This window comes from Lolium rigidum, chromosome 3 (assembly GCF_022539505.1).
Source record: "Lolium rigidum isolate FL_2022 chromosome 3, APGP_CSIRO_Lrig_0.1, whole genome shotgun sequence".
Classification (NCBI taxonomy): domain Eukaryota; kingdom Viridiplantae; phylum Streptophyta; class Magnoliopsida; order Poales; family Poaceae; genus Lolium; species Lolium rigidum.
The window spans coordinates 162,851,388-162,923,476 of record NC_061510.1 but is presented as its reverse complement, the minus strand read 5'-3'; the positions used below and the strand labels follow the sequence as shown (position 1 = coordinate 162,923,476).

The 72,089-nt window shown below is 44.8% G+C and overlaps 1 protein-coding gene across 1 annotated transcript; it reads right to left on the bottom strand.

Annotated features, from left to right (window-relative positions):
• Positions 1–30,639: 30,639 nt before the first annotated feature.
• LOC124701074 (E3 ubiquitin-protein ligase Os06g0535400-like) lies at positions 30,640–31,274 on the bottom strand. The gene has a single exon (XM_047233124.1). The coding sequence runs from the start codon at positions 31,272–31,274 to the stop codon at positions 30,804–30,806; it is 471 nt and encodes a 156-aa protein (XP_047089080.1). The 3' UTR covers positions 30,640–30,803.
• Between the last annotated feature and the right edge of the window lie 40,815 nt (positions 31,275–72,089).

Here is a 72,089-nt window from a genome sequence, read left to right as displayed (position 1 = left end):
TGCCCAATGCAATTTGGATAAGAGAAACCAGCAAGGATAACCAACTTGCTAGGTAGCAGCCATAGACACAGAAACCAAGCTGACTCAAATTTGCAAGATTGTGCAAATGGAGCTATATATCTAGTTCTTTTTTATATTGAACACGCTACCCGGCGGCCGTACGTACTTAAAATGGTTCATGCATGTGATGTCCAGCGTTATCCCCTTCGGCGCCTTCTTGCACTTTTTCTTGTGGAATACTACTGAAGGAGAATTTTTTTTTTTGAGTGTAAGAGAGCATTATATTATCGGGTAGACAATCGAGTTTGGTCCTGTGTTACAAGATCGCAGATATGGTCCGGTAACTGGCTCCACCAAATGCAACTTCCAGTTGATCTAGCCATCTTAGCAAGGGCATCAGCCACCCTGTTGCTCTCTCTTCTTGTGTGGATTACACGGTGATCATCCAGGCTTTTTAGGATCCTCTTCGCATGGTCATAAGTATCCCATTGTTTTGATCTGTCAATATCAACAGACCGGAGAGCAGAGACCGCCCCAGCGCAGTCCAACTCCAGAATGACTCTTGTGTGTCCAAGGCTGAAGGCAAGATAGATGCCTCTCAGCGCCGCCTTAGCTTCAGCATCAACCGCGTCATTGCAGTTCCGAATAGGGGAGCATGCCGCGAACAGAACCACACCATTGGAATCTCTCGCAACAGCCCCAACACCGCTAGCTTGATCAGCGGAGATGAAGGAGGCATCCGTGTTGAGCTTGATCCAGCCATGGGGCGGGGCAGCCCAACCCCCAGTGTTGCTCTCCAATGGGGCGCCATCTCTGTTTTCCTTCGGGCACCACATGGGAGTTTTCCCTTTGTCATCCGCACACACGTCAAGGTTCTCATGGGCAGTGGCGTAGGAAAGGAGAAAGGAGATCGATCGTTCGATCGTCTCTTTGCCGTTATCATGCACAATGTTGTTCCTTAAGTGCCAGGCTCTCCACAACATAAGTAAGATCCTTGCCCCAGTTTCCATGTCAACTTGGTAAAGAAGGATCAGCAGCCAATCTTTCACGGTGTTTCTGAAGGTGTGCTCATGTGGAAGCTTCCAAGTGTTTGCGGAGAGCATAGCGGAGCCCATTCGCCTTGGTGCATCTGACAACAGCATGATACGCGTCTTCTGCATCCCTACCACAAATGTCGCAGCGGTCGCAAACCTCGAGTTTCCGACTGAGTTTATTTGTTTTAGTAGGCAAGGTATTGGTAGCCAGCCTTCAAGCAAAGACGCGCACCTACTTTTCTATTAATTTTCGTTGCGTCTACTTTTCTATTACATTAAGGTAAAAAAAATTCATCGTTTGGAAACTCGGGAAGTGACTTGCAGCGTGACATGAATGAATACGTCCATTGAGGTGAAGGGAAGGTAGCTGCACTGTAAGTGTCGCCGACCATGAGTCGCAAAGCCACTAGTACTAGCCCTTCGGCACCTCTAGTGGAACACATTGTTGTGCATGCGTGTGCACCGACACGTGGATGGAAACGACGGGGCGTGCATGACTGGGCAGCGCCGGCGACAGTGTAAGAGGCAACGACAAGCAGAGGTGCATGGCGTGACGATGGTAGAGCATAGTAGACGCGAGCATGGGAGTCAGAAGAGGAGCTCGATCCATAGATGCGCGCGTGCTTAGCGAGGGACAAGTGAGACTGATTCTTCGGTGGTATGCATCAGCCAGTGGCGGAGAAGACATTTTCGATTTGTCGCAACCGTTTGTCCTTGATCGGGACATTTGCCTCGGGGGAAGGAGGTTGCCACGTTGGAGTTATGGAGAGAGAGAGAGAGAGAGAGAGAGAGAGAGAGAGGGAGAGAGAGAGAGAGAGAGAGAGAGAGAGAGGGAGAGGGAGAGAGGAGAGAGAGAGAGGGAGAGGGAGAGGGAGAGGGAGGAGAGGGGAGAGGGAGAGGGGGAGGGGGGGAGGGGGAGAGGGAGAGGGGGAGAGAGAGAGAGAGAGAGAGAGAGCGAGAGGGAGAGGGAGAGGGAGAGGGAGAGGGAGAGGGAGAGAGAGGGAGAGGGAGAGGGAGAGGGAGAGGGAGAGGGAGAGAGAGAGAGGGAGAGGGAGAGGGAGAGGGAGAGGGAGAGAGAGAGAGAGAGAGAGAGAGAGAGAGAGAGAGAGAGAGAGAGAGAGAGAGAGAGTGTGTGTGTAGATACATCCAAATTTAGACAAACCTCAAACATCGATTTATAGATGGAGGGAGTAGTAGCTTCAACGATTTTGAGTGAAGGACATACTACCTCCTTTTCAAAGAATAAGTCACACATGTATTCTAAGATGAACTTTGACCATAAAATTTGGGCAAGAAAATCTTGATTATACGCTATGTAATTAGTATCGTTGGATTCATACTGAAAATCACTTCTAATGATACTAATTTTATACAAACATCCTTTATATATTTAAAATAAATATTGGTCAACAAAAGCAAGAAAAACAAGGACCTCTTATTCTTTGAAATGGAGGGTGTATTTTACAGTCTATATCAAGGCGTGTCAACATTAATAACGGAGCGCGTGTGGTTCTTTGGTTGATGAATGATGAGGTTGGGTAGCTAGCATTCAGTTCACATTTGAGGCGACGAGAAAAGCTAGTACTAGTACTAGCTTGAAGAGTAAATTACACAAATCTACCATAATTAGGACAGTGATAATTTTTTACTAAAAACTACCACTTCTTAAGTGATCAACAATAAATCACTCAAATGGTTGTCTGATTGCAGTTTAAGGGATGAGGGCCAACTGTCAGTGCTGACTAGGCCAAACGGCCGTTTTCTCTAGATAGGGCCACGAGCATGGCGCCGTTGAAGAGGTTAGGCTGGTCCGATGCTAACATGTGGGAGTAGATGTAATGTAACTCGTGCAACAGAACCGCTATGTCTATTCAAAATTGATGGCGAGCTACATAATTGCAAGGACGAGCAAATCTAACCAAGCAAATAAGCTTTGGCCCGATGCCTAACAGCAGGTCAGAGGAGATGTAATGTAACAGTGCAGCAAAACCGCTCCGGATTTTTAGAAATCAATGGCGAGCGGAGCTGCGTAATTACCGTTGATATAGTAGAAGCGGGACTTGGCGTGACAATTCCGAAATTTGTCCCCTGGAATCGAACTCCGGTCGTTGAGGTGCGCCACTGCTACCCCAATCACTGGGCTATGCCCACATCGTCCCGTACCAACAGATATGAACACCTAAAATTATCTCATATAGTGATTATACAACAGCTTTCGTTAACAATATTTTGTTTATTTAAATTATCAACAAGAAGAAGAAGTCTATTAACTCCTAGGTGTATAATTCGCAACAACATTCTTTTGCCAGTAAAGATTGTGAAAATATATATTCTTGGAACTTCTAGAGAAGAAACAATATCCCAGGCTTTAGAGGAACAATATAAATAACATCAAAGATGTAGCACTGAATTTCCTGCTGGAGATTTTGCAACCCTAGTAGTGAAACATCAGTCTTTCCCTCAGAAAATGAGTACTTAATTGTACCCATTGGAATAAAAATATGTAAGAAATGCTAGAAGATAAATTGTTTTCAGAACTAACATCACATCATACAAGAAGAAATAGTATTAGGACTGACAAAACACATTTTTTTTTGCTCAATTATGATCATAGGGGGCTCTTCTCAGTAAAAACAAAACTTAGTTCAAGATTAAATTTTCTAAGATCCCACCTGCACACTATTACATGTCATATATGCAGATGAATCAATGAGCTCCATATACTAAAGGCATTGTCTACATCCCAGTCTATTGATCGATTACAACTGAGAAAGAGAGAAAAATAGAGAGAGGAAGAGCTGGGGCAGCGCATACTTTGTTGTAAGGGAGATCACAGAAGAGCGGCTCTCCTCACCCTTGTGTTGCTGCTGTAACGAAATCGATGACATGCTCCACTTCAGCCATCAAGAAGCTACTGGCCCAGAAATATTCAATGAAGGATCCCCTGCATCTAAATGAGCAGTGAGATTTGAGAGTGGGCATCGCCAATTGGGAGCACCAGAAGAGCAACGTGGGCAGAGCAGTATGGGAACGAGAAGCACGACGGCGAGCAGCAGGCGATAGGCGCCGGTGCGTGAGGGCGCCCCTAAATCCTAGCCGACGGTAGAGGGGGGAGATAGATGGGCAGAAGATTACCAACGGGGGAGCGGTCGCGGTGCAAGTCACCATCCCTGTCAAAAGCCATCGCCACCTTCCCTAGTCGCCGCTAACGCCGCCGTGCATGCATCCGCGCTCTGCCTTGATAGTAATGAAGGTAGAGGAGAAAACGAGGTGATGTAGGGGAGATCACCGATGTGCCTGAGGAAGAAGAAACGAACGGCGGCGGCCACACGGAGGAGGGAGTGAGAGGAGAAGGTTGCGTGCGCGTGAAAACGAGTGGGGTTGGCGGGTGGCTCGAGAAAAGGAGTGCAAGCCGCTCGGTTCACCTCTCCTCGCGATCCGACGCTCTTGTCGTTTGTATGCGAGAACCACTACAGGAATGGGAGAAGACGCCGACGGCCAAATGTCGGGGCCGTCGGCGTACGGCCTCGCCGGGGCAGCTCAGGAAGCCGACCGTCGGTGTACACTTACCGTCGGCGTAGAGGTGGATACGCCGAGGGCAGCCGTCGGCGTCAACCTGGCCCTCGGCGTAGCACCGGCATCGCCTGCCCTCGCACCCGCACCGTCACCGCCCGCTCACGGCGTTAGACAGACGCCGAGGGCTACCCTCGGCATAGGGCATGGCCCCCCTATGCCGACGGCCACCCTCGGCATATAGGTTTTTTTTTTCTTTTTTTCTCTCTCATATTACTTTATATTATGTTTCTATTATTTATTTACTAGTATGAATTATGTAAAAAGGTTCTATTTTTTAAGAATTCGTAGATGGCATATGTAGGTCCCACGGGTGACGCTCTTCGCAGACAGGTCAACCGGAGCCACTAGGCCCAACTTCTGCTATCGATGTACATATGTCCTAAAACATTTAGGAAAAATTCAATTGCTAACCCTAACTCCAAGCCTAACCCTAACCGAGGCCATTCCCGCCCTAGGGTTTCCCGCTTCTGCGGGCCAACTTTCTATTTTGCGAACATTTTGGTAACCCTAAACCTCACCCGGATCCTAACCCTAACCTAACCCTAGGGGTAGATATGCGGGGTCCCCGCCCTAGGGTTTCCCAAGATACAGACCATCGGAGCGTCAGAATCGCATACATGGGCTAGCACTTGGTGTGTCCGGCTTCTCGGACAGGGGGGTTCCTACACTTAGGGCAGATTCTGGATGTATAGGGGGAACTCCCTCGGAGGTGAACCGGAGAGAAACTTGAGATCATATGGGATGATCCTTGTTACCACATGTACCTATGACCTAACCAAGCTCAAATGGAGGCATATGCCTACCGGGGACCCCGATGGGATGCAATCAAAGGGGTAGACCGTGCGGTCAACGGAACTAGGGTTTCGTCGTAAATCGAGCCTCGGAGGGGGTGAATGGCCCCAAAACTTGTGTGTGTCCACATGGCATGTACAAAAGTGATACATTTAAGAACTTAAGACCTAGACACGATACAAAACACTTAAATAACTAGACCCACACACATACCAAAGCGCTTAAAGAACTAGACCCACACACGAACCGAAACACTTAAAGAACTACACCCACACAGGAACCAAAACACTTAAAGAACTACACCCACACAGGAACCAAAACACTTAAAGAACTAGACCCACACACGAACAAAAACATTTAAAGAACTACACCCACGCACGAACAAAGCACTTAACACTGGGTCAACACATGACCCGCTAGACACACGGACTCGACACACACACACATATTAATCAGAAGTCGAAATCTTCGTCCTCGCTGGGGGTGTCCTCTGAAGCGGTACTTGAGAGGTTCCACAACCACCGTTAATCATCCTCCCCATGTCGACGCCTCTCCTTTGGCGTACTCTGCTTCATATTCGGCCCTCCTCTGCCGCTTTCCCGCCCTCCTCTCCCTCATGTACGTCTGCTTCTCCTTCCAGAATGCGCGCTCTGCCTCGATGGCTCCGGGATGGTCTCTGCGCCACTGTGCCATGAACTGCTCGTCCGCCTCGGTGGTATTAATCCACCGCTGGCCAGACCTGTACCGCCGCGCTTCACCCTGTGAGCGAAGTAGCGGCTCAGTAGAGAGACTCTGAGCTTCCGTCGGAGACCTGACCTCCGGGAAGTTCATTTCATGGCGCGGCCGGCCAAACCTCCAAGCCGCAACGTCGTATGCGCGGGCAGCAGCCTCCTTCGTGTAGAAGGTGCCGAGCCACACACGCGTACCACCGGCGGTGATTTCAGCCGTGAAATGTCCCGCAGGCCGCATGCGAACGCTGATGAAGCCCATGTTGCTATGGCGACGAGGAGCCATCTCAGCGGTAGCTCAGCTTAGAGGATTTTGTGGTGTTGTTGGATGAGAGAACTTGTAATGTCCCAGGTTTAGAGACGATCGAGGGGTAGATTTTAGAAAGGGATGTGCATTGCATAGTAAATTCTGGGGAAATTTCGCGCTTTTAAACAAAAACTGCATCGAAGGGGGACAAGTTTCTCTCTCGACACCTTACAGGGTTAGGGTTTCGAGAGTGCGACAAACTTGTTTCTCACTTCACTAGTTTAAGAAGAGAGGGGAGAGTTCACATGATTGAATTCTAAATGTTATAACATGGTTGAAATCAAACCAAGGTTGATTTTGAATTTCAAATTCAAACATTAAATAATTACTTTAAGTAATTCAATTGAGGAAATTCATTTAGTAAATAATCACTAATAAACAAGATAAACAATTATAATAAAGTAAAGCTCATTAGAGAAAACTTTGAGCTTTATTGATCATCACACAAATTACAATGTCATTACAATATCCATAAGTGAAATAAAAGAATAATACAATGATACGTCTCCAACGTATCGATAATTTCTTGTGTTCCATGCCACATTATTGATGTTATCTACATGTTTTATGCACACTTTATGTCATATTCGTGCATTTTCTGGAACTAACCTATTAACAAGATGCCGAAGTGCCGCTGTCTGTTTTCTGCTGTTTTTGGTTTCGTAAATCCTAGTAAAGAAATATTCTCGAATTGGACGAAATAAAAGCCCAGAGGCCTATTTTCTCACGAAGCTTCCAGAAGACCGAAGACGAGACGAAGAGGGGCCACGGGGGAGCCAAACCCTAGGGCGGCGCGGCCCTCCCCTGGCCGCGCGGCCCGTGGTGTGGGCCCCCCGTGCCGCCTCTCGACTTGCCCTTCCGCCTACTTAAAGCCTCCGTGACGAAACCCCCAGCACCGAGAGCCACGATACGGAAAACATTACTGAGACGCCGTCGCCGCCGATCCCATCTCGGGGGATCCTGGAGATCGCCTCCCGGCACCCCGCCGGAGAGGGGAATCATCTCCTGGAGGACTCTACACCGCCATGGTCGCCTCCGGAGTGATGAGTGAGTAGTCTACCCCCGGACTATGGGTCCATAAGCAGTAGCTAGATGGTTGTCTTCTCCCCATTGTGCTATCATTGTCTGGATCTTGTGAGCTGCCTATCATGATCAAGATCATCTATATGTAATTCTATATGTTGCGTTTGTTGGGATCCGATGAATAGAGAATACTTGTTATGTTGATTATCAAAGTTATGCTTATGTGTTGTTTATGATCTTGCATGCTCTCCGTTATTAGTAGATGCTCCGGCCAAGTAGATGCTTTTAACTCCAAGAGGGAGTACTTATGCTCGATAGTGGGTTCATGCCTCGCACTGACACCGGGACGATGATAGAAAGTTCTAAGGTTGTGTTGTGTTGTTGCCACTAGGGATAAAACATTGATGCTATTTCTAAGGATGTAGTTGTTGATTACATTACGCGTCTCCAACGTATCGATAATTTCTTGTGTTCCATGCCACATTATTGATGTTATCTACATGTTTTATGCACACTTTATATCATATTCGTGCATTTTCCGGAACTAACCTATTAACAAGATGCCGAAGTGCCGCTGTCGTTTTCTCGCTGTTTTTGGTTTCGAAATCCTAGTAAAGAAATATTCTCGGAATTGGACGAAATAAAAGCCCAGAGGCCTATTTTCTCACGAAGCTTCCGAAGTCCGAAGGAGAGACGAAGAGGGGCCACAGGGCGCCAAACCCTAGGGCGGCGCGGCCCCCCTTGGCCGCGCCGGCCCGTGGTGTGGGCCCCTCGCGCCGCCTCTTGACCTGCCCTTCCGCCTACAAATAGCCTCCGTGACGAAACCCCCGCACCGAGAGCCACGATACGGAAAACATTACCGAGACGCCGTCGCCGCCGATCCCATCTCGGGGATCCCGGAGATCGCCTCCGGCACCCCTGCCGGAGAGGGGAATCATCTCCCGGAGGACTCTACACCGCCATGGTCGCCTCCGGAGTGATGAGTGAGTAGTCTACCCCCGGACTATGGGTCCATAGCAGTAGCTAGATGGTTGTCTTCTCCCCATTGTGCTATCATTGTCGGATCTTGTGAGCTGCCTATCATGATCAAGATCATCTATATGTAATTCTATATGTTGCGTTTGTTGGGATCCGATGAATAGAGAATACTTGTTATGTTGATTATCAAAGCTATGCTTATGTGTTGTTTATGATCTTGCATGCTCTCCGTTATTAGTAGATGCTCGGCCAAGTAGATGCTTTTAACTCCAAGAGGGAGTACTTATGCTCGATAGTGGGTTCATGCCCGCATTGACACCTGGGACAAGTGACGTAAAGTTCTAAGGTTGTGTTGTGTCTGTTGCCACTAGGGATAAAACATTGATGCTATGTCTAAGGATGTAGTTGTTGATTACATTACGCACCATACTTAATGCAATTGTCTCGTTGCTTTGCAACTTAATACCGGAGGGGTTCGGATGATAACCTCGAAGGTGGACTTTTTAGGCATAGATGCAGCTTGGATGGCGGTCTATGTACTTTGTCGTAATGCCCAATTAAATCTCACTATACTCATCATGATATGTATGTGCATGGTCATGCTCTCTTTATTTGTCAATTGCCCAACTGTAATTTGTTCACCCAACATGCTCGTTCGTCTTATGGGAGAGACACCTCTAGTGAACCGTGGACCCCGGTCCAATTCTCTTTATCGAAATACAATCTATCGCGATACTTGTTCTACCGTTTTCTCTCGCAAACAATCATCTTCCACACAATACGGTTAATCCTTTGTTACAGCAAGCCGAGTGAGATTGACAACCTCACTCGTTTCGTTGGGGCAAAGTAGCTTGGTTGTGTTGTGCAGGTTCCACGTTGGCGCCGGAATCTCGGTGTTGCGCCGCACTACATCCCGCCGCCATCAACCTTCAACGTGCTTCTTGGCTCCTCCCGGTTCGATAAACCTTGGTTTCTTTCCGAGGGAAAACTTGCTCGCTGTGCTCATCATACCTTCCTCTTGGGGTTGCCCAACGAACGTGTGAAATACACGCCATCAAGCATATTTTCTCGGCGCCGTTGCCGGGGAGATCAAGACACGCTGCAAGGGGAGTCTCCACTTCTCAATCTCTTTACTTTGTTTTTGTCTTGCTTTATTTTATTTACTACTTAGTTTGCTGCACTAAATCAAAATACAAAAAATTAGTTGCTAGTTTTACTTTATTTGCTATCTTGTTTGCTATATCGAAAACACAAAAAAATTAGTTTACTTGCATTTACTTTACTCATCATGTTTCCTTTTAATTTTACCACAAAGAACATACCGGTAGGACGTGGGTCTATAGTTGGGAGAAATAATATAGAAGAATTCTTCAACCATGTTAGTACCATTGAAAATTTTGAAGATAGACACTTGATAGATCTTGCGCCTACTTATGAAATTGCTGCTGCACATTTAGTTCGCCTGTTGGAAACTAAATTTGTTAATCTCAATCCTATAATCCAACACATGTTTCTTACACTTGGTGATATGGAAGAGGGGGAAAAGAAAGATTTTGTTTTAGAAACCCTTCTTAGAGAATTTGGTGGTCTAGCAAGAGAAGCTAGAAAGGTGTTTGCTAAATTTAATATGCTTGGTTCTCCTACTAATTTTGTTAGTCTCCTTGAAAAGATGGATATGGATAGAATAAGATACACTAATAATATTGATGATGGAGGGGAGATCAAAGCACCAATACCATGTAAGCTCCTAGCTATGAATGATGCACTAGAAAATAACTATGCTTGGCTTGTTCCTGAAAATTTGTTTGATGAGAGTAGCACACCTAAGACTAATGAAAAGGGAGATGCTAAAACTTATGTATCTAATATAATATGCCTAGTTGATAAAACTCCACACCTCGCTGAGAATGCACCACCCTTCGATAATACTTGATACACACTTTCTGCGCCTAGCTGAAAGGCGTTAAAGAAAAGCGCTTATGGGAGACAACCCATGTTTTTACCTACAGTACTTTGTTTTTATTTTGTGTCTTGGAAGTTGTTTACTACTGTAGCAACCTCTCCTTATCTTAGTTTTGAGTTTTGTTGTGCCAAGTTAAGCCGTTGATAGAAAAGTAAGTACTAGATTTGGATTACTGCGCAGTTCCAGATTTCTTTGCTGTCACGAATCTGAGCCCACTGCCCTGCAGGAAGCTCAGAAAATTATGCCAATTTACGAGCATGATCCTCAGATATGTACGCAACTTTCATTCAATTTGAGCATTTTCATTTGAGCAAGTCTGGTGCCATTTTAAAATTCGTCAATACGAACTGTTCTGTTTTGACAGATTCTGCCTTTTATTTCGCATTGCCTCTTTCGCTATGTTGGATGAATTTCTTTGATCCACTAATGTCCAGTAGCATTATGCAATGTCCAGAAGTGTTAAGAATGAGTGTGTCACCTCTGAATATGTCAATTTATATTGTGCACTAACCCTCTAATGAGTTGTTTCGAGTTTGGTGTGGAGGAAGTTTTCAAGGATCAAGAGAGGAGTATGATGCAACATGATCAAGAAGAGTGAAAAGCTCTAAGCTTGGGGATGCACCCGGCGGTTCACCCCTGCATATATCAAGAAGACTCAAGCGTCTAAGCTTGGGGATGCCCAAGGCATCCCCTTCTTCATCAACAAATTATCAGGTTCCTCCCCTGAAACTACATTTTTATTCGGCCACATCTTATGTGCTTTTTCTTGGAGCGTCGTTTTGTTTTTGCTTTTGTTTTGTTTGAATAAAATGGATCCTAGCATTCACTTTATGGGAGAGATACACACTCCGCTGTAGCATATGGACAAATATGTCCTTGGTTACTACTCATAGTATTCATGGCGAAGTTTCTCCTTCGTTAAATTGTTATATGGTTGGAATTGGAAAATGATACATGTAGTAATTGCTATAAATGTCTTGGGTAATGTGATACTTGGCAATTGTTGTGCTCATGTTTAAGCTCTTGCATCATATGCTTTGTACCCATTAATGAAGAAATACATAGAGCATGCTAAAATTTGGTTTGCATATTTGGTTTCTCTAAGGTCTAGATAATTTCTAGTTTTGAGTTTGAACAACAAGGAAGACGGTATAGAGTATTATAATGCTTTCAATATGTCTTTTATGTGAGTTTTGCTGTACTAGTTCATCCTTGTGTTTGCCTCAAACAACCTTGCTAGCCTAAACCTTGTATCGAGAGGGAATACTTCTCATGCATCCAAAATACTTGAGCCAACCACTATGCCATTTGTGTCCACCATACCTACCTACTACATGGTATTTTCCAGCCATTCCAAAGTAAATTGCTTGAGTGCTACCTTTAAAATTCCATCATTCACCTTTGCAATATATAGCTCATGGGACAAATAGCTTAAAAACTATTGTGGTATTGAATATGTAATTATGCACTTTATCTCTTATTAAGTTGCTTGTTGTGCGATAACCATGTTTATCGGGGAACGCCATCAACTCATTGTTGAATTTCATGTGAGTTGCTATGCATGTTCGTCTTGTCCGAAGTAAGGGCGATCTACACCGAGTTGAATGGTTTGAGCATGCATATTGTGAGAGAAGAACATTGGGCCGCTAACTAAAGCCATGTTCCATGGTGGAAGTTTCAGTTTTGGACAAACATCCTCAAATCTCTAATGAGAAAAGAATTAATTGTTGTTGAATGCTTAAAGCATTAAAAGAGGAGTCCATTATCTCGTTGTCTATGTTGTCCCGGTATGGATGTCTAAGTTGAGAATAATCAAAAGCGAGAAATCCAAATGCGAGCTTTCTCCTTAGACCTTTGTACAAGCGGCATAGAGGTACCCTTTGTGATACTTGGTTAAAGCATATGTATTGCGGTGATAATCCAGGTAGTCCAAGCTAATTAGGACAAGGTGCGAGCACTATTAGTACACTATGCATGAGGCTTGCAACTTATAAGATATAATTTACATGATGCATATGCTTTATTACTACCGTTGACAAAATTGTTTCATGTTTTCAAAATCAAAGCTCTAGCACAAATATAGCAATCGATGCTTTTCCTCTATGAGGACCATTCTCTTTACTTTAATGTTGAGTCAGTTCACCTATTTCTTTCCACCTCAAGAAGCAAACACTTGTGTGAACTGTGCATTGATTCTTACATACTTGCTTATTGCACTTATTATGTTACTCTATGTTGACAATATCCATGAGATATACATGTTACAAGTTGAAAGCAACCGCTGAAACTTAATCTTCTTTTGTGTTGCTTCAATACCTTTACTTCGAATTATTGCTTTATGAGTTAACTCTTATGCAAGACTTATTGATGCTTGTCTTGAAATGCTATTCATGAAAAGTCTTTGCTATATGATTCACTTGTTTACTCATGTCATACACATTGTTTTGATCGCTGCACTCACTACATATGCTTTACAAATAGTATGATCAAGTTTATGATGGCATGTCACTCCGTAAATTATCTTTGTTATCGTTTTACTCGCTCGGGACGAGCGGAACTAAGCTTGGGGATGCCGATACGTCTCCAACGTATCGATAATTTCTTGTGTTCCATGCCACATTATTGATGTTATCTACATGTTTTATGCACACTTTATATCATATTCGTGCATTTTCCGGAACTAACCTATTAACAAGATGCCGAAGTGCCGATTCTTGTTCTCGCTGTTTTTGGTTTCAGAAATCCTAGTAAAGAAATATTCTCGGAATTGGACGAAATAAAAGCCCGGAGGCCTATTTTCTCACGAAGCTTCCGGAAGTCCGAAGGAGAGACGAAGAGGGGCCACGGGGCGCCAAACCCTAGGGCGGCGCGGCCCCCCTTGGCCGCGCCGGCCTGTGGTGTGGGCCCCCTGCGCCGCCTCTTGACCTGCCCTTCCGCCTACAAATAGCCTCCGTGACGAAACCCCCAGTACCGAGAGCCACGATACGGAAAACATTACTGAGACGCCGTCGCCGCCGATCCCATCTCGGGGGATCCTCGGAGATCGCCTCCGGCACCCTGCCGGAGAGGGGAATCATCTCCCGGAGGACTCTACACCGCCATGGTCGCCTCCGGAGTGATGAGTGAGTAGTCTACCCCTGGACTATGGGTCCATAGCAGTAGCTAGATGGTTGTCTTCTCCCCATTGTGCTATCATTGTCGGATCTTGTGAGCTGCCTATCATGATCAAGATCATCTATATGTAATTCTATATGTTGCGTTTGTTGGGATCCGATGAATAGAGAATACTTGTTATGTTGATTATCAAAGCTATGCTTATGTGTTGTTTATGATCTTGCATGCTCTCCGTTATTAGTAGATGCTCTGGCCAAGTAGATGCTTTTAACTCCAAGAGGGAGTACTTATGCTCGATAGTGGGTTCATGCCCGCATTGACACCGGGACAATGATGAAAAGTTCTAAGGTTGTGTTGTGCTCGTTGCCACTAGGGATAAAACATTGATGCTATGTCTAAGGATGTAGTTGTTGATTACATTACGCACCATACTTAATGCAATTGTCTGTTGCTTTGCAACTTAATACCGGAGGGGGTTCGGATGATAACCCGAAGGTGGACTTTTTAGGCATAGATGCAGCTTGGATGGCGGTCTATGTACTTTGTCGTAATGCCCAATTAAATCTCACTATACTCATCATGATATGTATGTGCATGGTCATGCTCTCTTTATTTGTCAATTGCCCAACTGTAATTTGTTCACCCAACATGCTCGTTCGTCTTATGGGAGAGACACCTCTAGTGAACCGTGGACCCCGGTCCAATTCTCTTTACTCGAAATACAATCCATCGCGATACTTGTTCTACTCGTTTTCTCTCGCAAACAATCATCTTCCACACAATACGGTTAATCCTTTGTTACAAGCAAGCCGGTGAGATTGACAACCTCACTGTTTCGTTGGGGCAAAGTAGCTTGGTTGTGTTGTGCAGGTTCCACGTTGGCGCCGGAATCTCCGGTGTTGCGCCGCACTACATCCCGCCGCCATCAACCTTCAACGTGCTTCTTGGCTCCTCCTGGTTCGATAAACCTTGGTTTCTTTCTGAGGGAAAACTTGCTGCTGTGCTCATCATACCTTCCTCTTGGGGTTGCCCAACGAACGTGTGAAATACACGCCATCACACCACTTCTCTTCTTGTCAAGCTCTTTGGGTCTCGTGGTGAATAGCCCTCCTCGATGATACGCCAAAGCTCGGTAGATGCGCTGCGCACATGTGAACGCATTAAGAATTGCCAATTTTCAAAGTTGTTTGACTCAAGTAACGGTGGTGAACCATGCGACAAGATATGTGGCATAGGTATTGGAACATTTATGGTGTAATCACTTGGTGGTGGCACCTCATGATAACCCGCTAGACGTTCCGCAACCGGTGTCTCATCCTTCCCCTTTGTTGAAGTGCCGGTCTCCCCAAGCCCTTCCTTTTGTGGATCTTTTGTCGCTTGCGCGACAAAATCAACAAGAGGAAAGGGGTTAGCTTTTGGTGGGGGATCCTCGGCACTTGCTTTAGGATCAACAATAGGGTTCGGTTTTTGAGCAACCAACTCCATCATCATCGCCTTCATTTGGTTAACGATGGATGACTCCAATTTCTTGAGGTCATCCAACGTAGCCATTGTGGTATCGACGGGAGATGATGGAGCGGGTGGCACAAGGGAAGGTGACCCATTCGCCACACCCGCATCTTGTTCGGCCATTTCTTAGGCGGTAAAGCCCGAGCAAGAAAACCTTGCTCTGATACCACTTGAATGGATCGTAGCGAACAAGAGGGGAGGGGGGTGAATGGCGCTACAGCAAGTTTTAGTCTTTTTCAATTTTTAGTGCAACGGAAGGTAAAGGTGATAATTTTAGCGATAGCGGTGATCCTACAATGATCCTAGGACAAGTGCAACAAGCAAAGGAATCAACAAGATAGTAAGAGTAAGGAGCGGGACAACCGGGGGCGCGGAGACGAGGCGGGGTTTGTTTCCCGCAGTTCCTTCCACAATAGAAAGTATGTCTGCGTTGAGGAGGTGCTAGTCTCACAAAAGAGACTAGACGGCCACACCACGAAGGAAGGCCTCACCTTCTTCCCCGAGAGAGATCCACGAAGGTGCTCCCCCTTCTCCACTAAGGCACCGGTCGAGGCGGTGATTCCTTCACAACGTTGGGGCGAGCTCCACACCACAAGGAGGCTCCCAACAATCCATGGAGCTAGTACAACACCAAGCTAGCCTCCATGGATGCACTTCCTCCAATGTCCCACAATAGGAACCCTAACACCAAGGTCCACTAAGGAATAGCAAGTATTGGTGAAATCTCTCTTGGTAGAACTATATATCGGGGTCTCCTCCACCACTCCTCAAAATTTGGGCAAGATTGGTTGGATGGTTGGGGAGATCCTCAAGGATTAAGCTCAGCAACAATGGAGGAGAGGGAGAGGAGAGATAAAATCGTGTTGGGGAAGAAGGAGCCCTTAAATAGGCTCCTCCAAATCCAACCGTTATGTCCAGTTTTCGCCTAAGCGGTACTACCGCTTTTGGGAAGCGGTACTACCGCTCTGAGTTCGAATTCCCCGGATCTGGTCCACGTGGAGGCAGAGCGGTACTACCGCTAGAGGTACCGCTTGAGGTACCGCAATGGGGTCCAAACCTTACTGGATCCAAAGCGGTACCGGAGCGGTACCGCAGCGGCATCGCCGTAACTAGTTTACGGTACCTGGACGGTACCGTGGGCGGTACTACCGCTCGTGAGCGGTACTACCGCTCCAGGTACCGTAGAGGAACCGCAACTCGTATTCTGGGTCAGTTTTAGCGCAGAACTCAGAGCGGTACCGAGGGCGGTACCTATAGGGGTAGCGGTACTACCGCTACAGGTACCGGTAGTACCGGCCTGGCTAAAACTGGTTTTCTCCCCTTTTTCTCTCCAGCCATGTCACCTCGCGATACACACGCAAAACCAGAAAACCTATCAACTACGCTTCAGTCTTCCGATCTTGACGTGTCCAGCGAGGTCACCATGCACTTGCAAATCTAACAATGATACTCAAGGGACACGGTGAGATTACTCAAGTGTTGTCATCAAAAACACAAAACTTGGGGTTTAAACTTTGCTGTTACATCACTGTTGATCAAGATACCATGGAGTAGATCAAGCACAAGCTATCCAGGAGGAGTAGGGCAAGCAAACAAACCATCCAGAAGCAAATCCTCTACACCAACACCTTTGTCTAGGAGCTGGAGTGAGGTATAACCAGAGAATCATGAGCAAGCTTTGTTTTGCTCATAAATAAGCATATGCATCAATCACAGAAGCAAAAATGGGTAGAAATCCTATTTGTATCATCACTTGGCTGCTAGCCATTTGGTGCAAGCAAACATGGTAGAGGCTAGCAGGAAATTATCCAAGGGAACACTGGTTGTGTCAACACAGTGACACAACCAAGGAAATCCAGCAAGGATTGATCCTATCTAGTCAGCCAAAATCACCTAGCACCTATAGCTAGCTACACCATCAGGCAGATAGACAATATAGTGTCTATTTATTTTGTCAACATCAAAAGCCACTGGAAATCCAATCAAGGATCAACCAGATAGCATGTGAGAGCCACAACAAAGCCACAAAGGGGGAGCTACCCTTGGACAGTATCAAAGAGCTGTCAGGGCCACCTCAAACCCACAGACCAACACACCAAGTCACTGCATCATCACCCAATAGGGTTCAGTAGTGAGCTAGGGTTCCCAACCAGTGGTTGGCATCCATATAGCTCCAATATATCAAGCAATAGGATCATCACTGACAAACAGTTCACCTCATTTATCCATTTAATTAAACAAGGCTACACAGATAAATGAGACATTTAAACAAACAAAGGCACAGACACTTGCACATGATCCAGAGGATCACTACAAGCATCAGCAGATGCTTGAGTAAGTAAAAGCATGCACCAGCACAGGCCAGTGTGTCACACAGACACAAGGAGAAGCATCAGTGAGACACAAGCAAGGAACATCATTCAATCATCAAGCAACTGATGATCAGATGATCATCAGGGCTTGACAGAGCATGCAAGTGCATGCTAGAGCCAAGCCTAGCATCAACAATAGATCATATAAATTAAACAGCCACAGATCATGAACAATTGCATCACAGATAATCAAATAAATGATTTATAATTGTATCCAGAAGCACACCAACAAGAAGTGGAGCTAATTAGTCAATGAACAAGCTCAACAGAGCTTTACAGTGAAGCAAAGCTCCAGGAGCACCACACAGATAGCACTGGCACTTGCATAAGCAAGAGATTGCTCACAGTAATCAAGCCAGGGCAAGAAATATGAATACACTTGATAGTCTAGCAGCAACAGTAACAAGAACAGAGGCATAGGAGTAGCTGCAAGCAAGTAATACAACCATAAGCAAACTCATGACATATAGAAATTGCACAGAACCACGCACAGCAAGGATAGAATAGCATATGCATGGCAGCACAGCAGTAATAAGCATGACAGTAGCAAGGCAGGGCTAATCATACAGCAGCATCTGCTATAGAAAGAGCATAACATGGCCATGAACACAACACATCAGTGGAGGAGCAAGTGTTGGTGTACTGGTACACCAAGGAGATGGAGGCCAGGGCATTCAGAGGAAGGAGAGGAGGAAGAACAGGTAAGAGAGTGAAGGAGGCGAACGTACCTGGGAGCAGAAGCTGTGACGCAGCCATGGCGGCTGCGGCGCCACAGACCAGGCCACGGCAGCGCCAAGCCGCAGCCAGGCCAGGCCACGCCGAGCGCCACCGCACCCAGCGCACCACTCGCAAGCCGCCGAGTAGCCCAGGGAGGCCTGGAGCGTCCGCCGACACGCATCGCCGGCGAGGACCGCAACCCTAGCACCAGAGAGGGTCGAGGACGAGCGAACCAGGACGCGCGCGTCAGCTCAACGCAGATAGATCGACGCGCCGTCATGGGCCGCGTCGATTGCGCACCATGACGGGATCCAACACCGCCGGAGTCTGCCGGAATCGGCCGGCGACGGCGAGGGCGACGCAGGCGTCGCGAGAGAGGACTAGGGTTAGGGTTTCTGTCGCGAGAGGGAGAGAATAAAAAAAATAAACAAAAATATGTAAACCACTCAGAATAAAATTCTCTATCATAATAAAATATGAAATGGAAATTTTGAGACAATTAAAAATTGAGTCATATTTAAATGCAAGGAATTAATATTTTAATCATTAAAAATCACACTCTATATTTTTAATGATACAATAAGTCCATAAATTCTTTTGGACTTAAAAACACCTTGGCAATATTCCAAGGTAGAATTTTACTCTTAAGGAGTATCCTTAAAATTGTTCTCAGTAATTACCTCTAACATAAAATAATAAAACACCGGGAAGGGGGGACAAAACCCTAAAAACTGAAAGCATGCATAATTGCTTCTTTAACCATTGCCCTTTATCGGAAAATGATGCTATCTTTCAGAAACAGCGGACAAGGGTCAGTCCACACCATCGAACTGCAACACTTTGCAGTCTTCAGGCAAGTTCATCGCTTGCTCATGTCATTTGAGTATTTTACCAAATTACTTGCAAAGTACTATACTTATCACTCTTGCATGAAAAGCAAAAATGCTAATTTCAGAACTATGAATATTACTAAGTGGTGGGCAATGGAACCATGGTATGAGTATGGTGGAGGTTCCATTGCAAGGGTTTATATCCATCTAAGATTAAACAACAAATGTCGTTCAGTGATTCTTGTGCCGTAAGACTCGTGTTAACCATAAGATCTGGAGTGGGACAGAGTAGTCAAGTGTGTTTTCTCCTCTCGTTCATCAACAGATGCGCTTACCATAGACACTTGATCCAGTTAAGGACAAGCGGTGGGTGGGATCCCATTTTAGTTCCCCACGGTAATGCGGTCTATGATGGGTTGCAACCACCGGCGTAGGAATTCAGGGAGAGTCCTGAATTGTCGTCGAGGTCTGAAGGTATCCATAGGGGTACGCTCACCGGCGCGGACCCAGGGTCGGCGTTGCAACAAAGGGTGGGTGTGCGAGGTCGCGGGGGAATACATTTTGACTAGGACCTTATACCGGGCCTCACACCACGGAAGTGTGGACGGGAAAGCTGCCCGGTTGGCACCAAGGTTAAGATCTCTTATGGGTAAAGCAACACACCTCTGCAGAGTGTAATGAATCGTGACCTGTCACTCCCTGTTCCGGGACTTGGAAGTGCGAACGCTGCCGGAAAGGAACTCCATGAAGTTCTAGTAAACTGGTGAAGGCTGATGTCTACGCACGCTTCTATTCCTGTAGATAGTGTTGGGCCTCCAAGAGCAGAAGTTTGTAGAACAGCAGCAAGTTTCCCTTAAGTGAATCACCCAAGGTTTATCGAACTCAGGGAGGTAGAGGTCAAAGATATCCCTCTCAAGCAACCCTGCAATTACGATACAAGAAGTCTCTTGTGTCCCCAACACACCTAATACACTTGTCAGATGTATAGGTGCACTAGTTCGGCGAAGAGATAGTAAGATGCAAATGATATGGATGAATATGAGTGGTAATAAAAATCTGAAATAAATATGGCAGCAAGTAAACATGCAGTAGAACAGTAAGTAAACGGTGATTCGATATTTGGAAACAAGGCCTATCGATCCTACTTTCACTAGTGGACACTCTCAACATTGCAATCATAATTGAATATAAATATAAGCACTTCATCATACTACTCTCTTATTGGATAAAGAACTCAAATTCATTGGGCAAGTGTGCAAAAGCACACCTCAAAGGCGTATTCCCAAGTACTAATAAACACCCCACACCGTCACCGTGAGCATTCATAGGAGGTACTAACACACCACAATTCATAAGGGAGTTACACACGGCGCACACACTGTCACCATTACACCGAGGTCACAGTAACTCCAAAGTTCACATAATTAAGCACTCGAATAGCATATGACATCTAGATTGCAAAGCCTATGATCACATAGATGAACAAATAAGTACTACTCTCAAACACTCTCTTGTTGGATGACAAACACCATTCATTGTGTAGGGCTACAAGAGCTCCCTCAAGCCGGAGTAAACAAGCTCCAACACATCCGGAGTTCATATTTAAAGTAACCTCTAGAGTGCATAATAGACAAGAGTAACATCTACATATTCATAAACATCACACCATGGGAGAGAGATATGAACCACATAGCTACCGGTAGAGCCCTCAGCCTCGGGGGAGAACTACTCCCTCCTCATCATGGGAGACAACGATGGCGATGAAGATGGCGGTGGTGTCGATGGAGATGACTCCGGAGGCAATTCCCCGTCCCGGCGGCGTGCCAGAACAGAGACTTCTGTCGGCGGCGTCCCTGGAGTCTTTCTGGAGTTTCGTCAATTGGTGTCGAGTTTTTAGGTCACGAGGGGTTAAATAGGCGAAGAGGCGGAGTCGGAGGGGCCAGGGGGCTCCCTCCTCATAGGCTGCCCCCCCCTCCAGGCCGCGCCGCCCTATGGTCTGGGGGCCCTGGGCCTCCTCTCCAGCTCCCCTTCGGTGTCCTGGTCCGTCTTGGTGAAATATGATGTTTGGCCTTTGTTTCGTCGAATTCCGAGAATATTGCCCGAATAGCCTTTCTGGAACCAAAACAGCAGAAAACAGGAACTGGCACTTCGGCATCTTGTTAATAGGTTAGTTCCGGAAAATGCATTAAAACATTATAAAGTGTGAGCAAAACATGTAGGTATTGTCATAAAACTAGCATGGAACATCAGAAATTATAGATACGTTGGAGACGTATCAAGCATCCCCAAGCTTAGTTCCTACTCGCCCTCGAGTAGGTAAACGATAACAAGGATAATTTCTGAAGTGACATGCTACTAACATAATCTTGATCATACTATTGTAAAGCATATGAGATGAATGAAGTGATTCAAAGCAATGGTAAAGATAATGACTAAACAACTGAATCATATAGCAAAGACTTTTCATGAATAGTACTTTCAAGACAAGCATCAATAAGACTTGCATAGGAGTTAACTCATAAAGCAATAAATTCTTAGTAGAAAGTTTTGAAGCAACACAAAGGAAGATATAAGTTTCAGCAGTTGCTTTCAACTTCAACATGTATATCTCATGGATAATTGTCAACACAAAGTAATATGATGAATGCAAATAAGCAAGTATGTAGGAATCAATGCACACAGTTGACACAACTGTTTGGTTCTAAGATAGAAGGAAGTAGGTAAACTGACTCAACATAAAGTAAAAGAAAGGCCCTTCGCAGAGGGAGGCATGGATTACTATTTTTGTGCTAGAGCTTTTATTTTGAAAGCATAGAAACAATTTTGTCAACGGTAGTAATAATTCATATGTGTTATGCATAAGACATCCTATAAGTTGCAAGCCTCATGCATAGAATACCAATAGTGCTCGCACCTTGTCCTAATTAGCTTGGATTTACATGGATTATCATTGCATAACATATGTTTCAACCAAGTGTCACAAAGGGGTACCTCTATGCCGCCTGTACAAAGGTCCAAGGAGATAGATCGCATTTGATTTCTCGTTTTTGATAGATCTCAACTAAGGACATCCATACCGGGACAACATAGAAAAGAGATAATGGACTCCTCTTTAATGCATAAGCATTCAACAATAGATAATATTCTCATAAGAGATTGAGGATTAATGTCCAAACTGAAACTTCCACCATGATACATGGCTTCGGTTGGCGGCCCAATGATCTTCTCTAACAATATGCATACTCAAACCATTTGATCATGATAAATCACCCTTACTTCAGACAAGACGAACATGCATAGCAACTCACATGATATTCAACAAAGGTGTAATAGTTGATGGCGTCCCCAGAAACATGGTTACCGCTCAACAAGCAACTTATAAGAAGTAAGATACGTAAGTAACATATTCAATACCACAATAGTTTTTAAGGCTATTTCCCATGAGCTGTGTATTGCAAAGACAAGGAATGAAATTTTTAAAGGTAGCACTCAAGTAATTTACTTTGGAATGGCAGAGAAATACCACGTAGTAGGTAGGTATGGTGGACACAAATGGCATAGGTTTTGGCTCAAGGATTTGGATGCACGAGAAGTATTCCCTCTCAGTACAAGGCTTTGGCTAGCAAGGTTGTTTGAAGCAAACACAAGTATGAACCAGTACAGCAAAACTTACATAAGAACATATTGCAAGCATTATAAGACTCTACACTGTCTTCCTTGTTGTTCAAACACTTCACCAGAAAATATCTAGACTTTTAGAGAGACCAATCATGCAAACCAAATTTCAACAAGCTCTATGGTAGTACTTCATTAATAGATGCAAAGTACATGATGCAAGAGCTTAAACATGATCTATTTGAGCACAAAAATTGCCAAGTATCAAATTATTCAAGACAATATACCAATTACCACATGAAGCATTTTCTGTTTCCAACCAAATAACAATGAACGAAGCAGTTTCAACCTTCGCCATGAACATTAAAAGTAAAACTAAGAACACAAGTGTTCAAATGAAAAAGCGGAGCGTGTCACTCTCCCACATAAGCATGAATTTATTCAGAGAATGAAAATAACAAAACGAAAATAAAAGCACACAGACGCTCCAAGTAAAGCACATAAGATGTGACGGAATAAAAATATAGTTTCACTAGAGGTGACCTGATAAGTTGTCGATGAAGAAGGGGATGCCTTGGGCATCCCCAAGCTTAGATGCTTGAGTCTTCTTGAAATATGCAGGGATGAACCACGGGGGCATCCCCAAGCTTAGACTTTTCACTCTTCTTGATCATATTGTATCATCCTCCTCTCTTGATCCTTGAAAACTTCCTCCACACCAAACTCAAAACAAACTCATTAGAGGGTTAGTGCATAATCAAAAATTCACATGTTCAGAGGTGACACAACCATTCTTAACACTTCTGGACATTGCTCAAAGCTACTGAAAGTTAATGGAACAAAGAAATCCATTCAACATAGCAAAAGAGGCAATGTGAAATAAAAGGCAGAATCTGTCAAAACAGAACAGTCCGTAAAGACGAATTTTTTAGAGGCACTTAACTTGCTCATATGAAAAAGCTCAAATTGAATGAAAGTTGCGTACATATCTTAGGATCACACACGAAAATTGGCAGATTTTTCTGAGTTACCTACAGAGAAGCCTACTCAAATTCGTGACAGCAAGAAATCTGTTTCTGCGCAGAAATCCAAATATAGTATCAACCTTACTATCAAAGACTTTACTTGGCACAACAATGCAATAAAATAAAGATAAGGAGAGGTTGCTACAGTAGTAACAACTTCCAAGACACAACAAAATAGTAGCAAAATAAAACATGGGTTATCTCCCAAGAAGTGCTTTCTTTATAGCCATTAAGATGGACTCAGCAGTTTTAATGATGCACTCATAAGAAATAATAGTTGAAACAAAAGAGGGCATCAAAAGCAAATAAGAAACACTTTTAAGTCTAACCCATTTCCTATGAAAAGGAATGTTGTACACAAATAAATTCATGAAGAACAAAGTGACAAGCATAGGAAGATAAAACACGAGTAACTTCAAGATTCTCAACATAAAGAGGGGAAACTTAATATTATTAAGATGCATATAAACATGTTTCCCTCTCTCATAATAACTTTCAGTAGCATCATGAAAAAACTCAACAATATAACTATCACATAAAGCATTCTTATCATGAGTCTCATGCATAAAATAATTACTACTCCCAACATAAGCATAGTCATTCTTATTAATTGTAGTGGGAGCAAATTCAACAAAGTAGCTATCATTATTATTCTCATCACCATAATCATCAAATATAGGAGGCATAGTATAATCATAATAAACTTTATCCTCCATAGTAGGTGGCACCAAAATACCACTATCATTATAATCATCATAAATGGGAGGCAAAGTATCATCAAAGAAAATTTTCTCCTCAAAACTTGGGGGACTAAAAATATCACAACCAGCTTCCCCAAGCTTAAATTCTTCCATAGCATTAGCAATAATAGTGTTCAAAGAGTTCATGCTAATAACATTGCTACAACTATTTTGCAAACAAAGTTCCATGGGTTTTTTAATTCTCTCTTCAAACACATCATGTCCTAATTCAATATAAAGTTCATAAAGATCTCTAATTTTTTTGTTGTTTTCCATTAAGCCTAACTAGTGAAAAATAAAAACAAGAAACAAAAAGATATAATTGCAGGATCTAAAGGAAATAGCTTCGAGCACTCACACACCGGCAACAGTGCTAGGAAATAGCTTAGTAGTCGAAGGATGTGAATACCTTTTACCTTACCTCCCCGGCAATGGCGCAAGAAAATAGCTTGATGTATACGCACGCTTCTATTCCTGTAGACAGTGTTGGGCCTCCAAGAGCAGAGGTTTGTAGAACAGCAGCAAGTTTCCCTTAAGTGAATCACCCAAGGTTTATCGAACTCAGGGAGGTAGAGGTCAAAGATATCCCTCTCAAGCAACCCTGCAATTACGATACAAGAAGTCTCTTGTGTCCCCAACACACCTAATACACTTGTCAGATGTATAGGTGCACTAGTTCGGTGAAGAGATAGTAAGATGCAAATGATATGGATGAATATGAGTGGTAATAACAATCTGAAATAAATATGGCAGCAAGTAAACATGCAGTAGAACAGTAAGTAAACGGTGATTCGATATTTGGAAACAAGGCCTAGGGATCCTACTTTCACTAGTGGACCCTCTCAACATTGCAATCATAATTGAATATAAATATAAGCACTTCATCATACTACTCTCTTATTGGATAAAGAACTCAAATTCATTGGGCAAGTGTGCAAAAGCACACCTCAAAGGCGTATTCCCAAGTACTAATAAACACCCCACACCGTCACCGTGAGCATTCATAGGAGGTACTAACACACCACAATTCATAAGGGAGTTACACACGGCGCACACACTCGTCACCATTACACCGAGGTCAGAGTAACTCCAAAGTTCACATAATTAAGCACTTGAATAGCATATGACATCTAGATTGCAAAGCCTATGATCACATAGATGAACAAATAAGTACTACTCTCAAACACTCTCTTGTTGGATGACAAACACCATTCATTGTGTAGGGCTACAAGAGCTCCCTCAAGCCGGAGTAAACAAGCTCCACAACATCCGGAGTTCATATTTAAAGTAACCTCTAGAGTGCATAATAGACAAGAGTAACATCTACATATTCATAAAGATCACACCATGGGAGAGAGATATGAACCACATAGCTACCGGTAGAGCCCTCAGCCTCGGGGGAGAACTACTCCCTCCTCATCATGGGAGACAGCGATGGCGATGAAGATGGCGGTGGTGTCGATGGAGATGACTCGGGGGCAATTCCCCGTCCCGGCGGCGTGCCGGAACAGAGACATCTGTCCCCCGAAACGGAGTTTCGTGATGGCGGCGGCGTCCCTGGAGTCTTTCTGGAGTTTCGTCAATTGGTGTCGAGTTTTTAGGTCACGAAGGGTTAAATAGGCAAAGAGGCGGAGTCGGAGGGGCCAGGGGGCTCCCTCCTCATAGGCTGGCGCGCCCCCCTCCAGGCCGCGCCGCCCTATGGTCTGGGGGCCCTGGGCCTCCTCTCCGGCTCCCCTTCGGTGTCCTGGTCCGTCTCGGTGAAATATGATGTTTGGCCTTTGTTTCGTCGAATTCCGAGAATATTGCCCGAACAACCTTTCTGGAACCAAAAACAGCAGAAAACAGGAACTGGCACTTCGGCATCTTGTTAATAGGTTAGTTCCGGAAAATGCATAAAAACATTATAAAATGTGAGCAAAAGATGTAGGTATTGTCGTAAAACTAGCATGGAACATCAGAAATTATAGATACGTTGGAGACGTATCAAAGGCTGACGGACATAGTTCTTCTGAATAAAAGCAACCTTTTGAAGAAATGGTTATGAAAACATGCATTGGTATTAGACTTTCTGGTCTAATATCGTAGCTAGTGCATTAAACACCTCTTTCCTAATATGAACTTGTTGAGTACGCTCGTACTCATACCTCTTATAATCCCTTGCTTAGAATGTCTGAACCACTTCGAGGAGGCAACTGACGGACAAGGTGGAGCCGAGGAGATCTGCTATGTGGAGCCTGACCTCTCAGGCGGTGTAGAAGGCGTATACTACCTTATCGTCTACGGAAACGGGGAGGCACGCGAAGGAGAACAAGCCTAAGCTATTGTAGTGTTAGTAGTAACCGAGCAGTGCGAACTCTTTAGTACTTAGCTGCTCGGATTTTAATAAATGTATAACCTGATAAGACTCTTATATTGTAAGTTAATCTGGGTTCACCTCGAACCCAGGAGTAAACCTCTCTGGAGCCAGGAGGAGCTCAAAGATGATGTATATGTTTGGATTGTAATATTATGTGAATGAGTTATGGACCAGCTATGTTCTGTTGTACAACTCCGAGGGATGCAATATTTGCGAATTGGTACTTCGTGAATGTTATATCAACGACTGGCATACTACAAAATGCAGTGGTATGCAGGGTCACCACAGCAGCGCGGCACCAATCTTTTTCGTCCTCGCGCTCCTCCTCTTCACGCTCGTCGGCGAGGTACTCGCCAAACAACACGTCGCCGCCACGCTTCTTGGCAACAGTGAAGGACAAGTCGGAAGAGGCTCCTACTACTCGCAGGCGCTGTCATGGCGGCGGCATTGTCATCTGCGAGTGGCGCCAACCTTCTCCGCCGCGCCAGCAGGAGTAGACGCCACCATCGGAGTACAAGGCGGCGGCGTCCATCGTCAAGGCGGCGGACAACCCGGACGAGTTCCTGGGGCTACACTGCGCCCAGCACTACAAGGAAAAGGCCTATTGCCGGCGCACCAAAAAGGCCTATTGCCGGTGCACTTAGAGCCCGCCGGTGGGAACAGGCCGGTGATAATCGCTTATTGCCGGCGCACCAGTTGGTGCGCCGGTGGTAACTCGCGTTATCCCCGGCGCACCTATCTTGTTCGCCGGCGGTAGGTTATACAAGAAAACAAAAAAAAAATCAAATCTAGATCTAGTGGTTGTCGTCTCTGCGCCGGTGTAGGAGGTACAGGAGGTGCAGGATGATGGCGGAAGCTCCCGAGGTCATCGCGTCGGTGTAGGAGGAGGAGGAGTAGGCCGGAGGTGGAGGAGCCCGGAGTAGGTGGGGGAGCCCGGAGTTGATGGAGGTGGCCGGAGTTGGTGGAGGAGGCCGGAGGTGGTGGAGGAGGCTGGACGTGGTGGCGGAGGCCGGACGTGGTGGAGGAGGCCGGAGGTGGTGGAGGAGGCCGGAGGACGTTGTGGCCGTCGGTGGCCGTCGGTGCAGTAAAGGTCGCCGGAGTAGCTCGCCGCAGTAGCTCGATGTAGTAGATGAGGAGGAGGAGGAGGAAAAGAGAAGGAAAATGTGAAAGTGAGGAGCACAGGCAGGTGTGGAGTATATATATACCATAGGTTACTGCCGGCGCACCAAGTAGGGTGGTGCGCCGGGGGTATTTTTTTCTTTTTTTCTCCCAAATCTTAAATCTGAAAAAAGTCCTGTTTCTGTTTTGAATTTGACGAATCCATTTTTTCTCCAAACGGCCGAAGGCCGTTGAATTCGAATAGGAAATTTCGAGTATATCGATTTTGATATAAAAAAGTTTTTCATCGGAGGTCGTATGCAACCAGAAATCCCGTTTTACCGAAACATGACGCCATTTTGCATAATACATCGAAATTCAAATTTTCAAGTTTTCACTAAAACTAGATCACATATTACATGGGCATTTCAAAGGATTTTATTTTTTGAATTTTCTATCATTTTCTATTATTTTTTCAAAAACTGAAAAGGCGATTCCCGGGGGGGGGTGGAGAGAAAATCTAGGCAACTTACTTTACCACCAGCGCACCACCATAGAGGTGCGCCGGGGGTAAGGTACCCAAAATTTGGAGTTCCGGCCAGATCTCTTCGAATTTTATCCCCGGCGCACTAATTTTTTTTGTGCGCCGGCAGTATAGGTCCATCGCCGGCGCGGCGGAAAAGTGGTGCGCCGGCAACACTTTCCACCAGCGCACGTGCAAGGTGGTGCGCCGGCACATATTTCCTCCACCTATAGGCTTTTTCCTAGTAGTGCAGCTCGAATCGTTCCACATACGAGTTCGTCGAGGCCTGGAGCGCCCCCGATCACCGCCGCGAGGAGGAGGACCACCGCCGTCGCCTCGGCCTTGTCATCAACATGGACGATGATGGCATTGGTCTGTCCAGCAGGCCACGCAGGAGGCGCGGGGACGCCGTCCGGGGCTGCAGCTACCTCCCGCAGCCGAAGGAGGAGCACAGTGACGAGGAGGACGACTACGCGGTGACGACGTACCGCCGCCTAGGCCTAGGGCATGGTGGCAACGACGACGATTACTAGTTATTTAGTTTTTTTAATGCCTATGTTTTAAAATTTGTACAAATATTGGCCAAGTATGGCCGAACTATCTATGAATCTACTATTTCTATGGATTGTGTTATATTTTGAAAATTTAATTCTTTTTTTTTGTATGGGGGCTGCGAGAAGCCGTCCGGCCCCTATTTTTGTTTTACCGCCGACACCCCCTATATAGGCCCTAAAACGGTTTCCCGGAGCTCATATGGGTGACGAGAGGAGATGCTCTTAGTAGATGAAGAGTTCGTGGAGCATATGACTTTGAATTCTGATTCAAATGTGTGGGTATGGTTATTTTGGCTTTTTGATACTTTGACTGAGCATGATCTTGCAAGGGTTTTGGTCACTATGTGGTCCATCTGGTGGGTATGGAGGAGATCAATTCATGACAACGATTTCTAGAGCCCCTTTCAACAATTGCGTTTGTAAATAAATACTTCCTCTAGTCCTTTTTAATTGACTCGAATGCACTAACACGTGGCAGGTACAAATTGCAGGTATGTCTTTAACAACACTTGCCCTAAAGAACTTAGTATTTGAAGATAAGGCCGGCACATTTAAAAAAAACACCCCAGAACAAAAGATGAAGAAGCAGTCCGGTCCTCGTCCTGTGGCGCCACAGGCCGCCGGCATCCTCAAGGCGTCGCCTCCGAGTAACAAGGGAAGGTTTCTCGAAATCCCTCTTCCGGCGGAGAACCACCGCCGTTGGGCACCTCCAAGCCAGCGAGGATGAACCACTTGGCGGCGAGGATGCGCCGAGCTCCAGTAGCAGAAGCGATCAAAGGCCTCCTCGTCGAAGGTTGAACAGGGGCCGCCTTGCCGGCCGAAGATCGTAGAGGCAAGGATGTCGTCCGCGAAGTTGCGCTCGTCGATGTAGTGCCACCGCAGCAAAGGGCAGCGCCATCTGGAGGAGGCCACCACTCCACCACTTCCTTTCCCCTCGCCACAACGGCAGGATGGAGAATGAATCATGACGGAGTAGCACCTCCCCGGATAAAGTCAACCACAACTACAGGCCCAACTCGTCGCAACAGAGGAAGAAGTAGCTGAAGAGCGATTCCTTCCTTGCCCCATGGCTGGCCAGGGAAATCAGCTTGCCGTTGCCTTCGATGCCACCTACCTCTCCCCCTCACCGTCGTGGCCGGCCAGGAGAAGAAGGGCGGTATCCGACCGCTGTAATAGAGAGAGGCGCCTAGAGAGCCCTTTATTGCTGGAGATCTCGGACGAGGAGAAGCTCACGCCTTGCTCCGACCACCGGAGCTCATCGCCGCAAGCCAACCACCGGATGCGCCAGGCCTAGCCAGAGACCTAGTCGCCCTATTCCAAAAACCCGGCAAACAGCCGAAAAACCTACATCTATTCCTAGATCCTACTCTGGTGCCTCTACTCCGCCATCTCTGGTCGGCCAAGCTAGCGGAGATAGCTTGGGATCGGTCCGGTCTCTACTGGTCAACGCACAGACGTGGAGGGAGGAGAAGGGGAGGGGAAAAGGAGAGGAGAGAGTTGCTTCTTAGCCTACCTTTTTAGCATAAAGCAATCTTAATGAACGTTTGACCTAGAACTAGCAAAGGGTTACGAAAAAAATCGAAATCTTGCAGCTCCACTGTGCGTTCTGCCTACGGCTAACCTTTTTTTTTTGCGACAAAAGCCTACGGATAACCTGATATGATCTTTTTTTTTTAAACAACTTCGCGACGATGCAATCGTGTCGTAAACAGATACGGAAATGATAGACTTACAAAAAAATTCCGACCACAAAAGTCCGCAAAAAATTTGCACATGAGACAACCACAAACCATTAATCAACCCATACACCAGGCACGGACAGGCTAATTATCCGGCGGTAATTTCTAATCTTGAAACACTTTCACCCTCTTTGGGCGTGGCTTTCACTTGTCTCATCAGAGTGAACGTACGGAACAGAAACAGACAGCCTTCCTCACACACACGGTCCTTTACTGTGGCATCGTCGGACTACGCGTCCACATCACCCTCCCGTCGCCGAAGCCGCACGCAATCCTCGCCGGCCGTGACCATGAAGGCGCCGCCTCCGCCAGCACCACTGCAGGTATCACGGCCTTCGTGACAGGCCGACCATGCGCGGGGACCTCGACCGGCACCGGGTGGCGGCAGAGCGGGCACTCGGGGCGCAGCAGCAGCCACCTGCCGATGCACTCATCGTGGAACCCATGCCCGCACTCCGGCAGCACCCGTACCGGCACCGCCGATGGCTCAGTCTCGCCGGAGCATCCCGCCGCTCCGGCCAGCTCCGACAGGCACACAGCGCACTCCTGCTCCGCCACCGTGTACGTGGCGCCTTCCTGCCGGTCGCCGTGTGCCCACGCCAAGGCAAGAATCCCGGCTGTCGCTGCGGCTGCGGCAGCGGCTGCCGCACCGGCGACCACCGCGCCGGCAATAGCGATCATGGAATCCTTTGGGCCCTCGACGTGTTCCTATTCCGATGGGGGGATTAGAGGTCGGCGAGTGCAGGCGGTGATGATGTGTGGTATATAGGGACAGAGTTCGACGAGAGGAGGCGCGCGCGACGTGGGCGCATCAACGCAGGCGCGGGTGAGGGTGAGGAGGAGCACATCACACAACCGAAAAGCCCCGATCGACAGGACATGCACGAAAGCGACCTCCTATCCTTTCTCCGATGCTTAAAGAAAAGGATATATGCGCATTAAGCGACCAGAATCAGTTGTTGGAGATGTTTGCTGCAAACATGCTTTGCATGATGTGATGAGATCTCAATTATGCACATCTTATTATTAAGTATAGTTGTGCCTGCCTTTAACTGCTCGATTATTCAGACAAATTAATTAACAAACCTTAGTCCTTACTATCACACGTAGTTTGAGGCCAATTTTGTAAAAATATTACTCCGTATATTATTCAAAATACCAATAGATTTATATTCAAAATAAGTCTGCACTGGTATAATATTCATGGCATGTAACCTATACATTATTGAAGAAATTGATGACTAGAATCAATAAGCCGGAATGGAGGGAGTGCATAGTTAATATCAACTACTCCCTTTGTCCCATGAAAGTTGTATGAGATTTGTCAAAATTTAATACATCCAAATTTTGATAAATCTCAGACAATTTCCATGGGACAGAGGGAGTACAACCATCCCCACAAATCCATAAAATAGAAAATCATTATTAGGGCTAAGTGCCGTGGCTACACAAGCGTTTTTTTCTTTTTTCTTACAAGAAACGAGTACACAAAGGGTTAGACGAGACGTCGAGACCTATAAACACATAGTGATGTCCTTCACCCCAAAGTCGTATGCGGTTGGTTCCTTGACACACTTAGGCTCCGCTTCTGGTTACTGAACCGTGTTGTGCTAAGCTTATTTCATCATAATATGTTGTTGAAACATTGTCAGGCCGGCTGCGTCGCCCAAAGAAAAGAAAACTAGACCAAAGTTGGTTGTAGATGGAGGTAACTCGAGTTTCATTTGAACCCCGGTTTTGCTATGTGAGATTTTCTTAAGTCTAAGTCACTTATAAAAAAATGCTTGAGTTGCACTTTTCTGTTAAAAAGTGCAATTGCACTTTTCTGCCACAAATGTGCAATTGGACCAAGTTGCATTTTTCTTTGAACTGTAGTTGCACTTTTCTAAGGTGACTGAGACTTAAAAAAATCTCAGTCAACTTAGACATAGACACACCATTTGCACCCACCCTAGGGCCCATATTACCGGCCAATGCCTCCTAAGTGTCGGGCTAAACCGGTGAGTGAAGAGGTGAGTGAATGATTGTAATCTCTTTTAAATTTTTGTTAGCCTGTTGGCTTATTATTTCTCCTATAAATGTTCTAATACTACCCGGCCATCCAAGGCACCTGAGGGGGCAAACAGATCTGGATCGCACGTTTTAGCTGTTACAGTAAATTTGCTCTCCCACTTTTCACTCTAACCGTTGGATCTGTAACCTCCTTGTTGACTTGTTCATCTTCTTGTCGAGTCCATGACGCCTGGGGCCAGTCGCTTATGGGGTCGGCCAGCAGAGACAGTCCGGCTCGCTTGTTCCCGTCGCTTTTCTTCGACTTCCACTCTTCGCATCGCCTTGCTTTTCGCGTGTGCGTGGAAGCAACCGAGTGGCAGTGAAAACCTAGATCGCCGCTTTCCTCCAATCCCCGCGTCTCCTCTCTTTCCCCCAATCCCGTCTCTCCTCTTCCCTCCAATCTCCGCTTCTCCTCCTCCCAATCGACTATGCGATGCCTATGTGGCGAACACGAGCAGGTGCTGGAGGACGGCATCCCAGATGATAGGGCAAAGGTGTCCGATCTTTCGATGAGAGTATGATAACGTCGATTTGTTGGTGGAGTTCGTGCTTGACGATCCGACTACACGTGCAAAGCTCGTGCGCCAATGCAATCGCTAGGAAAATCTCCGGGAGTTACTGATCTTGCGGATGCACGATCAGCCTGACCAGCGAGGGTCTTAATTCCTACCTGAAATCGAGAACAAGTAAGAACTAATATTGCAATCAGAATATTGCGGATATGGATGAAAGCTTTATTGAATAAGGTGGGATTCCGAATAGTCGGTCTTGTTCTGGGCGTTGGCCTCAAAAGAAGTACACGAGAGTTGCAGCGATGGCTAACTTTTAATCTAATCAAAATCCGAGTCTAAACGTGACGGCTATGGGGGTATTTAAAGGAGGAAAAGGTGGGGTTTCGGCCAACCATACGTATGGTGGTCGAACCAAACCCTAGAAGGCCTTTCCCCTTCAATACGGACTCTAAAAAGTGGCTGACTTAAATCCTCGCGAAAATGACATGGGCCTGGCCCAAAACTAAAGGTGACGCAGCACCATAACATGCTATGGACGAAATTATGAAGTGGGAAACTCTATATTTCGTCCATGTCTTCATCTCTTCTTATGGTGGCTTCAAAGTTCTGAAATCTCCACTTGCGGCGTCATCTTCAATCCTCAAACGCTTGCTGCCATCTCCTCCATGCGTGATCATGCTCCAATGCTTGTCCTCCTCATCCATGCTTGGTCCATCATTCCTAAGAGTAACAAACATATCTGATTTAGGCAGCATCATATTCTCATGTATGTGAGGAATTGTTCCAAGAAACGAAAGTACCTGATAGTTAAGTTGTTTGGCACGAGCTCGAGTGATTGGTCCTTGTATTTGTGTGGCTGTAGGTACAGCGGTTGTATCAAGAGATGGGATGTCCTCATCATGCCCCCTTCTTGAATTGAAGTCGTCCTCGACGAAAGCTCCTCTTCTTCACCAAAGTAAGGCTTCAAATCTGCAATGTTAAATGTAGGACTAACCGGACCCAATTCTGCAGGAAGCTCAAGTTTATATGCATTATCATTTATTTTCTCTAACACCTTAAAAGGACCAGCAGCGCGTGGCATTAGTTTCGACTTGCGCAATTCAGGAAAACGATCTTTGCGCAAATGCAACCAAACAAGATCACCAACATCAAACACAACATGTTTTCTTCCTCTATCCCCAGCAATTTTATACTTAGTATTCATGCGTGCTATGTTGTCTTTAGTAGTCTCATGCAATTTTAGTATCAATTCAGCACGGTTTGTAGCATCCAAATTATTTTGTACAGAAGATGGTAAAGGCAACAAATCAATAGGTGCACGTGGTACAAAACCATAAACAATCTCAAATGGGCACATCTTAGTGGTAGAATGCAGCGAGCGATTGTAAGCAAATTCAACATGAGGCAAACATTCTTCCCACAATTTTAAGTTCTTCTTCAAAACAGCCCGCAAGCATAGTAGACAAAGTTCTATTTACTACTTCAGTTTGTCCATCAGTTTGGGGATGACATGTAGTACTAAACAGCAATTTAGTCCCCAACTTAGCCCATAAACATCTCCAAAAGTGGCTAAGAAACTTAGTATCACGATCAGAAACAATAGTATTTGGCACACCATGTAAACGCACAATTTCGCGAAAGAACAAATCAGCAACATGTGTAGCATCATCAGTTTTGTGACATGGAATAAAATGTGCCATCTTAGAAAACCTATCCACAACAACAAAGATACTATCCCTCCCCTTCTGTGTACGAGGCAAACCCAAAACGAAATCCATAGAAATATCCTCCCAAGGTACACTAGGAACAGGAAGAGGCATATATAAACCATGTGGATTAAGTCGAGACTTAGCTTTTTGACATGTAGTGCAGCGCGCCACAAATCTCTCAACATCTCGACGCATACGTGGCCAAAAGAAGTGTGCAGCAAGTACATCCTCCGTCTTCTTCACACCAAAGTGACCCATCAATCCTCCTCCATGCGCCTCCCGTAACAACAAAAGACGAACGGAACCATCTGGGATGCATAGCTTGTTAGCACGGAACACAAATCCATCATTGAGGACGAATTTGTTCTATGTTCTACCATCTTTACAATTCAGCAACACATCTTTAAAATCAGCATCAAGCAAGTATTGTTCCTTTATGGTTTCTAATCCAAAAATCTTGAAGTCAAGTTGAGATAGCATAGTATAACGGCGCGACAAAGCATCAGCAATAACATTATCTTTACCCTTTTTGTGTTTGATAACATAAGGAAAAGACTCTATAAACTCAACCCACTTTGCATGGCGACGATTCAACTTAGCTTGACTACGAATATGCTTCAAAGATTCATGATCGGAATGTATAACAAATTCTTTAGGCCATAAATAATGTTGCCAAGTTTCTAATGTCCGAACCAGCGCATATAATTCTTTATCATAAGTAGAATAGTTCAGACTAGGCCCACTCAATTTTTCACTAAAATATGCAACAGGTTTGCCCTCTTGTAATAACACACCTCCCAAACCAATTCCACTAGCATCACATTCAAGCTCAAAAGTCTTATTGAAATCAGGAAGTTGGAGTAATGGAGCATGTGTTAACTTATCTTTCATAATCATGAAGGCGTCTTGTTGTGCATCGCCCCACACAAAGGGCACATCCTTCTTTGTAAGCTCATTCAGCGGGCGCAGCAATGGATCCAAAATCTTTAACAAAGCGCCTATAGAAGCCAGCGAGGCCAAGAAAACTCCTCACTTGTGTGACCGTCTTTGGCTGCGGCCAACTCTCAATTGCCTCAATCTTGGCTGGATCAACTTCAATTCCCTGCGCAATAACAACATAGCCAAGAAACGCAACTCGATTGGTGCAAAAGGTGCACTTCTCAAGATTACCATACAAACGTGCATCACGTAACGCATTGAAAACAGCACGTAAATGATCCAAATGTTCATCCAAAGATTTGCTATAAATCAGAATATCATCAAAGTATACCACCACAAAACGTCCAATAAAAGCACGTAAAACTTCGTTCATCAGTCTCATGAAAGTACTAGGTGCATTAGTTAAACCAAAGGGCATTACTAACCACTCATATAAGCCGAACTTAGTTTTAAACGCTGTTTTCCATTCATCTCCTAATTTCATACGAATCTGGTGGTAACCACTACGCAAATCAACTTTAGAGAACATAACAGAACCACTCAATTCATCAAGCATATCATCTAAACGAGGTATTGGATGACGGTATCGAATGGTAATATTATTAATAGTTCTACAATCAGTACACATGCGTGAAGAACCATCCTTCTTAGGTACCAAGATAATAGGAACAAGCACATGGGCTAAGAGACTCACGAATGTAACCTTTATCTTGGAGAACCTGAATTTGTCGCTGAATCTCTTTCGTCTCTTCGAGATTGGTACGGTATGGTGCACGGTTGGGCAGCGACGCTCCCGGAATCAAGTCAATCTGGTGTTCTATGCCACGGATAGGTGGTAGTCCAGGGGGAACATCTTGTGGGAACACATCAATGAATTCCTGCAAAAGGTTAGCAACCGCAGTGGAAAAGAAGGAGGCATATCCTCAAATGAAAACAGAACTTCTTTGCAAATGATAGCATAGCATTGAGTAGTGTTCACATCAAGTTCAGCAATATCAGATTTGCTAGCAAGCAAACAAGGATTTTTCAAACGAATTTCAGTAGCATGGTTCGAATCAGATTTAGTATTAGTCTTAGGTGGAACAAAATCTGCAGCAACAATCTGATTCTCACTCTTAAGTTTCTCCTCGTTTTTTACTCTACTAGCTCTAGCAAGATCATCTTTTAGTATTTGTTCAGGAGTCATAGGTTTGAGACCAATTTTCTTTCCATCATGCATAAGAGAATACTGATTAGTTTTACCATTATGAACAGATTCTCTATCAAATTGCCAAGGTCTACCAAGTAACAAAGAACAAGCTTGCATAGGTACAACATCACAATCCACAAAATCAGAATATGTACCAATGGTAAAATGCACACGTGTAGTTCTTGTTACCTTGAGCTTCCGAGAGCTCTCAAACCATTGTATGTAGTATGGATGTGTGCGCTGTCTTGTAGGAAGAGAAAGCTTCTCCACCATGTCAACGCTAGCCCGATTATTGCAGCTCCCTCCATCAATGATGATCCTTATAGCTCGCTCTTTTACAACGCCTCTTGTTTGGAACAGATTGTGGCGTTGATCATGCTCAGCTTTGCTCAATTGCACGCTCAACACACGCTGTGCAACTAAGCTCTGTACTCGATCGGCGAGCTGTCGCCTTCCATTACCTCCATCTCTCTCTCGGAATCGAGTTGGCACCATCACGTGCAGCAATAAGGGCCAATGTATCTTCATCAAAGTCACTTGCGGAATCATATTCTCCATCTTCACGCACCAACATCACACGCTTGGTTCTGCATTCTCTCTCTATGTGACCAAATCCCAAGCATTTGCGACATTGAATGTCGCGCGTCTTCCCCGTGGAGGCCATGGAAGATGAACTCCGAGGAGGACCAGCCGATGGTGTTGGTGTAGAGGCGAGGAGGTGCTCGTGATGCGTGCGCGGTGTACTTGGAGGTAGTAGGTGCTGGTGCGGTACCACGAGATTGTGGCGCTGATTGTCGCGGAGACCACGACGATGTACGACCTGCGAAACGTTAGCTCTTCTCCATGGTGGTTGACGATCCCGCACTTCACGTTCAGCTTTGCAAGCAAGATGAAACAAGCGAGTAATAGTGTTGTACTCCTTATAATCTAAAATATGCTGAATCTCTTTATTCAAACCACCAAAGAAACGAGCAAGCATAGCCTCATTATCCTCTACAATACCACAACGAATCATGCCAGCTTGCAATTCTTGATAATAGTCTTCTACAGAATTTTTTCCTTGTTCTAAGCGAGACAATTTTTTCAGCAAATCACGTTGATAATGTGGAGGAACAAAACGAGTACGCATAGCAAGTTTTAACCCAACCCATGTAGCAGGAATATTTGCTGCGTGTGTTCTACAATATTCGGACCACCAAATAGATGCGAAATCTGTGAACTCACAAGTAGCGAGCACTAACACGCAAGTGATCGTGGTATTTTAAACATGCAAAGCGTTGTTCTACTTCCAATTCCCATGTAAGATATGCATCGGGATTATATCTACCCTCAAATGGCGGAATATTCAGTTTCAGCTTAGCAACATGATCATCATCATTACGTACCGGGCGTGGAGGTGGTCGAGCGTGGCGGTTCAGCTGCCGTGGACGACCAGGTGCAGGTTGTTGGACTTCCTCGCCGTCCAGTACGTTCTCATCTACCTGCTCGTCCGCGTCCCCTTCATAATCTTCGTAGCCTTCATCAGAAGGCGCGTCATGTGCGGCTGCTGCAGTAGGAGCGGTTCCTGCAGGAATGTCCGCACGAGGAACGCGGCGTGCGCGGCGTTGCACGTTGGCGCGAGGCGGCGGTAACCGAGTCAACAACTCCTGGAACTTGGCGTCGAGCTTGGTGTTGAAAGCTGCCTCGAGGCCATCCAGCTTGTCCGCGCGCGTCGGTGAGTTTGGCATCTACGTCACCAATGCGCGCCTCGGTGTCGCGTGCATGCCCACCCAAAAGGTGGGTGAAGTGAGCATGCAACTCTTCACTCGTCATCTTGGCCGGGTCAACAGCGGCCGGTGTAGGTCCTGACATGGTTAGTACTCAAAAAGCACAAATGTATATGCCTAGAAACTACGGAATATGGTGGTTCACGCGCAATTCGTCAAGCAAAATACAAAGCTCTTACAAGTTCGTACCAAACAGGAGGAAGGTGATACGGCAACCAACAAAGATCAGCTTCTCCAAAGATTGCCAAAGCGATTACCTAGGGTCGACACAGTGCACGTGGAGACAATATGTGGAGCTGTAGGATGGCTTATATATGGTAGCAAAAACAGCAATTGTCAAAACAGCGATGCAGTATTGAAAGTATGCTCAACCACGGTACTCGTGCTGGTCCTAGGCTAGACCGTACTAGAGACGCGAGCCTAGAACACTAACGAGGTCACGGCGCGGCACACAAGCAACTAGCAGCGATGAGGTGGCGATGATGTGGCGACGCGAGGTGCGAAAAATCACTATGATAGCAAGTGTCTCAAACTGATCCCCAAGGTCTAAAAACAGTGTAGCCTCAGAAAAAATTTTGTCGAAATTTCTGGAAAGTGCTCTGAAAAGCGCGCAGGCGCCAAAAAAATGTCGCTATAACGGCCAGTGGCGAAAAGTGATCGCCAAGTTGAAAAACCAATGTAGCCAGAAAATTTTTTCGGAGGCGGTTCCAGACTTTTTTTTTTTTTGCTCTCCTTCCAATTCTTTACTGGCGGCCGAAACTTATCTCACGGAAATTTTTCTGCAGCGCAGGATGATATTAGAAGGTAACAACTAAGTAGGAAAAACAATAAAACTTAATTCTACACGGGCTCTGTCGCGGCAGAGAAACAACACGAATCTGTGTCGCGGTAGGAAACGGGGTATATGGTGGATACAGATGTATGTGGCAGGGTGTATATGGCAGTGGCGGAAGTATATGGCAGGGTGTATATGGCCGTGGCGGAAGTATTTGGCAGGGGGTATATGGCGGTGGCGGAAGTATATGGTGGTGGTGGTGGCGGTGATCTGCGTATGGTGCGAGTGGCGGCGGCGGCGTGACTAATATGACAAAACTCGAAACTCTAAAGGAACTAGACGCTAAGACCAGCAACTCGACACGAAGATGCAGACACAAATTCAACTATGCAAAACTGAAAAGACAATGCAAAGGCGTGGCAGGGGTTTATGGGGCGAGATGATCTAAACCCTAACTGTATTTTTTGGCTTTTTCGTGGTTTATGGGTATGATGGCAGATGCAATCTACACTAGGAAAACAGTAAAATCTCACCGAGCAACCTGAAATCTGATACCACTTGATAGGGCAAAGGTGTCCGATCTTTCGATGAGAGTATGATAACGTCGATTTGTTGGTGGAGTTCGTGCTTGACGATCCGACTACACGTGCAAAGCTCGTGCGCCAATGCAATCGCTAGGACAATCTCCGGGAGTTACCGATCTTGCGGATGCACGATCAGCCCGACCAGACGAGGGTCTTAATTCCTACCTGAAATCGAGAACAAGTAAGAACTAATATTGCAATCAGAATATTGCGGATATGGATGAAAGCTTTATTGAATAAGGTGGGATTCCGAATAGTCGGTCTTGTTCGGGCGTTGGCCTCAAAAGAAGTACACGAGAGTTGCAGCGATGGCTAACTTTTAATCTAATCAAAATCCGAGTCTAAACGTGACGGCTATGGGGGTATTTAAAGGAGGAAAAGGTGGGGTTTCGGCCAACCATACGTATGGTGGTCGAACCAAACCCTAGAAGGCCTTTCCCCCTTCAATACGGACTCTAAAAAGTGGCTGACTTAAATCCTGCGAAAATGACATGGGCCTAGCCCAAAACTAAAGGTGACGCAGCACCATAACATGCTATGGACGAAATTATGAAGTGGGAAACTCTATATTTCGTCCATGTCTTCATCTCTTCTTATGGTGGCTTCAAAGTTCTGAAATCTCCACTTGCGGCGTCATCTTCAATCCTCAAACGCTTGCTGCCATCTCCTCCATGCGTGATCATGCTCCAATGCTTGTCCTCCTCATCCATGCTTGGTCCATCATTCCTAAGAGTAACAAACATATCTGATTTAGGCAGCATCATATTCTCATGTATGTGAGGAATTGTTCCAAGAAACGAAAGTACCTGATAGTTAAGTTGTTTGGCACGAGCTCGAGTGATTGGTCCTTGTATTTGTGTGGCTGTAGGTACAGCGGTTGTATCAAGAGATGGGATGTCCTCATCACCGAGAGGAGGGTGGCGGTGAGCCGGCGGACCGGCGGACCGGCTGGGATGACCATGGGGGCGCGGCGCCGGATGGGGACGGCGGCGGTGGTCGCCTGGAGGAGGCGCTGCAGGAGAGTTCATGGAGGAGGGCGGCCTAAACGAGGAGAGTGGTGGTGGCGCGGTGCCTCGAGCTCGAGAAGTTCTTCCACAACCGGCAGGGATTCGAGATCTGGCGGATCGAGCGATGCACGGACGAAGCTCGCATGGCCCCGACAATCCATGGCGCTGCGAACCCCGGCTGGAACACATCGTCATCATCTTACTCCCCTCGCTGATTGAGCTTCTCTTTCTCATTTCATCCTGGAAAAAAAAATTCTATTTGCATCTAGGGTTTGGATGTTCAGGAGGTTCTTACAGGAACTGCGACAACAGGTATCATTGCCATTTCATGGAGCTCATGGATGCTGCAGGTATGCCCGTCCTCCACATCTTTCTTTCCCCTCTACTCCACCATGCGCATTGTCATCACTTTCTGACTTACCGTTGTTTTTGAAGGATGCAGAAGACCACCCGCAGATGTGTTTTTAGATAATGGCCTACATGTGCTTAGCAGGAAGTATGAACTATGAGGTGGATAGAAAATCTCATTGCTTTGGTTTGGTTCCTAATTTCAAAGAGGTGTGTTTTAACTTCTACTTGTATTTTTTGCACAAGAGTGTTGTACCAGGTTATTCGTCAAAATTATTTACAGCCCATGGCATGTGCAGTGGTGGGAACCTTGGCCTGGGTGTGTGTGCGCAATGTTCATCTCTGCTACTTTTGCCTTCTGCAGGTTCTTTCGTTTGCAAAGTTGAGGATGTGGCAGTGACAATGGTTCTCCACAAGTTCCAGAACTTGTGACTCTTGGCATCAATGTGTATGCTTCTCCGTTCTTGAACCCTTCTTAGTGATTTGATTAATTGGATATAATATCAGACCATTTGTGAATCCTTATGGTCAATGCAGAAATTTATGCCTGGATTTATGACAAATGGATTTATGACAAATAGCCTTATATGTTTGTGGGATACTACATCAAAATCACATGTCTGTAATAGTTTTTCAAATGTCTATAATATGTTTTTGGGTGTATATGCTAACATGATTGACATATGAAGCAAGTGGGCAATAGCTTTTCCTGCTGTGTTAGCCTATGAACAACAGCTTACTTAATTGCTTATTTGCGCCTACTGATGAATTAGTGTTACTTGGATAGCTACTACTATCTAGAGGTTTGCATAGGCCAAAATCTGGAAGGTGCAGTTTGCCCGATTGATTTAACCAGCACTTCTCCTGTATTTCCACACTAAAGCTTAATCGAATAGCCAATATAGAACTTCTGCTATATGGCCTCAACTAAAACTTAATCAAATAGCTATATGTAATTAGAGCAGCGACCACTATTGCTAAATTTTAGTTGCACTGATAGTCCATCTGCGAGTGGGCCAATCTTTCCTTCAATGTCAGATTTGTGCAATGGCATTTCTTATAGCTGTCAGAAGTCTCAGCCTTAGTGACTATGGTTTCCGGCCCATGGCTTGGATGGTTGGTTGAGGTATCTGTAGATGTTGATGTGTTGTTTAAATACAGGGGTGTCTGCAAGGTCACCAATAGTCCGAGAGGATGGTCAGGATCTTACAAGTAATTGTTATCGGTTATTCCTTGCGTCTATCAGGTGCTCACTTTTAATGTGTTGGTTTTATTAGAACGAAATAACCTGCAGGTTTGTAGTTACAAAGTCCACACACCTGGTTAGATGCAAGATCATCCATCGGTGGCGCCACCTCCAGCATCAGACAAGGTGTCACCAGCTGTCGTGTTCAACTCCCATATGTTGGCCCTTAGCTCAGGTACGGTGCTTGGCCCTTTGCTCAGGTGCGGTGCTTGACAAAATTTTGCACCTACATTCTTCTTTAGACATGAGTCATGGCGTGGCAGCTGGAGCTTCCATGAAAATGGGCCTCACCATGAGTGGTTGTGCTACGGTGCACTTGCAGGTTGCCTCTTTCTACACATGTAATGAGAATCTCAAGAAATTTCTCACGCAAGTGGAGGTTCAGTGGTTTGAGCAATATACAGTGCATAAGATTATTTTTCATCCATGTAATCAAATTTTCCTAGAGCTTTTTATCTGCATCTCACTTGAATATAGGAAATAGAATTTCCCTGGTTTCTAGCAGAACGTCCCTAGCAGAACATAGATCAATGTCATTATTTATTTAGGTTAGGAGGCTAATGTCTCTCTGTAACCACCCATCCATTTCTACATGCTTTCTACCTCATTATTTTGGTTCACCATATTCCTTTTGCTGTATTTGATGCATGTCTGAGTTTCTGCTTTTTTTAGTGCAATGAGAACTCTATGTATATGCATTTATTTATTTACTCTGAGGCTAATTTAAATTTGACCGATGATGCAGTGCTACAGGCTTGCTAATATGCAATTTCTGTTATCATGTAATTCCAGGTACATCTTTCAGAGAAAATAAGCAAATCTCATTCTAGGAAGGTATGAGCTATATTTGCTTCGTTAAATGTTAATGTATTTTGTCACACTGTTTCGGTTAAAATGTTTTCTTGATGAGGAGTTTATGCAAATATATAAAACTAAAATAAGCTAAGCTATCATTATGACGCTTCCTATTGCGATTAATTAGTTTTAAAAGTGCTCATTAGTGCTCTGTTCACAATGTTGCTGCAAACAAAAGGGTACAAACTTCTCCGGCTTGAACACTACTTTTCCTCTCAAGTTTGTGGTCTATTATTCAGGGGCTGATGCCATGTTTACAGCTGGTTCTTTATCAAGATTATGCCAATTACTCATTGCTGTCAAATATACATGCAAGCTCCTTCTTTTACAATGAAACTACATTATTTCGTTTTCATGGGGCGCAAATTTAGTTCCTTACCGTATGGGAGTATGCATTTAATTTATGTACTAATTTTCATTTTATAAATGGAGATAGTGTGCTACTACAGAGGCAGAGAGTGCCCTGGAGAGATTTCAGAGGGTAACAGGTAGGGATGAGGTCGAAGGAGATCGAAACACGTAGGCACGGTCCTGAAACGCTAATAAGAGGCGGCGATGAAAAAGTTGTTTCAGGCTGATGGTTCCCTTTTGATTTTTAGCTACTCTCTTTTCGATGTCGGTGGAAGTGATGAAGTTATAAGAGTTGCATTCCCTTTGTTTGTTACACTGTGCCTGTAATTTGTCACAGTTACCCATATCTATTTTCTTTGGTACACAATGATAAAATGTGTGTGTTAATATCATTTGTGCAATTAGTATCTAATTTTCCACCATTAGTTCTTTGAAGCCATATGTATGACCTGCAGAACTAAAGACTACTTATAAGAGTTTACTGATTTTGTGTTTTACATCATCACCTATAAGGGTGAAATTTTTAAATCGGTTATGTGATTGACAAGGTTTGTGGTGCCCGCTGATTGTTTGATTTAACAATTGTTCTGTGCACACAAAAAATTGTTGCAAATTACGTGACCTATGTGTATAAATCATCCTTTTCCTAATAATTACCCACCATGGTGAAACATCATGATGTTTTTAAAATGCTTCGTGGAAATAGTTCTCAGCCAATTTTTATCTGTGCATTAGGCATCTTATCAAATTATATTGGTTATGCACTTATGCCCCTCTTAAATACTATTTGCTGTCAAGTTATCTCCATCGTTTCTTCCCAGCTGTCCTTGCTGCACATGTTTCTCTATTTTTCGTTCACTTATAAATTTCACTAATTATTGATAGAAAGAGGCCTGTCCCAACTTGCTTGGGAAAAAGGCTTTCATGTTGTTGTTGTTTGATTGATAGAAAGAGCAGATGTTAATATATGTTCTTCTTTAAGTCTAGCAATATTTTATGTTCTCCTTCTCTCTAAAAGAATGTGCTTCTATGCAGGCCATCACCTGATAGTGTTCATCTCTACATGTGGTAGTATATCTATCCTATATTTTTACCACTAGGTGGCTTTTCTATGTTGATGTATTTCATATTGTCTGTTTCTGTTTGATATTTCCAGTTATTTCATTTGTCTTAAAAACAGGTTGATGAGATGACTCTCCCAGAGACGCCAACAATGGTCGTAAAAGTTAGGGATTCACCCGTGAAGCTCTATAAACTCGCCTCCTCAGGTTGAATCAGAAGAGGTGGTACCCTGCATGCTATGCACATTTTCTTGTGTTATTTGTGCTAGGTTGGTCATGTCTTATGGTTTACTTTACTTCTACACCTTGGTTCAACTGTAGCTGATAATCTAAATGAGCCATCTGAACCATCTACCACGGTTTGGACAAATAAGAGGTGGCTTCTATTCTTAGTGTCGAAACAATCTCCATGTATCTATAAGTTCGTGTGGTATGTTTGTATGTCCTATGCTGATCGAGGTCTTCTGTAAAACGATTATAGGCGCAGACGACATCGCAGAAAGCTCAGGCGGATGGAGAAAGCATGAAGAAAGCCTAGATCAAAGTCAGGTACACAATCTGAAAAGGATATTCATAGATGTTTTATGCAATATTTGGATACTCTTGCAAGTTTTTTTTACGCTTCCTTTCAAGTTTTTGTGAGGAGTAAATAAGGAATCAAGTGTGGCATCTACTTTTGACTGTAAAGTAAATGATGAACCTATGTTCATGATATTGATGAGAAACAAAGCATGTTCTGTTTTTCATTGCTTTGTTGTCTTGAACTTAGTTGGTGATGCAGCTTGCAAGTGGATGTACTTCTCCATTTATTTGTTTACCCTGGACTCAATAGATTGTGTTATTCCCAACCTTGTAGCTTCCCACAAACAAAAGGGTTATGATATGGGGCATTAGTACGAAAGTTTAGTCAAATCTGCTCCTATATTCTATTTTATGTTTGCTTTTGGCATCTTATTTTCCCTCCTGTCACATTGTTATTTATTGGTGAATCAATCCGAATTGAAACCGAAAAATATGTAATGAGTTTGATCCAAAACAACAATCTGTGTGCATTTACTTCTGCCTTATCAACTGCCAATGCTCTTAATTTGAAGTCAATGCTCATTAAAATGGTTAGCAATAATGTTAGTAGGAGAACAATTTTGGAAGGATTTATGACTGAATGTACATTTAAAACCGAGAGCGTGAACTGTAATTGAGCTTTATTCAGATTTGGGCACTTTTTATTTATTGCGGATTCAGAACGAACTATAATTGAGCTTTATTCAGTAGAATAAAACAAGCGCATTTTCGAAAACTGTGCAGCTGCAAGTTCTTTGCAATTTATCTAGGTGTGTTCATGTAGTAGTGCGGACAATCTGTGTTGCTGCAGTCTCAAGGTAGTGAGCGATTAACAACACCATGTTGCATACATGGTCCATGGTTTTTCCATTTTTTAATGCAGAAGCAGGACTAAACATTTTCAGCTTTGTTTTTGGTAAAACTTATTGACAAGGTTGATTAGAAATTTTATCCTTTTCTTTACATATCAAGACGACATCTCCGACGGAGTATTTCGTCCTACAGTCTGCTTCCTTGAGCTGGCTGCGTGGTTCAGCGGTCATTATTCATTTCGTCGTCTTCTCTTCAATTCGGTATTTAGTCATTTATGGCTTGGTTTCTGCTTGATCTTTGTTTTTAGGCTGTAGTAGATGCACCACACACCTAATGTGCATAATCATTAGTGGTACATAATTTATCCCCATGGCAATATCATCTGCTCATTAAGAAGGCCAGCATCATTGATGGTAGCGCTGACCAGCAAGCTGCCTTTTGCCCTTGCCGTGGTCAATCTTGGTTGCCTTCACACGGATGGATTTAGTGGCGTATTGTGTGTGAACATAGAAACTGAATCTCATGGCCATTAAGTACAACTTCAATCCACGATCACCGCATTTTGACATTTTTTATTTTCTTGTTTACCACCAATCTGCCATTTTCAGTTTAGAAGTAGATCATCTGCCATTTTCAATTTAGAAGTAGATCATCGGCCTAGCGTGCTCCTTGGTTTCACTCATGTTGCTTTGCATAGTTAGTGCCGAGATGAGAAAGTGTAATTCTTTCTCACCTTCCCTCTCAGCTTAGTCTCCATTTAACTGTACCAATAGCAAACATGACTATTTTGTTGCATCTGTGAGTATTTATTTACTTCTGGCAAAAACAGTTTTGTATACGAGACTTTCCTTCGTGCCACTATTTTCGTGGTGGTGTATGTGTTATCACCAGAATTTGACCGAGTCAGAGGTGGGCCGCGATCAAGATGGGCTTGAAGAAATATATATAGAAGGAATACGTGGATCGGCCTTTTATACCAAGTTGGGCTTAATTGCCCGTGTATCTGTAACATATTAGATCGTATTTTAGTTTAGAGATAGAATCTTACTCGTGCACGGTTTAGTGCACGCCCACATTAGAAAGTCCGCTGGACTATAAATATGTACCTAGGGTTTATGGAATAAACAACAACCAACGTTCAACCACAAACAAATCTCGGCGCATCGCCAACCCCTTCGTCTCGAGGGTTTCTACCGGTAAGCATCATGCTGCCTAGATCGCATCTTGCGATCTAGGCAGCACAAGCCTGCCTACGTTGTTCATGCGTTGCTCGTACCGAAGCCTTTTTGATGGCGAGCAACGTAGTTAGCTTAGACATGTTAGGGTTAGCATTGTTCTTCATGTTACATGCTTTCGTAGTGCAACCCTTGCATGTCTAGCCGCCCTTACGCCTATCTTAGGCGTAGGGCGGCACCCCGCTTGATCGTAGTTTAGTAGATCTGATCCGTTACGATTGCTCCTTGTTCTACAAGGATTAGTTTAATATCTGCAATAGTTAGGCCTTACGAAGGGGGAGGATCCAGCGGCACGTAGGGTGTCGTTCGTTGGCCCTAAGCAGGATGTTCCGAGGATCAACCTCGTGTTGGTTTTTAGGCCTTGCTTAGGATCGGCTTACGATCACCGTGCGTGGCCGCGAGGCCCAACTCCGGAGTAGGACGATCCGATTATGCGGTGAAAACCCCACATCGTCGTAGATCTCATTAGCTTCACCATGATCAAGCAGGACCACCATATATTCGGACACCTCGTCTGAATCATGGGTGGATCGGCTCTTTGAGCCGATTCACGGGATAACCTGAGAGCCGATCGAGGCTCGTATTTAACGTTTACGTGTGTGCCTCCGCAGAAACTAAGCGAGGCATCATCCACACCTTCCCGACCAGGTATAGGTCAGGTGGCACGCCCTTTGATAAACATCGGTGCGTGCGACCGGGAGGCTTTGCGGGCCGTCGCTCAGAGGGACTAGGGCCAGCCGCAGCCCTTAGTTGTTCCCGGCTCTACGGTGTTGCCCGTCTCTGCCCGCCAGTGGGTTTCTGACGTCAACACATTCTGGCACGCCCGGTGGGACACCCGACGACATCCACGACATCGCCATCTACATCCAAGATGGCGGAAGACACTCCGGTCACATACGCGGATCTGCCTGATGAGCTCAAGAAGAAGCATGACGAGATCAAGGCAACCCTCGAAGCCGAACTCATCGGCTCCTTCCACCGAACCCGCTCCCATGGCGTCAGGTGGAAGGGTTTCACACCTGAAGGCGCGCTCGATGGAGTGGACCTGTCCGCCCCGTCAGAAGAACGCACCAGGTCGCTGCGGCAGGAGATCAACTACATGGTGGCTCATTCGCTGCACCGCCACTCCGAGAGCCTGGTGAACACCTTGGAGCGTGTCGCTCTGCGCGTCGTTCAGGAAATCATGAGTCACCGGTACTCCCCTCGGGACCGGCTCGGGGACTTTCAAAGGAGAGATGCCGCTCCGGCCCCGGCCGTTCGCATGGGTAGCACCGGAACTGCCGAACTCATCGGCATACGTCGTCTACAAGATTGGTGGTGATCCTAGTGACTACCAATTCCTGCCCGAGCCACCTAAGGAGGTCCCGCACGGATACGCGTGCGCATACGTGCCGGACAGCAACGCCTTGGCACTCTCGAACCAGGCTGCAATAACAGCGGCCTCCGGAACGGCAGGGAGGAACGCCAGAGCCGATCTCGAGAAGCGGTCGTGGCTGGCTAAGTATGCCGCCCCGACAAACCTCCAAAGCCCAGCTCCCGCAGCTTGGCTTAGAACCGGAAAAACAAGCATGGCTGGTTAAGTATGCCACCCCGGCGAATCTTCGGGGTTCGACACCTTCAGCCATCTCAACGGATCAGATTTGTGCAATTCGAAAGATCAGTTCGGCATGATGCCGAAAAGGAAGGCGTTCGGCTACACCAAGCCGTACCCCAACAGCTACGAACCGATCCCGCCGCCACCTAAATATCGGCTCCCGGACTTCACAAAGTTCGGTGGATCGGACGGGTCCAGCTCCATCGAGCATGTGAGCCGATATTTGGCATAGCCGGGCACGATCTCGGCGTCGGATGAGTTGCGCGTGAGGTTCTTCTCGCGGTCCCTCACAGGATCGGCTTTCGGGTGGTACACATCGCTACCACCGAACTCCATCCAAACCCGGAAGCAGCTTGGAAGAGCAGTTCCATGAGCAGTACCATTCGGAAGCTTCCGAGTCTAGCATTGCCGATCTAGCACAACTACGTCAGAAGCGCGGAGAAACTGTGACGAGAATACATCCAGCGCTTCAGGAATCTTAGGAACCGATGCTTTTCGGTTCGGATAAATGAGAAGGAAGCAGTCGAGTTGGCAGTAGCGGGCCTTGCAACACAGCTCAAGGACACGGCCTCCCAAGCAGATTATCCCTCGCTGGCGCACATGGTTCGAAACTTTCAAGCATATGAACAGCGCCACCCGGACTCGTACCAAGACAAGTTCAAGCGTGCAGTGGCCCTGGTCGATGCGGAGGAAGACGAAGTTCCCGCGGGAGACCAAGAAGTAGCGATAGCTGAGTGGACTCGGGGAGGAACCCCGTGTCCCGCAAGTGGGTAAAGCCACCGGGCCCGCCCGGGGGATTTGATTTTGACGTGACCAAGACCGAGCAAATCTTCGACCTCCTACTCAAGGAAAAGCAGTTGAAGATACCTGAAGGTCTCAAGTTCCCCACGGCGCAAGAGCTGAATGGAAAGCCATACCGCAAATGGCATAACTCGCTCTCCCATGCCACCAACGACTGCAGGGTGTGGCGTCGGCACATCCAAGCGGCGATAGAGAACGGGCGTCTAATTTTCAACCAAGCACGCCATGAAGGTCGACACACACCCCTTCCCCGCCGTAAACATGGTGGAGTATGCTTGCCATGCAGGGTGCCGACCGGGTTTCTCGTGCAATATCAACATGGTAGATCTTGGACACCACGCTGGCAAGGATGGAGATGAGGGCAGCTGCTCTGATAGCAAAGATACAGAGGAAGCCGCTCCACGCGATCGGCTCCGCCAAGACGGCAAGCGTTACGTCACAGAGGGAGAAGTAAGGAACATAAGATATCAGCGACCTCTCTCTGATCACCTCCTCAACAAGTATGTGGGTCAGTACGACCAACGCCGGCGGTCCAGCGATGATGATGAAAGAGTTCGTCTGGCCAGAGAAGCCAGAAGACATCGTCGGCAGAATCGCGATGAGGAGGAGCACGAGCGTTGTGCCAAGGGAAAGTCAAGGGAGCAAGGCGACGAGGACAGACACTGGAATTGTCCCTTCTTCAGGCACTGCTGGGATTCAGGAATGAGCCGATTGCCAACAATCGGCAACTGCCCGTAATGCAACCGGAAGAAGAAGGAGGCAGCCAACGTGTCCGTGTTCGAGCGCTTAGGACCTCTCCCGCCACAGAGCAAACGAGCTGAGTCCCCTCGGTTGGAAGATCTCGAAGATTCGAAGACGAGGGAGAAGAAGAAGACAGGTACCACCGGCCAAGGTGGTGCCCCGACGGACTCGGCCGTTCCCAAAAGCGCAGGGTTCAACGATTGCGCGGCCCGGAAGAAGCCGAGAGGTTATACTTGCATACATTGAGGAAGGCAAGGCCTGACTCTGGCCGCAAAGGTTCAGCGAACCCTGGATGAAGAGGGTCGTCCACGGAAAATGGAGTGGCGCCCCAAGCAAAGGAAAGCCGATGATGAAGCATCGGCTGGCACGAACATGGTGCTCGTTCTTCCGGCAGAGCTTAGCGCTCCACGATCACACGATGCATTCAAGGTGGGCGACAGCAAGCGTGCCAACACGATGAGGTCAGAGATTGGGCTGGTCTTATCTACCGGCCTGAACGAGTAGCAAGAACACGGCAATGAGCAAACATGGCGAGGCTGATCCTTGTGATCGGCCCCAAAAAATTTATGAAGGGACATCACAAAACCTTCGCCGAGCAAACAACGTGGAGGCCGATTCCAGCAATCGGCCAAAATTATCCTCACCTACCGTTCCGCTTGGGTTCAACATGTTATCCCACAGAGCCGATACCATCAATCCTCTTGACAGAATCGGCTCGGGGGGCCCCAGGTGGATAAAATACGAGGATATGCAACTAGAAGCGTCTCATCCTTTGGTGATGAGTATTGGAATATGGGGGCCGATGCACTAGTCGGCCGTAAAAAAAAAAAATTAAACATCTGAAAATTCGAAAATTTTCGAGCACAGCCGATGCAGCAGACATCGACTTAAGGATATGGAAGCCGATGCGTGGCCATCGACTCAAGAGGAATAACTGTTACGATCAGAGGGTCAATGGAGCACAAAGGGAGATTTTTTATGAAGGAACTCCTCAATGGAGTAGTTTGGAAGCTCAGATCCTCTCTTCAAGAACAATGCCAGGAGCAGCCTAGACGTGCAGATCAGGTCAAGGATGGATTGCATGAAATCCGCCAAAAGAAAAGAGCCGATCTAGCCGGCAAGTTGCAGGAAGAACTGAGACTCGGGGGGCAACAGGCCTATGGATGCCTTGTTCTTGAGAGCCGATTGGAGTTACCTCGGTTGTTATTGCATCATGATCGTCTCAGGGAGGAACTGGGAAGGAAAAGCCATCGTCTGGTACGAGGTTTGGACCGTGCTGGTGCTGCGAGAAAAAGAGGAGATTGGTTCCTCAAATTAGCCGATGAATAGTCATCGGTACACGGGGCTGCAAAACGCCACGATTGAGAAAATCAATGATAACCCGATTCGTCACTATCGGTCTTGGTGTGGCAAGCGGAGGGATGGAAATTGGATTAATGAAAGGAGAAATTGGAAGAACGAGTTCTCATTAATTCGAAGGAGCAGCTTTACAAGAAGAGCCGATGGCTCTCAAAAGAGGGATCTAGTGCCTAGTGCACTCGCTATCGCTAGTCCTATTCTACTAGTCGTCGCTGTCCTCATCGTCGCCGTCGTCGAGGTCGTCGGCGCCGCTGCTCCCAGAAGCTCCTCGCCGTCGCTGCCCCGGCCGTCCGGCCGGAGCCTCCTCCTCCTCCTCGTCATCATCATCGTCCTCGCTATCCGCCCCGGCCGCGGAAGCGCTTCGTTGGAGGATACCCGATGGAGGCGGAGGAATCATCTTCCTCCTCCTCATCTTCTTCCTCGTCGTCATCGTCGTCCTCGCTGTCCGCCCACATGCGGGAGCGTTTCTTCGGCGGGAGCCTGGCGGAGAGGGAGGCCTTGGTCTTCGCCGCTTCCCCTCCCTTCTTCTCCTTGTCCGAGGAGATGGGGTGCTCCCCGGAGCGGAGATCGTCCTCTTCTTTGCTCTTCGGCAACGGTTGAAGAGAGGTGCCTGAAGCGGAGGAGGAAGAGGAAGACATGGCTGCAGGAGAGAAGGGGTTTTTGGTTTGGTGAACAGAGAGCGAGCAAGGTGATGGAGTGGTGAACCGTTTGGCACAGATAAATAAAGAGAGTGTAGTGGAGATTTAATGCCATGCGGTTCTCGAGGGCGTGAAGCCGAAATTGGCGATTCATACAGAGAAGCCCGGGAGGCGAGGCGTAATGATGGAAGATTCTGCGGCAGCTCTGCTCTGCCATGACATGACCCGACGGAAGAAAGCGTAATGATTTTGGAAATGTCATTTCCAAAACCAGGGGGGCATGTGTTATCACCAGAATTTGACCGAGTCAGAGGTGGGCCGCGATCAAGATGGGCTTGAAGAAATATATATAGAAGGAATACGTGGATCGGCCTTTTATACCAAGTTGGGCTTAATTGCCCGTGTATCTGTAACATATTAGATCGTATTTTAGTTTAGAGATAGAATCTTACTCGTGCACGGTTTAGTGCACGCCCACATTAGAAAGTCCGCTGGACTATAAATATGTACCTAGGGTTTATGGAATAAACAACAACCAACGTTCAACCACAAACAAATCTCGGCGCATCGCCAACCCCTTCGTCTCGAGGGTTTCTACCGGTAAGCATCATGCTGCCTAGATCGCATCTTGCGATCTAGGCAAAGACAAGCCTGCCTACGTTGTTCATGCGTTGCTCGTACCGAAGCCTTTTTGATGGCGAGCAACGTAGTTATCTTAGACATGTTAGGGTTAGCATTGTTCTTCATGTTACATGCTTTCGTAGTGCAACCCTTGCATGTCTAGCCGCCCTTACGCCTATCTTAGGCGTAGGGGCGGCACCCCGCTTGATCGTAGTTTAGTAGATCTGATCCGTTACGATTGCTCCTTGTTCTACAAGGATTAGTTTAATATCTCGCAATAGTTAGGCCTTACGAAGGGGGGGAGGATCCAGCGGCACGTAGGGTGTCGTTCGTTGGCCCTAAGCAGGATGTTCCGAGGATCAACCTCGTGTTGGTTTTTAGGCCTTGCTTAGGATCGGCTTACGATCACCGTGCGTAGCCGCGAGGCCCAACCTGGAGTAGGACGATCCGATTATGCGGTGAAAACCCCACATCGTCGTAGATCTCATTAGCTTCACCATGATCAAGCAGGACCACCATATATTCCGACACCTCGTCTGAATCATGGGTGGATCGGCTCTTTGAGCCGATTCACGGGATAACCTGAGAGCCGATCGAGGCTCGTATTTAACGTTTACGTGTGTGCCCTGCAGGAAACTAAGCGAGGCATCATCCACACCTTCCTGACCGGTATAGTCGGTGGCACGCCCTTGTGATAAACATCGGTGCGTGCGACCAGGAGGCTTTGCGGGCCGTCGCTCAGAGGGACTAGGGCCAGCCGCAGCCCTTAGTTATTCCCGGCTCTACGGTGTTGCCCGTCTCTGCCCGCCAGTGGGTTTCTGACGTCAACAGTATGCAATCTAACTGACCTATCTTGCAGGTAACTAAGGATATACATTGCTAAAGTTCCACATGTATCCTCTGTTCCCTGCTTTGGTTTGGATACTTGCTTGCCGCCTTTGGTATGTGTCCACATTATGGTGTGTTTTTTGTTGGCTTGTTGGATCTGAATGTTGCTTCCTGCTTTTCTGTCTTCCTCTAGGATTCAGTTTATAGGCATATATATACAATATTATCTAAAATGGGATGAACCTGCACGTTGCTGGGATCACGGTAAGCAGATATGGTCTTGGCACTGCAACCTTGTGCGTCTGCGGATGATACCATCTGACTGAAAACTAGCTTTGTTTGTTGATTTTTTGGGTTTTAGATTGGGAACTTATTAAATCCATATAATTCTGAACCATACTTTGAAATGAAAAGTAGTAACTACAGAATAGTGTTTCAAATTATACATCATTATTTTATTTCTAAATAATCCTTTACTTGCTTCTTTTTCAGTTGGAAATTAGCTTCCTGGGTAGATCGGTTTCAAATAGCTATATTGAGGCTTCGTAAATATAAATTTTGTAAGTACAATTATATTGAGGCTCTATATCCGTCTTTCACTTTCAGTGGGCATCAGATACATTTTCTATGCATCCTAGTCATATCATGTCATGCTAATATGTTGTGTTCAACAAATACATTCCCTTATGGTAGACTGTGATGATTTCTTATTTATGTTCATAAGTATATTTAGTTAAAGCTCACTGAAACTGTTGTTATTGATCAGGTGCAGGTTGAGTGGGAAAAAGGAGAGCATGTGCCAGCTCAAGCGACAAAGAGAAATTGGGGCGGTAAGGGAGGAAAATTGGGCACCCAAAGTAAGGGAAAAGAGAGGAAAGCGAGAGATGAGCAAACCAGTCCACATAAATTGGTTGAGAGAGGAGCTCTCACCTTTCAAGCGGCAGCCAGCTTGATCCTCCGCCGGATCTGCACCAACATCCTCCTCCGCCAGCCTCTTGTCTTGTCGGCCTGCCTCCTCCTCTCCATCCTAGCACAACCCTCTCCCAGGAGGGTGGCAAGGTATGGCTCCTCTTTCCCATCGACTCTCACCTCTCCGCCCTCATGCTCCTATTTAGAATGCTGCCTCCTTTCTCTCTACTGTATGCTCGTGGTGTTGTTGTGCTTCTATAATAGTAGTAGTATTTGCTGGATTCGGATGTTAGCTGCATGCATTTGGAGGTTAGCTACTAGCTGGCCCATGTGAGATGTTGGCATTTGGATGTTAGCTGCATGCTTGATTAACCGATTAAAATATTTGATATGCTGGTTGTCTTGTTCGAATAGTACCTTAGTGGATGCCATTTATGCTAGATGATTAGAAGAGTACATGATGATGCTCTGTTTAGTTTTCTAATTGATTACTCTACTGATGCTCTATTGGTATATTCAAATTTGCAACAGAAGCTATTGTGTTTCTGACATGCTTGATCATGCGAAGTTTAATCTTTTTTTAATCATTTGCACACATTTATATAAAGTTTTTACCTCGATTGCGAACTAGGTTCTCATCAGGTCAGTCGCCTGGAGATTCTTTGAACTGAGTCATGAATGATAAGTACTTATATTTTTCTTAGCATGTGATTGTCAAGCAAATATGTGTCGTTTCAGTTTTTTTTTATTGTAATGACATTTTAAAGATAGTCAAGCTGAGTTTTCATGATTAAAAAACTCATGGTCTTGGTTTTTCTATTAAGTAAAAAAAAGTAAATATGTAGAAGTTTATTATGCGTATTACTCTCAGTATACATTGACCCTCATTTGGGCAATGTAAGGATTTGATGGAAAAATCATTTCTTTTCCCAGCCATCCGACTGAAAACATCTGGCCTTAATATACCTCCAAAATACTTCTTTTTAAAAGTGATTATACATGTATATGTTGTGTCATCTTGGTATTACGTAAACCTTAGAATGCTTGATCGCACACCAGTCATGGTTAGTAATTGTTTTTGCTTTTTATTACGTGCTTATAGTTTCTCTTTTGTAAGTATTATTTTTTTATACTTGATGGATGCACAAGTATATGAGATATCAGTCATGAAGTAGGAACTAATTATGTACTATATAACAAACTCTTTCATTATTAATATTTGTTCCACTATTGATTTGGATTCCTTAGAAAGGATAAACAATGATGTTTTTTTGTAGTTTTGGTGATCCATGATCGCTATAGTTTTGCATTGCTGTTCAATACACAGTGTGTCCTGATGTTTAATGTTGCAGTGTATGTCGCACAACTTGAGTAAGAGTGCCTGCTACGGCTGATCCAGGATAGGCCCAAAGAGGAGATCCATATGGTGTACATACAAATTATTGCCAAGTGACTTGCTTAAGTTGTTTTTATTTTTAGTGCAAGGAGTAATGAGCACAAATATATATGTGATCTTTGACAACAATATGCTTTTCGATGTTGTTTCACATAAGTTTACATATTAAGTAATCCTCCTTACAATAACATGTTAATAGGTTACAACTCCTAAGGTAAAGCTTATGGTTTCAATATGTTTTTCTTCAACCCATTTGCGCCGGGGCAAATGAATTGAATAGTATCTCTATTCAACCTCGAAAAAATGTAGAATAATACTAAAGAAAGGCATTTCCCATCCATGTAGATGAATACCCCAATCAGTTTATAATGTTTAAGACCAATTATTGAACATTTGTTTTTTTCTTTTGCCATTCGTTCTTGAACATTTGTTTGTTCTTGAATATAAATGTCCTCATTTTGCCTGTGCGCCGGGGCGCACCGGGTCATCTAGTTAATATAAAGATTACACCGTAGGGGCTTTCCCTACGGTTCCACGGTCAAAAAAAAAAAAAAAAACGGTGAGTGAAGAGGTTTATGGGATGACCTGGTACTAACATTCTTTATGTACTGGTCAGCGTTTCGCTTGATTTGTAAGATAATGCTAATAATTTTTCTTATTTTCACATTTAATTATTATAGAAAATTAATAAAAGACATAAACCCATGTGTTGGCCAACAAATAGAACTAACAATACTTTTACATGTAATGCAGGCACTAGCTCTCTCTTTCAAATTTATTTGGTTAGTATATAATTTCGGCTTCATCCAATGGATTGTTTAGAATTTCCATCTAAAGAAACTACAATCAGGTTCAGATAGAGAATAACACGATGCTTCACGTCTTCATGGAGCAACTCGTGGCCGTGAAAACCTCGCCTGGATCGCAAATAACCAATAATCGTACTACATGTTTTTCATCAAAGCTATACAATTTTGATAACAGTGTCACAGATTGAACACAAGTTCAATCCATCGTATCATTGCGATTTTTCTGCATCGATGACAATGAACAGACTGGGTTTTCCCTCAAAGCCACTCTACATGGACAGGTGGAATCTATCATATCATATCATCGATCTTGGGGTCATTCTCCTCGTTGAAGTCGGCGACCAAGAGGCGATACTCAGCAACCATTCTGTCAAAATCTTCGGAGAGAGCTAGTCGGGTTTTTTCTCTGCGCGTGAAGTAGTCGGCTTCGACCTCGACGAAGCCTTTGGCAGCGTACTCGCGGCGGACCCAGTCCTGGTACTTTGAGTACTCCACCCAGTGCGCCTCCATCAACTCGAGGTTTTCGCGTAGGAGCTCCTTTGTATCCTCGTCCTCGAAGTCTTCGGGGTCATCCAAGAGGCCCGGGCCCATGGGCCGGGTAAGGATCCGGTCGATCTCCTCGTGCGGTAGCCTAATCACCAGCTCCCTTACCGGAGCCTCAACGCCGTCGTCTCCGTCTCCGCCAACCTCCAGTTTCCTCTTGGTGGCACAGCTCCAAATGCAATCAGTCACCTCCTCCGCCTTCCTTTTCGTGGCGCAGTAGCAATCCATCGACAGGATTCCGCTAAGAGATCGAATCCTGTACTCCTTGCTCTCGATTCTACAATGGGGACTTCGAACCCTAAGCTAACTGTCGATGCAAATCTAGTCTCCTAAAGGGGCGTCAACTTGATTTTTATAAGCTAGCTCTCCGTCTTCGGTAAGGATCCACGCCCATAATTAAGTCCGAGTCCGACCGGGCCTCCATGGGTTGAGTCCGTCCTATGGGCAGTGATTTCTATTTTGGGACAAACTCTCGGCCACACAAAAAAAGAACTTAACTATCTGTCCACACTGAGATATGGCCCGTTTATGCTCTAGCACATCCCGCAAACCGCGAAACATACTCGCGTTTGCAGGGCGAATCCTATTCTCCGCTCAACGCGGACTCTATCCGGCTCTCCGCATACCCCTTTGCCGGATGGGCCCGGCCCATGAAGTCTTCGCTCACGCGCAGGTGAGCGGTTTGCCTTTTTGTTCCCAAATCGATTCCGCTGTTTCCTTCATCAGGTTAATCTGGGTTCTTCTGGCTTCGGTTTTCTAGCCGGTTTTTTTCAGTTTTTTTTCAATTCTTTTAATCTAAACGTTCTTTCCTGCCGGTTTTTCTTTGATTATCTCTAGTTTTATGAACATTTTAAATTTTGAATATTTTAAAATTTTGAACGTTTTTGAAATTGGAATATATTTTATTTATTTATTTAGATTTGAACATTTTTAAATCTTAATAATTTTTAATCAGAACATTTTTTAGATTTGAGTTTTAAAAAAATTGAACTTCTTAGATTTTAGCATTTTTTATAATTAATTTTTTAAGTCTAAACTGAAAGAACAAAAGGAAAAAGGAGAAAGAAGCAGTACCTCTTATTGGCACATAACTGCACAGGATGAAGATCCTCACTCGGAGCTACCCTGCTCTGGATTAAAGAAGAGAATAGGCAATTCCTTTCTCTTTTCTCTTTCTTGCTTCGCTTCTATTTCTCGCTGGTTTCTTCGCTTCTGGCAGCGGGCGCAGGGGTTCTGTTGGTTTCCTCTGCAGTTTTGGTTTTGTCGGTAGGTTTTATGTGAATTTTTTAATTTGAACTTTTTGAATTTGAATAATTCTTAAATTTGAACATATTTATTTTTGAGCATTTTTTAATCAGAACATTTTTGGAGTTTAAACTATTTTCAGATTCGAACTATTTTCGAATTTTGAAAAAAAATCTGTACATTTTTCAATATGGAATGATTTTCATATTAGAACATTTTTCAAGTTTGAACTATTTTCTGATTTGAAACTTTTCGAATTCTAAACTATTTTTAATATTAACATTTTTCAAATAGGAACGTTTTCATATTTCAACATTTTTAAATTTGAAGTTTGAACTATTCTACTTTACTCGTGTGAATACAGAAATCGAATAGCGCAAAAGTGAAAGTCACGGGGGGACATACAATGTGAACTGAAAACTGAAACAATGACGTGCAAGACTACAAGCTAATTCTTTAATCTAAACATTCATTTTTAGAAATTTTTTAAGTTAGAAATTGTTCGAGGTGGTAATCTATTCATTTTTCAAAAATGTTCAACATGGGACTTCGTTCATTTTCAAATTTGTTCAAAGACGGAAATTGTTAAAGGCGGAAACCATTCATAGTTGAAATTCGTTCATGTAATAGAAAATGTTCAAGGTGGAAATCCGTTCAAAAATGTTTTTAAAGAAGGAAACCGTTTAGAGCAATTCCAATAGTGTAGCCAGCTGCTAGCTATAAGCCAAGTGCCATGTCATCTATAGCTAACTTAGAGCCAACATATACAATAGTGAGCTATAAAAGTGTAGTACTTTTACAATACATGGCCCACCTTTTAGTCTCACATAGTGCCTAGGAGCACGTGCTAGAGCTGGCTACAAGATAAGAGCCCACTCCTCTTCTCTCTCCTAATCTCTCTCTACCAACTAAGCAAATTTATAATATTTTATCTCTTATAGCCAGCTGACTGTACCTTATTGTACTTGCTCTTATGCTTCGAATTCGCTCATCATGGAAATCCGTTCGATGACGGAAACCGTTCTAGGCGGAAACAGTTCAAGGATGGAATCTGTTCATAGTTGGAATTCGTTCATGTAGTAGATTTTTTTTCAAGGTTGAAAATCCGTTCTAAACTTTTAAAAATGTTTATATAACTTTCATGGTTTGATATTTCGTTCGTCATGGAAATCCGTTCATGTAACACAAAGGTCCAACATGGAAATCCATTCATTTTTGAAATTTTTGTTAAATTTTATGATAAAAAACAAATCCGTTCATTGTTTTGAAATTTGTTTAAGTTGGAACCGTTCAACATGTAAATCCATTCATTTTAAAAAATGTTCAACATGGGAATGCGTTCATTTTCAAAAAAAAATCGATGACAGAAACCGTTCAAGGTGAAAACTGTTCATAGTTGAAATCCGTTCATGTAATAGAAATGTTCAAGGTGGAAATCTGTTCGTAGTTGAAATTATGTTCTTCAAAAAATGTTTAAAAAAGGAAACCGTTCATGCTTACAATTTGTTCATCATGGAAATCCATTCATGTAACCAACCTTTTGGGAAATCCGTTCATCTTTTGAAAATTGTTTAAGCTGGAAACCATTTTGGTAATCCGTTCATTTTTAAAAAATGTTCAAGGTGGGAATGCGTTTATTTCCAAATTTATTTGAAGACAAAACCGTTCAAGAAGGAAACCGTTTATAGTTGAAATTCATTCATGTGATAAATATGTTTCAAAGTGGAATTCCGTTATATTCTTTAAAATGTTTAAAGAAAGAAAGCATTCATGCTAAGATTTTTGTTCATCGTGGAAATCCGTTCATGTAACCAACCTGGGAAAATCCGTTCATCTTTGAAAATTGTTTAACTTGAAAACCGTTCAACATGGAAATCCGTTAATTTCTCAAAAATGTTCAATATGGGGATGCATACATTTTCAAAAAAATTCGATGACAGAAATCGTTCAAGGAGGAAAAAAATTGTTCGTTTTTCTGTTTCGTCGCTTCATGCGGTTTCTGGCCCTTTTTTCTTTCATTTTCCGTTTTTCTCGTCTTTTTTCTTGTCTTTTTTTGTTTTTCTCTTTCTTCTTTTCTAATTGATTCTTTAAACATTTTTTAAAAAATTGAACATTTTTTAAATAAGGACATTTTATATTTTTGAACAAATTATTTTCCAGCATAACACTTTTTTATATAAAACATCTTGGAGCAACAAAAAAATTGAGCAAACAAATATTGAGCAAATTACCGCGTGACTTTCGAAATGAAACACTGTTTTCTTCAGGACCGTTCGCACAACTATGTTTTCATACGACAATGTCAAATGAAGATTTATGTGTGTTTTGGCTTTAAGGGGAAGAAATCCAAAGCGTTGTGATTTTACTAGAAGTGATTGTGTGTACGACACCAAATTGCGAGTGCGGGGCGGGCGGGGATGTATCAGCCCATCCCAATCACCGGGCTATGCCTTGGTTCACAAATGAAGCTTTATGAAAGTTCTATCCCTAAGCCTTAAAACTACTATGACTTTCGTACTTTGATTTCGCACTGCTACTTAGTACTGAGATTTCGCATTATTTTCATACTGTTCTCGAAATAACACTGTGCGCAGCAGAGTACATACATGAATCGAAGCGCCGGAGAAATGGCAAACATAAAATCAGCCGTTGTTGTCGAGACACTAGCAAGTGAGGAAAGAACTGGAACAGAAAAATGTGTGCATCAATAAGCAGTTAAAACGGAAAGAAGCAGTTCCAAATAACTGACACGACAAAAGAAAGCCCGAAAAAGCGGAAATAGAGAATGGCGGCGAGAATGACGTGCTTCCAGCCTTTTCAGGAATCACGGTAGGCTACATGCAAATGCTTAAATGGGCCGAGCCCATTTATATCTATCCTTCGTAGTAGAGGTAGGCGGAGCCGATTGTACGCTCCGCTTAAAGCGGTCGGTAGGCGCACCCCGTTTGCAGGCCGCGAAATTCACGATATACGGGTTAAAAAGGCTCCGCAAACCAGATTCTATGTGCGCATAAGAGCATATTCTAAAATATGTTGTTATGTGGATTGCGCCTGCGGGATCTGGTCTGCAGGAGAGGGCACGAAAATTGTAAACTAAACCGTAAAACAGGGTTTTTGCTTATTTTGAAACATAGTCGTCGAATATATGACAAATCTGCAATGTTTTAACAGTCAAATTCAAACATAGCCTTCACGATCAGCTAGTAAACATGTGGCACAACGACCATGCGAGCCGAAAAAAGGAGAACGCGATGCAAATCGATGAACGATCATGCACCACCATCACCACCACCCTCACCACCGCTCGCCAAGCATCAGCACCACCGCGGCACCGCCACCACTTGCCGCCACACGAGCCGCCGCCTATGCAACAGTGTGAGCAAACTCCGCTTCCCTCCTTCATGCCAAGATCTCCATCCTAGCATAGTCCTACCGTCCTCTTGTGAACACATCCATGTTGTTTTGATCCATCATCATCACCTTGTTCTCCTCCGCAATGAGCTCGACCATGGTGCGCTTCTCGTCGGCACTAGCCCTCCTCTCCTCCACGGCCGCCTTGCGCAGATCATCTGGCCGGAGTAGCTCACGTTTGGCTTGCTTCTCTTGGCTTTTCCTCTCCACCATCATCATCTTGAACTCCAATCTCTTGCTCACCAAATTCTCCTTGGACTTCATCATGTCGTCAATCTCGTCTCTCAAATAGGCAGCCTCGGCTTGCCTCCTTAGATTATCTTTTGCACTCTTGTTTCCATCCGTCCTCCCCGAGTTCCTCTTGACATTGAGCTCATCATCATCCAATTGGATGAACACACCCTTGACCGGTGGTGCTTCCCTGTCCCTCAATCTCCACTTCTCACTATGTTCAAGCAACTTCCAACAATGATGTAGCACAAACGGTCTTCGTTTTGAAGCGGGCATTTGCTTGTACCTTTCCATCGCAATGCGATCCTACATCCATAATCAAACAATGAAATTTGAAGTGAACATGCAAATGGGAAAGCAAACGATGCATATGATCCAATGGAACTCACCCAATCATCGATGTTGGTGGCACTAGGAGGGGCATTTCTCACTTGATCAAGGCACCCGCTCCAACGGCTCACGGTGTTCTTGGTCACGTCCCAACGACCTTGGAGCGATCGGTAGGTGCATCTCGGCGAAGAAGCAAGAAGCAGCATGGCATGGAAAAATGTGTCTTCAATCCGTTGCCAATAGCGCTTGACAGTTTGATCACTGTCGGTTACCGCATCGATCGACACTGACCCCCACACCTTGATCAACGCAGTGTCCTCCAATTCATTGTAGTTGGAAGTGTGCACCGACTTGTTCTTCACCGGCGTAGCCCCATCGATCAACACGGCGACCGCATCCTCTTAATGTACCTCCTCGCAGCCTTCGTCGGAGCCATCATCCTCGCACTCCTCATTGGAGTTGTCGCCCGCCCCGATCTCATAGTCTACCGCGGTCTCATCGTAAGCCTCTCCGAGAGGCACCGTGTCAATGTCGACCGCAACCGAGTTCAGCATGCTCACGAACGACTCGTTCTTGATGGGTCGGCATGCGAGTTCATCGTCGTCGGCACGGAGGAAAGGGGAAGACCATACCTTGGCGAATCACGGTCGTAGGAGCCGTCGGCGGCTGGAGCGGCCACCACAGCCGCAGTCAGCGCCGCCAAAGAAGCTTTCTTCATCGGCGCCTTCTTGGCGCACGCCTTCTTCACCCCGCCTTCTTTGGCTACGACCTCTTCGCCGGCACCTTCGCCTTAGTCGCCACCTTGGAAGCTGATGGGGGACCGGCCATGGTAGAGGCAGGCATGGCAGCAACGATGGTGTGTGCCCTGCCACTTGCGCTTGGCTGAGCCGTTGCCTAAATCGGCCATGGCACAGGGCGCGAGCTGGGCGGCGGCGACGGATGGAGTTGCGGGATTGGCCGTGGTGGTCGATTCGACTGGCGGGAGGGTGCTTGGCACGTCCGGTGGGTTTGGAGCGGCCATGGTGGCGCAAGCGAGCCGCAGGGAGGGGGAATCCGTTCGGGGACGGCGGATCTATGATGGCAGCGGCATGTGCGCGGGAAGGGAGGGGAGGGCATTTTCCCTTCGCGCCAATGCCTCGCAAGGATGAGGATTGACCTGCAAAGGCTATGATACGTCTCAAACGTATCTATAATTTTTTATGCTCCATGCTTGTTTCACACCAATTTGTATATGTTTTGCTCATACTTCGTTGCACTTTTATACATTTTCTGGCACTAACCTATTAGCAAGATGCCACAGTGCTAGTTCCCTGTTTTCTGCTATTTTGTATTTCAGAAAAGTTGTACAGGAAATATTCTTGGAATTGGCCGAAAGAAAAGACGAAGTCAATATTTTACTGTGACGAAGACGAAGTCCGAAGGGGAGACGAAGAGGAGCCACAGAGGGGCCAAACCACCCCTTGGCACGGCCAGGCCTGGGCTCGCGCCAAGGCATGGTGTGGCCCACCCAGGTGGCCACCGACATCACCCCGCTGCCTATTTAATCACGATCTTTGGAAAACTCTGAATACCCGAGCCTCCATCCACGAAAAGTTCCATCGCGGCCGCCATCGCAGGACCCATCTCGGGACGGTTCTGAAGCTCTTCCCTACACTTGAAATCATCGCTGGAGGCATCTACATCGTCATGCTCGCCTTCGAAGTGATGCGTGAGTAGTTCATCCCTGGACTATGGGTCCATTGTAGTAGCTAGATGGTTGTCTTCTCCAATTTGTACCTCATGTTTAGATCTTGTGAGTTGCCCTACATGATCAAGATCATCCTTATGTAATGCTACATGTTGTGTTTGCTGGGATCCGATGAATATTGTATACTATGTTGAGGTCGATTATATATTCATGTCATAGGTTATTTGTGATCTTGCATGCTCTCTGTTGCTAGTAGATACTCTGGCCAAGTAGATGCTTGTGACTCCAAGAGGAGGTATTCATGCTCGATAGTAGGTTCATGCCTCTAGTTTTCTGGAAGAGTGACAATAACTTCTAAGATTGTAGATGCGTTGTTGCTACTAGGGAGAAAACAACAATATTTTATCCAAGGGTAATTCTATTGTTTACTTTACACACATTGCTTAATGTGATAATCTGTTGCTTCCAACTTAATACTGAAAGGGGTTTGGACGAGAACCGGAACGTGGATTATTATTCATAGACACAGTTGGATTACGGTCTATGTATTATGTTGTAATGCCCAAACGAATCTTATAGTAATCATTTTGTCATGTATGGTCGGTATTCTGTCAATTGCCCAACTGTAATTTGTTCACCCAACATGCTATTAATCTTTATGGAGAGACACCTCTAGTGAACTGTGGACGCCGGTCCTTTCATTTACACTGACAAATTCAACCACTGCAATCCTGTTCTGTTTACTTACTGTAAGCTCTGTTCTCTTTTATTAGTGCAAACATCTATTTCCACTCGATACGTCTAATCCTTTGTGTTCAGCAAACCGGTGAGATTGACAACCTCACTATAAGTTGGGGCGAAGTATTGTGGTTGTGTTGTGTGCAGGTTCCATGTTGTTGCTTGATACGTCTCAAACGTATCTATAATTTCTTATGTTCCATGCTAGTTATATGATAATACTCACATGTTTTATATACACTTTACATCATTTTGATGCATTTTCCGGCACTAACCTATTAACAAGATGCCGAAGCGCCAGTTCCTATTTTCTGCTGTTTTTGGTTTCAGAAATCCTACATAGGAAATATTCTCGGAATTGGACGAAACAAAAGCCCACGGTCTTATTTTGCATGGAGCCTTCCAGAAGTCCGAAGAGGAGACGAAGAGGGGCGACGAGGCGGCCACACCCTAGGGGGGCGCGGCCCCACCCTTGGGTGCGCCGCCCTATGGGGTGGGCCCCTCGGGCGCCTCCCGACTCTGCCCCTTCGCCTATATAATCTCTCCGTCGCGAAAACCCTATCACCGAGAGCCACGATACGAGAAAAGTTATTGTGACGCCGCCGCCGCCAATCCCATCTCGGGGGATTCAGGAGATCGCCTCCGACACCCTGCCGGAGAGGGGAATCATCACCGGAGGACTCTACATCATCATGCCCGCCTCCGGATTGATGCGTGAGTAGTTCATCCTTGGACTATGGGTCCATAGCAGTAGCTAGATGGTTGTCTTCTCCTCTTGTGCTATCATGTTTAGATCTTGTGAGCTGCCTATCATGATCAAGATCGTCTATTTGTAATGCTACATGTTGCGTTTGTTGGGATCCGATGAATATGGAATACTATGTCAAGTTGATTATTGATCTATCATATATGTGTTGTTTATGTTCTTGCATGCTCTCCGTTGCTAGTAGAGGCTCGGCCAAGTTGATACTTGTAACTCCAAGAGGGAGTATTTATGCTCGATAGTGGGTTCATGCCTCCATTGAATCGGGACACTCGACGTGAAAGTTCTAAGGTTGTGGATGTGCTGTTGTCGGGATAAAACATCGATGCTTTGTCTAAGGATATTTGTGTTGATTACATTACGCACGTACTTAATGTAATTGTCTCGTTGTTTGCAACTTAATACTGGAAGGGGTGCGGATGCTAACCCGAAGGTGGACTTTTTAGGCATAGATGCATGCTGGATAGCGGTCTATGTTCTTTGTCGTAATGCCCTAAGTAAATCTCATAGTAGTCATCATGATATATGTATGTGCATCTCTATTTGTCAATTGCCCAACTGTAATTTGTTCACCCAACATGTTATTTATCTTACTGGAGAGACACCACTAGTGAACTGTGGACCCCGGTCCATTCTTTTACATCTGAAATACAACCTACTGCAATCATTGTTCTCTGTTGTTCTTTGCAAACAAACATCATTCTCCACACCATACGTTTAATCCTTTGTTTACAGCAAGCCGGTGAGATTGATGATACGTCTCCGACGTATCGATAATTTCTTATGTTCCATGCCACATTATTGATGATATCTACATGTTTTGTACACATTATATGTCGTATTTATGCGTTTTCCGGAACTAACCTATTGACGAGATGCCGAAGGGCCAGTTCCTGTTTTCTGCTGTTTTTGGTTTCAGAAATCCTAGTAAGGAAATATTCTCGGAATCGGACGAAATCAACGCCCAGCATCTTAGAATCTCCGGAAGCATCCAGAGCAACCGAGAGAGGCCAGAGGGGGGCCACAAGCCCACCACACATGACCCTGGCGCGGCCAAGGGGGGGCCCGCGCCCCCCTGTTGTGTCGTCGCCTCGTTGACCTTCTGACGCCGCCTCTTCGCCTCTTCGCCTCTTTGTCTGGCAAGGGGGTTAGAGTGCCCACTACCATTCGTTGACAACAACAAACACCTCTCAAAATTTTACTTTTATGCTCTCTTTATGTTTTCAAAACCAAAGCTCTAGCACAAATATAGCAATCAATGCTTCCCTCTGCGAAGGGCCATTCTTTTACTTTTATGTTGAGTCGGTTCACCTATCTCTCTCCACCTCAAGAAGCAAACACTTGTGTGAACTGTGCATTGATTCCTACATACTTGCATATTGCACTTGTTATATTACTCTATGTTGACAATTATCCATGAGATATACATGTTATAAGTTGAAAGCAACCGCTGAAACTTAATCTTCCTTTGTGTTGCCTCAATACCTTTACTTTGATTTATTGCTTTATGAGTTAACTCTTATGCAAGACTTATTGATGCTTGTCTTGAAGTACTATTCATGAAAAGTCTTTGCTTTATGATTCAGCTTGTTTACTCATGTCGTTACCATTGTTTTGATCGCTGCATTCATTACATATGCTTACAATAGTATGATCAAGTTTATGATGGCATGTCACTCCGTAAATTATCTTTGTTATCGTTTACCTCGCTCGGGACGAGCAGGAACTAAGCTTGGGGATGCTGATACGTCTCCGACGTATCGATAATTTCTTATGTTCCATGCCACATTATTGATGATATCTACATGTTTTGTACACATTATATGTCATATTTATGCGTTTTCCGGAACTAACCTATTGACGAGATGCCGAAGGGCCAGTTCCTGTTTCCTGCTGTTTTTGGTTTCAGAAATCCTAGTAAGGAAATATTCTCGGAATCGTACGAAATCAACGCCCAGCATCTTAGAATCTCCGGAAGCATCCAGAACACCCGAGAGAGGCCAGAGGGGGGCCACAGGCCCACCACACATGACCCTAGCGCGGCCAAGGGGGGGCCCGCGCCCCCCTGTTGTGTCGTCGCCTCGTTGACCTTCTGACGCCGCCTCTTCGCCTATAAAAAGGTCCCTGACCTAAAACACGAGACGAAAAAGCCACGGTACGAGAAACCTTCCGGAGCCGCCGCCATCGCGAAGCCAAGATCCGGGGGACAGGAGTCTCTGTTCCGGCACGCCGCCGGGACGGGGAAGTGCCCCCGGAAGGCTTCTCCATCGACACCACCGCCATCTCCATCAACACTGCTGTCTCCCATGAGGAGGGAGTAGTTCTCCATCGAGGCTCGGGGCTGTACCGGTAGCTATGTGGTTCATCTCTCTCCTATGTACTTCAATACAATAATCTCATGAGCTGCCTTACATGATTGAGATTCATATGATGATGCTTGTAATCTAGATGTCGTTATGCTAGTCAAGTGAATTTTACTTATGTGATCTCCGGAGACTCCTTGTCCCACGTGTGTAAAGGTGACAGTGTGTGCACCGTGTGGGTCTCTTAGGCTATATTTCACAGAATACTTATTCACCGTTATGAATGGCGTAGTGAAGTGCTTATTTATATCTCTTTATGATTGCAATGTGTTTTGTATCACAATTTATCTATGTGCTACTCTAGTGATGTTATTAAAGTAGTTTTATTCCTCCCGCACGGTGTAATGGTGACAGGTGTGTGCATCCGTGTTAGTACTTGGCGTAGGCTATGATTGTGATCTCTTGGAGATTATGAAGTTAACTATTGCTATGATAGTATTGATGTGATCTATTCCTCCTACATAGTGTGAAGGTGACGAGTGTGCATGCTATGTTAGTACTTGGTTTAGTCGTGTTGATCTTTCATGCACTCTAAGGTTATTTAAATATGAACATTGATTATTGTGGAGCTTGTTAACTCCGGCATTGAGGGTTCGTGTAATCCTACGCAATGGTGTTCATCATCCAACAAAAGAGTGTAGAGTATGCATTTATTTATTCTGTTATGTGATCAATGTTGAGAGTGTCCACTAGTGAAAGTACGATCCCTAGGCCTTGTTCCTAAATATCGCTATCGCTGCTTGTTTCATCGTTTTATCGCATCTTACTTCCTGCAATATTACCACCAACAACTACACGCCAGCAAGCACTTTTCTGGCGCCGTTGCTACTGCTTATATTTATTCATACCACCTGTATTTCACTATCTCTTTGCCGAACTAGTGCACCTATTAGGTGTGCTGGGGACACAAGAGACTTCTTGCTTTGTGGTTGCAGGGTTGCATGAGAGGGATATCTTTGACCTCTTCCTCCCTGAGTTCGATAAACCTTGGGTGATCCACTTAAGGGAAACTTGCTGCTGTTCTACAAACCTCTGCTCTTGGAGGCCCAACACTGTCTACAAGAATTGAAGCACCCGTAGACATCAAGCTATTTTCTGGCGCCGTTGCCGGGGAGGAAAGGTAAAAGGTACTCACACTCCGGATCTCGGCAACTAAGCTATTTTCGCCGTTGTAAGTACTCGAAGCTATTTCCTTTAGATCCCGCAATTGCATCTTTTTGTTTCTTGTTTACACTAGTTTGGCATAATGGACAACAATGAGCTTCTTATTCTATTTCCTGATTTAAGACATGGATGGTTTGATGCGAAAATTAAAAAACCTATGGAATCTTATTTGCATGCTGGTAGTAATATTAGTATGAACGCTTTGAACACTAATGATATAGAAAGTTCTAAGCTTGGGGAAGCTGGCTTTGATAAGCATGATATTTTTAGTCCCCCAGGCATTGAGGAGAAAATTTACTTTGATGATACTTTGCCTCCTATTTATGATGATTATAATGATAGTAGTCTTTTAGTACCGCCTATTATGGAGGATAAATTTGATTATGATTACAATATGCCTCCTATATTTGATGATGAGAATAATAATGATAGCTACTTTGTTGAATTTGCTCCCACTACAACTAATAAAATTGATTATGCTTATGTTGGGAGTAATAATAATTTTATGCATGAGACTCATGATAAGAATGTTTCATTTGATAGTTATATTGTTGAGTTTGCTCATGATGCTACTGAAAGTTATTATGAGAGAGGAAAATATGGTTGTAGAAATTTTCATGTTACTAAAACACCTCTCTATATGCTGAAATTTTTGAAGCTACACTTGTTTTATCTTTCTATGCTTGTTGCATTATGCTTCATGAACTTGTCTATTTACAAGATTCCTTTTCATAGGAAGTGGGTTAGACTTAAACTTGTTTTGAATTTGCCTCTTGATGCTCTCTTTTGCTTCAAATACTATCTCTTGCGAGTGCATCATTAAAACTGCTGAGCCCATCTTAATGGCTATAAAGAAAGAACTTCTTGGGAGATAACCCATGTGTTTATTTTGTTACAGTACTTTTATTTTGTATTTGAGTCTTGGAAGTTGTTACTACTGTAGCAACGTCTCCTTATCTTATTTTTATCGCATTGTTGTGCCAAGTAAAGTCTTTGATAGTAAGGTTCATACTAGATTTGGATTACTGCGCGTGAAACAGATTTCTTGCCGTCACGAATCTGGGCCTAATTCTCCGTAGGTAACTCAGAAAATTATGCCAATTTACGTGAGTGATCCTCAAATATGTACGCAACTTTCATTCAATTTGAGAATTTTCATCCGAGAAAGTCCGGTGCCTCAATAAAATTCGTCTTTACGGACTCGTTCCGTTTTGACAGATTCTGCCTTTTATTTCGCATTGCTTCTTTTGCTCGTGTTGGATGGATTTCTTTGTTCCATTACCTTCCAAGTAGCTTTGAGCAATGTCCGAAGTGTTAAGAATGATTGTGTCACCTCTGAATATGTGAATTTTTGATTATGCACTAACCCTCTAATGAGTTTGTTTCGAGTTTGGTGTGGAGGAAGTTTTCAAGGATCAAGAGAGGAGGATGATATACTATGATCAAGAAGAGTAAAGAGTCTAAGCTTGGGGATGCCCCCGTGGTTCATCCCTGCATATTTCAAGAAGACTCAAGCATCTAAGCTTGGGGATGCCCAAGGCATCCCCTTCTTCATCGACAAATTTATCAGGTTCCTCCCCTGAAACTATATTTTTATTCCATCACATCTTATGTACTTTACTTGGAGCGTCTGTGTGCTTTTGTTTTTGTTTTTGTTTGAATAAATGCTTGTGTGGGAGAGAGACACGCTCCGCTGGTTCATATGAACATATATGTTCTTAGTTTTTAATTTTCATGGCGAAGGTTGAAACTGCTTCGTTCATTGTTATATGGTTGGAATTGGAAAATGCTACATGTAGTAATTGGTAAAATGTCTTGGATAATGTGATACTTGGCAATTGTTGTGCTCATGTTTAAGCTCCTGCATCATATACTTTGCACCTATTAATGAAGAAACACCTAGAGCTTGCTAAATTTGGTTTGCATAATTGGTCTCTCTAAACTCTAGATAATTTCTAGTATTGAGTTTTGAACAACAAGGAAGACGGTGTAGAGTCTTATAATGTTTACAATATGTCTTTTATGTGAGTTTTGCTGCACCGGTTCATCCTTGTGTTTGTTTCAAATAACCTTGCTAGCCTAAGCCTTGTATCGAGAGGGAATACTTCTCATGCATCCAAAATCCTTGAGCCAACCACTATGCCATTTGTGTCCACCATATCTACCTACTAAATGGTATTTCTCCGCCATTCCAAAGTAAATTGCTTGAGTGCTACCTTTAAATAATTCAAAATTTATCACCTCTGATTTGTGTCAATGTTTTATAGCTCATGAGGAAGTATGTGGTGTTTATCTTTCATTCTTGTTGGGCAACTTTCACCA

Excerpts from the sequence above, each read along its gene's own strand:
- LOC124701074 (XM_047233124.1), bottom strand. The coding sequence starts at position 31,274 with ATGATCGCTATTGCCGGCGCGGTGGTCGCCGGTGCGGCAGCCGCTGCC.